Genomic DNA, 56,184 nt, shown 5'->3' with positions numbered 1-56,184 from the left:
CCCCCGCCAGTCACTGCCCAAAGGGCGCTCAGTCCCCCGAGCTCCAGCTACCTCACGTCCCCCCCATTCCCCCCGCCAGTCACTGCCCAAGGGGCGCTCAGTCCCCCGAGCTCTAGCTACCTCACGTCCCCCCCATTCCTCCCGCCAGTCACTGCCCAAGGGGCGCTCAGTCCCCCGAGCTCCAGCTACCTCACGTCCCCCCCATTCCCCCGCCAGTCACTGCCCAAGGGCGCTCAGTCCCCCGAGCTCCAGCTACCTCACGTCCCCCCATTCCCCCGCCAGTCACTGCCCAAGGGGCGCTCAGTCCCCCGAGCTCCAGCTACCTCACGTCCCCCCCATTCCCCCCTCCAGTCACTGCCCAAGGGGCGCTCAGTCCCCCGAGCTCCAGCTACCTCACGTCCCCCCCATTCCCCCCGCCAGTCACTGCCCAAGGGGTGCTCAGTCCCCAGAGCTCCAGCTACCTCACGTCCCCCCCATTCCCCCCGCCAGTCACTGCCCAAGGGCGCTCAGTCCCCCGAGCTCCAGCTACCTCACGTCCCCCCATTCCCCCCGCCAGTCACTGCCCAAGGGGCGCTCAGTCCCCCGAGCTCCAGCTACCTCACGTCCCCCCCATTCCCCCCGCCAGTCACTGCCCAAGGGGCGCTCAGTCCCCCGAGCTCCAGCTACCTCACGTCCCCCCATTCCCCCCGCCAGTCACTGCCCAAGGGGCGCTCAGTCCCCCGAGCTCCAGCTACCTCACGTCCCCCCATTCCCCCCGCCAGTCACTGCCCAAGGGGCGCTCAGTCCCCCGAGCTCCAGCTACCTCACGTCCCCCCCATTCCCCCCGCCAGTCACTGCCCAAGGGGCGCTCAGTCCCCCGAGCTCCAGCTACCTCACGTCCCCCCATTCCCCCGCCAGTCACTGCCCAAGGGGCGCTCAGTCCCCCGAGCTCCAGCTACCTCACGTCCCCCCATTCCCCCCGCCAGTCACTGCCCAAGGGGCGCTCAGTCCCCCGAGCTCCAGCTACCTCACGTCCCCCCAAGGAGAAAATTTGTTCCTCTTGGTTTCTGAGGGCAGGACAAGGAGTAATGGGCTTAAAGTGCAGCAGGGGAGGTTTGTCAAATATTGGAGGTTTGTCAGGGTGGTCAAATATTGGAATAAATTGCCAAGGGAGGTGGTGGAATCTCCCTCTCTGGAGATATTTAAGAACAGGTTAGATAGACACCTGTCAGGGATGGTGTAGACGGAGCTTGGTCCTGCCTTGAGGGCGGGGGGCTGGACTCGATGACCTCTCGAGGTCCCTTCCAGTCCTATGATTCTATGATTCTTGGGGTATGTCGACACTACCCCGCTAATTCGAACTAGCGGGGTAATGTAGGCATACCGCACTTGCAGATGAAGCCCGGGATTTGAATTTCCGGGCTTCATTTGCATAAGCGGGGAGCCGCCATTTTAAAATCCCGCTGGTTCGAACCCCATGCAGCGCGGCTACACGGGGCTCGAACTAGGTAGTTCGGACTTGGATTCCTATTCCAAACTACCGGTACACCTCGTTCCACCAGGAGTACAGATAGTTCAGATTAGAAGCCTAATCCCAACTAGCTAGTCCATGCCCCGTGTAGCTGCGCGGCTCGGGGTTCGAACTAGCCGGCATTTAAAAATGGCGGCTCCCCGCTTATGCAAAATGAAGCCCGGGAAATTCAAATCCTGGGCTTCATTTGCAAGTGCGGTATGCCTACATTACCCTCCTAGTTCGAACTAGCGGGGTAGTGTAGACATCCCCACAGAGCTCCCCACATCCCGTACGTCGGCACACCCATACCAGCCCACAGAGCCCCCTCCCCCATACCTCGGCCCCCCCACACCCACCCGCAGAGCCCCCCTCCCCCGTATCTCGGCCCCCCCCACCCGCCCACTGAGCCCCCCTCCCCCATACCTCAGCCACCCCCACCCGCCCACAGAGCTCCCCCTCCCCCCGTACCTCGGCCCCCCCACCTGCCCACAGAGCCCCCCCTCCCCCATACCTCGGCCCCCCCACACCCGCCCACAGAGCCCCCTCCCCCCATACCTCGCCCCCCCACCCGCCCACAGAGCTCCCCCTCCCCCCGTACCTCGGCCCCCCCCACCCGCCCACAGAGCCCCCCCTCCCCCATACCTCAGCCACCCCCACCCGCCCACAGAGCTCCCCCTCCCTCGTACCTCGGCCCCCCCACCTGCCCACAGAGCCACCCCTCCCCCATACCTCGGCCCCCCCACACCCGCCCACAGAGCCCCCTCCCCCCGTACCTCGCCCCCCCACCCGCCCACAGAGCTCCCCCTCCCCCCGTACCTCGGCCCCCCCCCACCCGCCCACAGAGCCCCCCCTCCCCCATACCTCAGCCACCCCCACCCGCCCACAGAGCTCACCCTCCCCCCGTACCTCGGCCCCCCCACCTGCCCACAGAGCCCCCCCCTCCCCCGTATCTCGGCCCCCCCCACCCGCCCACAGAGCCCCCCCTCCCCCATACCTCAGCCACCCCCACCCGCCCACAGAGCTCCCCCTCCCCCTGTACCTCGGCCCCCCATCTGCCCACAGAGCCCCCCTCCCCCATACCTCGGCCCCCCCACACCCGCCCACAGAGCCCCCTCCCCCCCATACCTCGGCCCCCCCACCCGCCCACAGAGCCCCCTCCCCCATACCTCGGCCCCCCCACACCCGCCCACAGAGCCCCCTCCCCCCGTACCTCGCCCCCCCAGCCGCCCACAGAGCCCCCCTCCCCCCGTACCTCGCCCCCTCCACCCGCCCACAGAGCCCCCTCCCCCCGTACCTCGCCCCCCCACCCGCCCACAGAGCCCTCCTCCCCCCGTACCTCGCCCCCCCCACCCGCCCACAGAGGCCCCTCCCCCCGTACCTCGCCCCCCCCACCCGCCCACAGAGCCCCTCCTCCCCCCGTACCTCGCCCCCCCCACCCGCCCACAGAGCCCCTCCTCCCCCCGTACCTCGCCCCCCCCACCCACCCACAGAGCCCCCTCCCCCGTACCTCGCCCCCCCACCCGCCCACAGAGCCCCTCCTCCCCCCGTACCTCGCCCCCCCCACCCGCCCACAGATCCCCCCTCCCCCCGTACCTCGCCCCCCCCACCCGCCCACAGAGCCCTCCTCCCCCCGTACCTTGCCCCCATCCGCCCACAGATCCCCCCTCCCCCGTACCTCGCCCCCCCACCCGCCCACAGAGCCCCCCTCCCCCCGTACCTCGCCCCCCCCACACCCGCCCACAGAGCCCCCTCCCCCCGTACCTCGCCCCCCCCACCCGCCCACAGAGCCCCCTCCCCCCGTACCTCGCCCCCCCAGCCGCCCACAGAGCCCCCCTCCCCCCGTACCTCGCCCCCCCCACCCGCCCACAGAGCCCCCTCCCCCCGTACCTCGCCCCCCCACCCGCCCACAGAGCCCCCTCCCCCCGTACCTCGCCCCCCCCACCCGCCCACAGATCCCCCCTCCCCCGTACCTCGCCCCCCCACCCGCCCACAGAGCCCCCTCCCCGTACCTCGGCCCCCCCCACCCGCCCACAGAGCCCCCTCCCCCCCGTACCTCGCCCCCCCACCCGCCCACAGAGCCCCTCCTCCCCCCGTACCTCGCCCCCCCACCCGCCCACAGATCCCCCCTCCCCCCGTACCTCGCCCCCCCCACCCGCCCACAGAGCCCTCCTCCCCCCGTACCTCGCCCCCCCCACCCGCCCACAGAGCCCCTCCTCCCCCCGTACCTCGCCCCCCCCACCCGCCCACAGATCCCCCCTCCCCCCGTACCTCGCCCCCCCCACCCGCCCACAGAGCCCCTCCTCCCCCCGTACCTCGGCCCCCCACCCGCCCACAGAGCCCCTCCTCCCCCCGTACCTCGGCCCCCCACCCGCCCACAGAGCCCCTCCTCCCCCCCCGTACCTCGCCCCCCCCACCCGCCCACAGAGCCCCTCCTCCCCCCGTACCTCGGCCCCCCACCCGCCCACAGAGCCCCTCCTCCCCCCGTACCTCGCCCCCCCCACCCGCCCACAGATCCCCCCTCCCCCCGTACCTCGGCCCCCCCCACCCGCCCACAGATCCCCCCTCCCCCCGTACCTCGCCCCCCCACCCGCCCACAGAGCCCCTCCTCCCCCCGTACCTCGGCCCCCCCACCCGCCCACAGAGCCCCGCCCGCACCCCACAGCCAGGGCGGGGGCGGGTTCAGGGTTACCCAGCGCTGAGCCCGCCCCCGATGCGCGGAACCAGCCAATCTGCGCAGCCTCGACAGCTCTCCGGTGCCCCGCCCCCAGACGGGCCCCGCCCCTTAGCCCCGCCCCCAGATGGGACCCGCCCCCGGCAGCGTCTTGGTTCCCTGGCTTCGCAGGCGGGCTGATCTGGGGGCGGGGCCGGGGGCGGGGCCTAGCCGGCGGACGGGAGGGGGGCGGGGCCGGGGGCGGAGCGGGGCTGAGCCGGCGGGGGCGGGGCCGGGGGCGGGGCCAGGGGCGGAGGCGGGGCGGGGCTGAGCCGGCGGGGGGCGGGGCCGGGGCGGAGGCGGGGCGGGGCTGAGCCGGCGGGGGGCGGGGCCGGGGCGGAGGCGGGGCGGGGCTGAGCCGGCGGGGGGCGGGGCCGGGGTTGCGGCGCGTCCGCCCATTTTCACTTTCGGTTCTAGCGCGGCGGGGTCGCGGGGCCCAGTGGAGGGGGCGGCCCGGAGCACGTGGGGCCGGGTAAGTTGGGGGCGGGGCTCCGGTACCCTGCCCCCTTCCCCGTTCGGGGGGGCGGCCCGGTGCCGCGGGGATCTGCCCTGCCCCCCTCCCCGTTCCGGGGGGCGGCCCGGTGCCGCGGGGATCTGCCCTGCCCCTTCCCCGTTCCGGGGGGCGGCCCGGTGCCGCGGGGATCTGCCCTGCCCCCTTTCCCCGTTCCGGGGGGCGGCCCGGTGCCGCGGGGATCTGCCCTGCCCCCTTTCCCCGTTCCGGGGGGCGGCCCGGTGCCGCGGGGATCTGCCCTGCCCCCTTTCCCCGTTCCGGGGGGCGGCCCGGTGCCGCGGGGATCTGCCCTGCCCCCTTCCCCGTTCCGGGGGGCGGCCCGGTGCCGCGGGGATCTGCCCTGCCCCCTTTCCCCGTTCCGGGGGGCGGCCCGGTGCCGCGGGGATCTGCCCTGCCCCCCTTCCCCGTTCCGGGGGGCGGCCCGGTGCCGCGGGGATCTGCCCTGCCCCCTTCCCCGTTCCGGGGGGCGGCCCGGTGCCGCGGGGATCTGCCCTGCCCCCTTCCCCGTTCCGGGGGGCGGCCCGGTGCCGTGGGGATCTGCCCTGCCCCCTTTCCCCGTTCCGGGGGGCGGCCCGGTGCCGCGGGGATCTGCCCTGCCCCTTCCCCGTTCCGGGGGGCGGCCCGGTGCCGCGGGGATCTGCCCTGCCCCTTCCCCGTTCCGGGGGGCGGCCCGGTTCCGTGGGGATCTGCCCTGCCCCCTTCCCCGTTCCGGGGGGCGGCCCGGTTCCGTGGGGATCTGCCCTGCCCCCTTCCCCGTTCCGGGGGGTGGCCCGGTGCCGTGGGGATCTGCCCTGCCCCTTCCCCGTTCCGGGGGGCGGCCCGGTGCCGTGGGGATCTGCCCTGCCCCCTTCCCCGTTCCGGGGGGCGGCCCGGTGCCGTGGGGATCTGCCCTTCCCCGTTCCGGGGGGCGGCCCGGTGCCATGGGGGATCTGCCCTGCCCCCTTCCCCGTTCCGGGGGGCGGCCCGGTGCCGTGGGGATCTGCCCTGCCCCCTTCCCCGTTCCGGGGGGCGGCCCGGTGCCGTGGGGATCTGCCCTGCCCCCTTCCCCGTTCCGGGGGGCGGCCCGGTGCCGTGGGGATCTGCCCTGCCCCCTTCCCCGTTCCGGGGGGCGGCCCGGTGCCGTGGGGATCTGCCCTGCCCCCTTCCCCGTTCCGGGGGGCGGCCCGGTGCCGCGGGGATCTGCCCTGCCCCCTTCCCCGTTCCGGGGGGCGGCCCGGTGCCGCGGGGATCTGCCCTGCCCCCTTCCCCGTTCCGGGGGGCGGCCCGGTGCCGTGGGGAGGTGCCCTGCCCCCTTCCCCGTTCCGGGGGGCGGCCCGGTGCCGTGGGGATCTGCCCTGCCCCCTTCCCCGTTCTGGGGGTGGGGCGGGGGCTGTGGGGAGGAGCCCTGCCCCCCTCCCTGTTCTGGGGGTGGGGCGGGGGCTGTGGGGAGGAGCCCGGCCCATCCACTTTGTTCTCTGGGGTACTGTGGAGGTGCCCTGTGGTGGGGGGCAGGGTGGGGCTGCCCAGGCTGAGCGGGGGTCCTTGCAGGATGGCGGAGGCGCTGGAGGTGCTGGGGGTGCCCCCGGACATGGAGGACGAGCTGCTGGTGCTGTATTTCGAGAACCGGCGCCGCTCGGGCGGCGGCCCCGTGCTGGACTGCAGGCGCCAGGGCGGCCGCGCCGTCCTGACCTTCGAGAGCCCCGAGGGTGAGTGGGGGGCCGGGGCTCAACCCTCCCCTCCCCTCCCCCTCCCGCGGGCCGGGGGCTCATGGTGCCTCCCCCGCAGATGCGCAAAGGGTCCTCTCCAAGCCCAGCCACAGCCTGCAGGAGACCCGGCTGGCAGTTCGCCCGGCTGCCCCACGGGATTCTGGGAAGCTGCTTCTCCGGGGCTTGCGCCCCCAGACGGACAGCAGCCTGCTGGAGCTGTACCTGGAGTGCGTGCTGAGCGGCGAGGGCGGGCGCTGCACCGTCCAGCGCAGCCCCGCCGGGGACCAGGCCCTGGTGCAGCTGCAAGAGCCGCTCGGTGACGCAGGTAGGGGCTGGCCCTCAGGCCGGGGGGCAAAGGGCCGTCAGCAGGGGAGCCCCCGGCACAGCCAATGGCTCGGTGTCGGCGCGGAGCGTCGCCGGATCCCCTCCGCCCGCGGCTTGGTCTGCACCCGCCGTCCCCAGGCCTGGGCGGGGCGTCCCTGCCGGGGGCGTGGCCAGTGGCGCAATCCCCCGCAGAGCGCCGGCTCTCAATCATGCAGCTCCCTCGGGCCAGCGGCTGGCTCTGGTCCGGTGCCCGGCCGCGGAGAAGGCGGGAGAGTCGGGGCTGAATCCCAGAGCCGGGGCGCTGCGGAGGGAGGGCGTCGGGCTGGCCGTGGGGGGAGAGGCGAAGTATCGTGCCGGGTCGGCGCCTGGCCAGGGCCGCGGTCCCGGGGCAGCGCTGAAGGTGAATGGCGGAGGCTGTGCCAGGCCCCAGGGCAGAGGCTCCGTGGGCGGGGGAGCACTGGCACGGGGCAGGCAGGATGGCTCCTCTTAGCGGGGGAGCTGAATCCGAGTGCGGCAAAGAGAAAGGGGCCGATACTGGCTCTGCCGTCCTCTGGGGCCGCCCCCGTGGCCCTCGCGGCCCATCCCAGGCCACTGGCTGAGGGTCTGAATGGGCTGGCACTCCCGCCCTGCCTGCGTGTGCCCCAGCCGCCTTGGGGGGCCTGGGAGAGGCACCCGCTGCTGGGTGCGTTGGCCCCGCCGGGCCCCAGAGTGGCTGGTGCCCGCTGGCCTGGACATCGGGTGGCAGACATAGGAGCTGGCAGCACCTCCGAGCTGTGCCTGTGGCCAGGCTCGGGCCTCCTGGCGGGTGTTACCGAGCCAGCCGCTTCCCCACGTCGACCTGGGGCTCTGAGGGGGAGCTCTCCCCACTGCCCTTGGTTGGGCTGGGCCTTGGGGCCAGAGGGACCGTTATCCTCCCCCCAACCCCTGGCTGGGCTGTGGGGGGGGGGTGTCTCTTCCCCCGCCCTTAGCCATGTTGCAGCCAGGAGCTAGCAGGTTTAAAACAAAAGGAAGTATTTCTTCACTCAGCGCATTGTTAACCTGGGGAACTCCTTGCCAGAGGATGTTGTGAAGTTCAGGACTTGAAGAGGGTTCAAAAAAGAGCTAGATAGTTGCATGGAGGTTTGATCCGTCAGTGGCTGTTAGCCAGGCTGGGCAGGGAGGGTGCCCTGGGCCTCTGTTTGTCACAGGCTGGGAATGGGCGACAGGGGAGGGATCGCTGGATGGTTCCCTGTTCTCTCCGCTCCCTGTGGGGCACCGGGCACTGGCTGCTGTGGGCAGGCAGGACCCTGGGCTGGAGGGATCCTTGGTGTGACCCTGCCCGGCCGCTCTGAGGTTCTTATGGGGTTCTGACCCCCGCCTGGCCGGGCCGAGCCGACTCTGCTTTGCCTTGCAGAGTTCCTGGGCCTGGAGGAGCGCGTGGGCCGGCGGATGCTGGACGGGGCGCTGCTGGCCGTGGAGCGGGTGCAACAGACAGACAGCGTCCTGGTGCGGAGCCAGGGGGCCGAGCTGAGCCGGGACCTGCTGGAGCTTTACTTTGAGAGCAAGCGGAGCGGCGGGGGCAGCGTGCAGGCGGTGAGGGTGCTGGCAGGGGGCAGAGCGGCCGTCGTCTCCTTCCAGGACTGGGCAGGTGTGTGGGGCTGTGCTGGGGGGCAGCTGGCATGGCACCAGGCCCATGTCTCAGGCGCTTGAGGCGAGCGGGCCGGGGGCGTCCCTCTCCGGGCGGCTCTGACCCGTGTCCCTGCCCTGCAGCTGTGCCACGCGTGCTCAAGAAGCCCCACAGGCTCCAGGACCGTGACCTGGATGTCTCCCCCTACTACGACTTCCTGGAGCCCCCTGGCCCGGGGGGGGAGGCCGAGGCCCCCCCAGGAGAGGCAGTGGCCGTGGAGGACCGCCCCCCAGAGCTGTGCCTGAGTATCGAGGATGCAGCCAAGGGGCGGCTGCTGGAGGCTGCGTTCCCGGAGCTGCAGGCCGCGTTCCCGGAGCTGACGCTGCGGCTGGAGGAGGGCAGGGTCTGGATCTCAGGAGGGGCTGCCGCCCGGCGCTGCCAGCTGCAAACACGGCTCCAGGACACCCTGCAGGGGATGGCCCAGGAGCTCCTGCCGCTGCCGGCCCAGAGCCTTGGCTTCCTGCAGCGCGGCGACGTGAGGGAGGAGCTGCAGCGGCTGCTGGCCAGCCAGGGCCTGGCGGCCGGCTACGCGCCCAGCGGGAGCGCACTGAGCGTCACGGCGCTGAGCCCCACGGCCGCCCGCCAGGCCGTCTCCACGCTCTGCGCCGCCCTCAGCCCCTTCTGCCTGCCCGTCTCGGCGCAGCAGCGGCACGCCCTGGGCTCGCCGCGCTGGGAACGGCTGCTGGCCACGCTGCACTGCTGCACCGCGAGCCTGGCGCCGGGCGGCGAGCACCTGCAGGGCCTGGCGCTGTGCGGCTGGGAGCGGGAGGGCCGGGAGAGGCTGCAGGCCTTCCTGCAGGACGCGGCGCTGGACGAGAGCCTGGTGGCCATGGAGCCGGGCCAGCTGCGCTACCTGCAGCTCTACTACCAGGAGCTGCTGGCCGGCATCGCCGAGGTCACCCTGCTGCCGCTGGAGGGTTCCGACATCTCCGGCTTCAGGGTGAGTCGCGCGGCCGGAGGCGTGGGGACTACAGGTCCCAGCAGCCAGTGCAGGGAGGTCATGTGGGGCACGGCAGAGCGGTGCATTCTGGGGGCTGTAGTCCGCACTGCGCTGGCTGGAGGCTGCTGCGGCGTGCCCCCTCCCTTCCAGGCAGCTGGTGCTGTGCACGTCACTCCCCCACTGGTGCCCCGTGGCTGGTGCTGTGCCCTCAGCCCTCCCGCACTAGTGCCCCATAGCTGGCCCTGTGTCTGTCACCCTTCCCCCACTGGCGCTGCGCCCATCACCCCTCCCCCACCAGCACCCCCTGGCTGGCGCTGTGCCCATGTCACCCCCCCCCCGCCGGCGCCCCACATCTGGTGCAGGGCCCGTTTCCCCCTCCCCCGCGGGCGCAGAGTTGGCGGGCTCCTCACGCCGTCTCTCCCTGCAGCTGAGCGGGGAGGCGGGCGCGTGCCGGGCGGCGGCCGAGTTCCTGCAGAGCCTGCTGGGCACGGTGAGCGGGCAGCCGGTGACCCTGCAGCTGCCCGGCGTCGCTCGCTTCCTGCTGGACGAGGGAGGCCAGCGTGTCCTGCGGGAGCTGGAGAGCCGCTTCCAGTGCACGCTTGGGCTGGAGCAGGTGCACTGGAGCCCCCCCTTTGCACAGGTACGTCCCCGCCGTGGGGCACAGCCAGGGCCACAGGGTGCCCGTTGGATGGGGCAGGCAGCCCTCACCCGGGTGGTGCGGCTGGGGGGCCAGCTGGGGGCGGGGAGCAGGCAGGCTTGGGGGGTGGCATTTGAGGGCAGAGAAGGGACTGGCTGGGGGGCTGGCTGCAGGGGGGGCTTTTGCGGGGGCTGGCAGTTGAGGGTGGGGAGGGGCCGGCTGCAGGGGGGGCTTTTGCGGGGGGCTGGCAGTTGAGGGTGGGGAGGGGCTGGCTGCAGGGGGGGCTTTTGCGGGGGCTGGCAGTTGAGGGTGGGGAGGGGCTGGCTGCAGGGGGGGCTTTTGCGGGGGCTGGCAGTTGAGGGTGGGGAGGGGCCGGCTGCAGGGGGGGCTTTTGCGGGGGCTGGCAGTTGAGGGTGGGGAGGGGCCGGCTGCAGGGGGGGCTTTTGCGGGGGCTGGCAGTTGAGGGTGGGGAGGGGCCGGCTGCAGGGGGGGCTTTTGCGGGGGCTGGCAGTTGAGGGTGGGGAGGGGCTGGCTGCAGGGGGGGCTTTTGCGGGGGGCTGGCAGTTGAGGGTGGGGAGGGGCCGGCTGCAGGGGGGGCTTTTGCGGGGGGCTGGCAGTTGAGGGTGGGGGGGGCTGGCTGCAGGGGGGGCTTTTGCGGGGGCTGGCAGTTGAGGGTGGGGAGGGGCCGGCTGCAGGGGGGGCTTTTGCGGGGGGCTGGCAGTTGAGGGTGGGGAGGGGCTGGCTGCAGGGGGGGCTTTTGCGGGGGGCTGGCAGTTGAGGGTGGGGAGGGGCTGGCTGCAGGGGGGGCTTTTGCGGGGGCTGGCAGTTGAGGGTGGGGAGGGGCCGGCTGCAGGGGGGCTTTTGCGGGGGCTGGCAGTTGAGGGTGGGGAGGGGCTGGCTGGGGCGGGAGGGGCCGGCTGGGGGGGATAGCGTCTCTGAGCCGGGTCCCAGGCTGCTGCCTGCAGGACTGAGGGTGCCCCCCCCCGTCTGTCTCAGCAGGAGCCTGAGGGGCCCGAGGGGCCCGTCCCTCTGAGCTGCTGCCAAGACCACCCGGAGGCTGCCCAGCGGCTGGACCCGCCCGACGGCGCCACCCCCAGCATAGGTGAGGCTGTGGCCGGGGTGCGGCAGGCCCTGGCCGTTGCTCTGGGGGAAGGCCTGGATGTGCCGGGGCAGGGTGAGGCTAGCGCTGTTGGGGGCCCAGCCCCAGGCCCGGGGGTGCACCCAGCGCCAGTCCCCTCCGTTCCCCCCGCCCTGCAGCTCTTCCCCTCCCGCCGGGCAGCCTGGGTCTGGGGCAGGGCTTGGACCCGTCCCCAGCCCGTCTGACCTGCCGTCCCCTGCAGAGGAGATCAAAGGCCTGCTGGCCGCCCTGGAGCCCAGCGCCGTGGCAGGGGAGGCCCCAGACCCAGCAGCGAGCCCCCCGGAGGAGCCGGAGCCGGATCTGTACACGGAGGGGGAGCACCGGGGCCTGGCGGATGGCGAGGAGGAGGAGGAGGAGGAGGAGGGGCTGTGCTGCGGCGCCCGGGCGGAGGGCAGCGCGGAGGAGGAGGCCCAGCTGCTGCTGGCCATCCAGCAGTCCATGGACAGCCGGCACTGGGAGGAGGAGGAGCTGCAGCGGGCCACGGAGCTGTCCCTGCGCTCCTACCAGCAGGAGCAGGGCCAGGGGGGGGCGGCGCCCGACCCCAGCCTGCAGGCCGTGCTGGAGCAGTCCCTGGAGGAGGTGCTGAGCGTGGCCGGCTCCGTCCGGCTCACCGTCTACGCGGCCTACGAGCAGGACGTGAGCGCGCTGCCGGGGCAGCTGGAGCAGGCGCTGCGGGCGCAGCAGAGCCAGGAGACGGTGGAGAGCGAGGCTCTGCGGGCGCTGCCCTCGCGCTGCCGCGCGTACCTGGCCCAGCTGCAGCGCCAGCACGCCGTGCGCATCTCCCTGCAGGGCGCCACGGCCAGCGTGCAGGGCTTCACCGCCTACGCCGCCCGCGCCGCCCACGCCCTCCGCCTCTCCCTGCAGCGCCTGCAGGCGCCCGCACACGGGGACCCGCCCGGCGCCCCCCAGGCCTGGCCCCCAGGGCAGAAGCAGCTGGACAGGCCCTTTGGCGGGGACTTGGAGCGCATGGAGGACGGCAGCGGACCCCCTGCAGGTAGGTGCTGTCCGTTCGTGCCGTGGGGCTGCCAGGGTGGCTCTGGCCTGTGTCGTGCGGGGACCGGGGGGGCAGTCAGGGTCCTGTCAGTCCTGTGCGCTGCGGCCCCCACCCGCATGAGAGCAGCGTCCCCCCGCCCGCGGCAGCGAACCTGAGGACACCGGTGCCCAAGGCCCCTCAGTGGCAAGGAAGGACGAGGAGAGAGGCCCCCCCCCCGGTGATCCTTGCAGGACCCCCCGTCCCTGCCAGTCCTGACCCACACGTGGCCATTGGCCCCCTGTGCCCGTGAGCTCGGAGCCCCGGGCCCAGCCACTGCAGAGGATGGAGCTGGGGGCTGGTAGGAGCAGGAGAGGAGCCGGAGTCCCCCGCGCTGCCCTGCTGGCCCCACAGCTCTGAGGGGAGGCGGATCCGGGCCCCCTTGCGCTGGGAACCTGAGCCTCAGGCTGGCGCTTGGACGGGCCCCTTCGCCCCATTTGTTCTTGTGCTTCCGGCTCTTCCCGCATGTTTCTGCCGCGCGCCTGGCTCCCTGCTGCAGCCGGGCCGGCAAGCCAAGCTCGGCTCGTCAGACCGGGTGCCCTGCCGGAGCGCAGCCTTCCCCGAGCCACGTCTTCCCGGCCTGGGCCCGTGGCCGTATCGCTGTCCCGGCCTGGGCCCGTGGCCGTATCGCTGTCCCCGCCGGGCCGGCCTAGCCCTGTGTCAGCGCGAGCCACGTCTTCCCGGCCTGGGCCCGTGGCCGTATCGCTGTCCCGGCCTGGGCCCGTGGCCGTATCGCTGTCCCCGCCGGGCCGGCCTAGCCCTGTGTCAGCGCGAGCCACGTCTTCCCGGCCTGGGCCCGTGGCCGTATCGCTGTCCCGGCTGGGCCAGCCTAGCCCTGTGTCAGCGCGAGCCACGTCTTCCCGGCCTGGGCCCGTGGCCGTATCGCTGTTCCCGACAGGCCGGCCTAGCCCTGTCTCTGCGCGAGCCACGTCTTCCCGGCCTGGGCCCGTGGCCATATCGCTGTCCCCGCCAGGCCGGCCTAGCCCTGTGTCAGCGCGAGCCACGTCTTCCCGGCCTGGGCCCGTGGCCGTATCGCTGTCCCGGCCTGGGCCCGTGGCCGTATCGCTGTCCCGGCCTGGGCCCGTGGCCGTATCGCTGTCCCGGCCTGGGCCCGTGGCCGTATCGCTGTTCCCGCCAGGCCGGCCTAGCCCTGTGTCAGCGCGAGCCACGTCTTCCCGGCCTGGGCCCGTGGCCGTATCGCTGTCCCGGCCTGGGCCCGTGGCCGTATCGCTGTCCCGGCCTGGGCCGGCCTAGCCCTGTGTCAGCGCGAGCCACGTCTTCCCGGCCTGGGCCCGTGGCCGTATCGCTGTCCCGGCTGGGCCGGCCTAGCCCTGTGTCAGCGCGAGCCACGTCTTGCCGGCCTGGGCCCGTGGCCGTATCGCTGTTCTCGACGGGCCGGCCTAGCCCTGTGTCAGCGCGAGCCACGTCTTCCCGGCCTGGGCCTGTGGCCGTATCGCTCTCCCCGCCGGGCCGGCCTAGCCCTGTGTCAGCGCGAGCCACGTCTTCCCGGCCTGGGCCCGTGGACGTATCGCTGTTCCCGACGGGCCGGCCTAGCCCTGTGTCAGCGCGAGCCACGTCTTCCCGGCCTGGGCCCGTGGCCGTATCGCTCTCCCCGCCGGGCTGGCCTAGCCCTGTGTCAGCACGAGCCACGTCTTCCCGGCCTGGGCCCGTGGCCGTATCGCTCTCCCCGCCGGGCTGGCCTAGCCCTGCGTCAGCGCGAGCCACGTCTTCCCGGCCTGGGCCCGTGGCCGTATCGCTCTCCCCGCCGGGCCGGCCTAGCCCTGTGTCAGCGCGAGCCACGTCTTCCCGGCCTGGGCCCGTGGCCGTATCGCTGTTCCGGTCGGGCCGGCCTAGCCCTGTGTCAGCGCGAGCCACGTCTTCCCGGCCTGGGCCCGTGGCCGTATCGCTCTCCCCGCCGGGCCGGCCTAGCCCTGTCTCTGCGCGAGCCACGTCTTCCCGGCCTGGGCCCGTGGCCGTATCGCTGTCCCGGCCTGTCTCTGCGCTGTGCTCAGCCCCCACAGCAGCTGGTCGCAGAGCAGCCGTTCTCATCTGGCGCAGCGCGCAGGCCTCTGCTCTTGGGGCTATTGAACTTCCTCCTGTTCCTGTCTCCGCAGCCTTCGTGGGCAGCCAGATTTCCTGGGACTCAGCAGCGTTCCAGGCCACCCCGGTGCGGTGCCACGTTGTTAGTCTCGACGCTGGGTGGGCGGGGCCACGCCCCGTCCCACGAGTTCATGTGGTGGCCCCGCCATACCGGCCCCACTTCCTCCTGCCTGGAGACCCCCATGTCTCGGGTCTGGGACCTGCCCCTGGAAACGGGGCGTGTCCGGCCGGGCGCCTGAGCCTCGCCTGCTCCCGGTCACGCTCGCCATCTGTCATTGCCTGGCTCGCCTCCTGGGCACGGGCTCGTCTGTCGCGGGGGCCGAGGGCCAATCGCCTCGCGCGCCAGGTCAGCGCTGGCCAGGCCCACACCCCTTCCCCTGGCTCCTCTTGGCTGCAAAGGGTGAAATGGAGCCAGGAGGCTCCATGGGTGCAGCGCCAGTAAATATACCGGGTGTGACACGGGGGGGTGGGTCTGCTCTGTGACCCGGGTCCCCCTGCGCTGGGCTGTGATTCCCACGGACTCCCCCACGTGTGGAATGGCCCAGACACGGGGGGGGGGGTCTGCTCTGTGACCCGGGTCCCCTGCGCTGGGCTGCGATTCCCACGGACTCCCCCACGTGTGGAATGGCCCAGACACGGGGGGGGGGATCTGCTCTGTGACCCGAGTCCCCTGCGCTGGGCTGTGATTCCCACGGACTCCCCCACGTGTGGAATGGCCCAGACACGGGGGGGGGGATCTGCTCTGTGACCCGGGTCCCCTGCGCTGGGCTGCGATTCCCACGGACTCCCCCACGTGTGGAATGGCCCAGACACGGGGGGGGGGGGGGGGTCTGCTCTGTGACCCGGGTCCCCCTGCGCTGGGCTGTGATTCCCATGGACTCCCCCACGTGTGGAATGGCCCAGACACGGGGGGGGGGGGGTCTGCTCTGTGACCCGGGTCCCCTGCGCTGGGCTGCGATTCCCACGGACTCCCCCACGTGTGGAATGGCCCAGACACGGGGGGGAGGGGGGTCTGCTCTGTGACCCGGGTCCCCCTGCGCTGGGCTGTGATTCCCACGGACTCCCCCACGTGTGGAATGGCCCAGACACGGGAGGAGGGGGGTCTGCTCTGTGACCCGGGTCCCCCTGCGCTGGGCCGTGCGATTCCCACGGACTCCCCCACGTGTGGAATGGCCCAGACACGGGGGGGGGGTCTGCTCTGTGACCCGGGTCCCCCTGCGCTGGGCTGTGATTCCCACGGACTCCCCCACGTGTGGAATGGCCCAGACACGGGGGGGGGGGTCTGCTCTGTGACCCGGGTCCCCCTGCGCTGGGCTGTGATTCCCACGGACTCCCCCACGTGTGGAATGGCCCAGACACGGGGGGGGGGGTCTGCTCTGTGACCCGGGTCCCCTGCGCTGGGCCGTGCGATTCCCACGGACTCCCCCACGTGTGGATTGGCCCAGCCCCCTCGGCCCAGCCGGAGCAGAGAACAAGGTGTGACGCCGAGTCGGGGTCCCCCGGTCCTGCACCCCTGTAGCAGCCAGAACAGACTCTGCCAGCCGGTAGAATAGGGGGGTTATTTCTTCTCCAGGATACAGTCCAGCACAGACGGGACGTGGCTACAGGAGTCTGGGCCTGGATGCCTCAGCCCCCTTGGTATAGGGGGTCCATTGCCCCGCCCCCCAGACCCTCAGCTAAAAGCTGTCCCCTTCATGTTTCCCAGCCAGCAGCTGACCCTTCCCCGACACCTCCCTTGTTTTGTTCCCTGCCTGCCCTCAACCGGTGGGACAGGTTGGGTCTTTGCCTCTGTGACCATAGGCAGCCGTTCTGCCGGGCAGTGCTACAGGTACCGGCCAGTAGGGGTCACCCCAGCCCACTGCATCACAAGGCTCTTCCCAGGGGGAGAGACACAGGGAGGGAGGCCGAGATGCCACCTGGCGGGGGGCAGGGCCTGGGAGTGGGGCAGTCTTGGCTGGAATGACAGGAAGAGAGGAGACTAAGCTGAGCACTGAGGGATCAGGCCTGTGGGCCCCTCCCCAAGGGGTCTGAGGCTGCCAGCCCCTGACCCCTGTAACCACACCCTGGCTGTGCTGTGCTGTGTGTTGGGGGTGCAATGAACCCCCCTGTTCTGCTGGCTGGAGGAGTCTCGGCGGGGATGCAGGATCCGGGGGAACCCCAACGTGCCGTCACAGTGGTGGCAGAAGTGGGATTCACTGCACCCTGTGGCTGGAGCTTTGTGGCGCCGTGGCGCTGTGCTTGGGCGGTGGGGGCGCCACTGGCGGTGTCTGTGGCACGGCCCAGCAGGAGGGGCCTTAGGACACTGGCCAAACCGGTTCTACTTGTTCAGGGAAGAGAGGGGACACAGGAGGTGTGTGCTGGGGGAGGGGCAGGCTGAGGCTGCTGGGCCTAGGGGCGATGGCCCCCTAACCCAAGGGGTCTGAAGCATTCCAGCCCCGAATCCTGTCATCACCCGCATCTGTGCTGGGCTGTGTCCTGGAGGAGCAATAACCCCCCCCCCCCGGTTCTACTGGCTGGCGGAACCTGTTCTTGCTGCTACGGGGGTGCAGAATCGGGGGGACACGACTGCGCTGCTACAAACGCCCAGCCGCGAGGGACAAGGCGCAGGAGAGGAAGGGCCAGACGTGCTGGAGCAAGGAGCAGGAGAGGAAGGGCCAGACGTGCTGGAGCAGCAGAGGAAGGGCCAGACGTGCTGGAGCAAGGAGCAGGAGAGGAAGGGCCAGACGTGCTGGAGCAAGGAGCAGGAGAGGAAGGGCCAGACGTGCTGGAGCAGCAGAGGAAGGGCCAGACGTGCTGGAGCAGGAGAGGAAGGGCCAGACGTGCTGGAGACATGCTGGAGCTGGAGCAGGAGCAGGAGAGGAAGGGCCAGACGTGCTGGAGCAGGAGAGGAAGGGCCAGACGTGCTGGAGCAGGAGCAGCAGAGGAAGGGCCAGACGTGCTGGAGACATGCTGGAGCAGGAGCAGGAGAGGAAGGGCCAGACGTGCTGGAGCAGGAGCAGGAGAGGAAGGGCCAGACGTGCTGGAGCAGGAGCAGCAGAGGAAGGGCCAGACGTGCTGGAGCAGGAGAGGAAGGGCCAGACGTGCTGGAGACATGCTGGAGCTGGAGCAGGAGCAGCAGAGGAAGGGCCAGACGTGCTGGAGCAGGAGAGGAAGGGCCAGACGTGCTGGAGGCAGAGTGAAGCGATTCCTGGGAGCCGTGGGGCGCTGCAGCGCTCGGCCGGTGAGTCTGCACCCCGGGGACCGGCGGGGCGATGGCCTGCGCCCGACTGCTGAGGGCAGAGCTGCTGGGGCTGTGCAGAGAGAGGGGCCTGCCCGTGGGGAAAGCAGCCAAGGCCCAGCTGATTGCTCGCCTGGAAGAGACTGACCCATCCAGGGGCCTGGATCCTGTCCCAGCGGGGAGCAGCCAGACCCCCCGGGAGTGTCTCAGGCTCTCAGACTGGAGCCCACCAGAGAGACACGGCGCCCGTCGGGCCACGCTCCGCCAGCAGCGGTTGGTCCAGGGCGGGTCCATCCCGGCAGCGCTGCGCCGGCTGCAGATCGAGCTGCGGCTAAAGGAACTGGAGTCACAAGAGCGGCAGGAGCGGGAGAGGCAGAGGCAGCGGCAGCATGAGCGGAGACGCCGAGGGGCCCGGCTGCGGTGAGTGGGGAGGACCCCGGGGGCCCAGGCTGGCCAATCCACATGTGGGTGAGTCAGTGGGAATCACAGCCCAGCGTGGGGGAACCCGGGTCCACGCCCCCCACTACGGCCCGGCGGGGCAGCCACGTAACGTGTCCCTCAAGGCGATTCCACGGAACGCTCAGGGACACGGGTCCAGCCCATCCCTGGCGGGCGTCTGTCCCGCCTGCTCTGCCGTGGCGCCAGGGATGGATTCCACAACCGCCCCCCCGGGCAATTTATCCCAGTGTCTGAGCACCCGGACAGGCCGGACGTTTTCCCCAATGTCCAACCTCAACCTCCCTGGCTGCAGTTCAAGCCCCTTGCTCCTGTCCTGTGCTCAGAGGCCGAGGGGAAAACGTTTTCTCCCTTCTCCTTGAGACACCCTTTTAGATGCTGAAAACGGCTCAGGGCCCCTCCCAGTCGTCTCCTTCCCAACTAACCCAGCCCGATTCCTCCAGCCTCCCCTCCTCGCGCCTGTTCTCGGGCCTTTCCTCGTCCTTGACGCTCTTCTCTGGACCCTCCCCAATTTCTCCACATCCTTCTGGAAATGCGGGGCCCAGACCCGACACAACGCTCCAGCGGAGGCCTGAGCAGCGCAGAGCCGAGCGGAAAAACGACTCCTCGCGTCTTGTATAAGGGGCGCTGGGAGAACACGGCTGAGAGTGTCTGTCCCAGAGAGACAGGGTCACCACAGCCCCAGTGAGCACGTCAGCTGCCCCCCAGCCCGCAAGGACCCTCCCCGGCAGCTCCCCACAACACCCCTGTGCCCCCCAGCCCCCCTTACACAGGGGAGAGGTTCTAACCCATCCCCCACCTCCCCTCAGACACCCCAGTGCTCCCTGTGCCCCCCAGCCCCCCTTACACAGGGGAGAGGTTATAACCCATCCCCCACCTCCCCTCAGACACCCCAGTGCTCCCTGTGCCCCCCAGCCCCCCTTACACAGGGGAGAGGTTATAACCCATCCCCCACCTCCCCTCACACACCCCAGTGCTCCCTGTGCCCCCCAGCCCCCCTTACACAGGGGAGAGGTTATAACCCCTCCCCCACCTCCCCTCAGACACCCCAGTGCTCCCTGTGCCCCCCAGCCCCTCCTTACACAGGGGAGAGGTTATAACCCATCCCCCACCTCCCTCAGACACCCCAGTGTTCCCTGTGCCCCCCAGCCCCCCTTACACACGGGAGAGGTTCTAACCCATCCCCCACCTCCCTTCACACACCCCAGTGTTCCCTGTGCCCCCCAGCCCCCCTTACACACGGGAGAGGTTCTAACCCATCCCCCCACCTGCCCTCACACACCCCAGTGTTCCCTGTGCCCCCCAGCCCCCCTCACACAGGGGAGAGGTTATAACCCATCCCCCCACCTCCCCTCAGACACCCCAGTGCTCCCTGTTCCCCCCAGCCCCCCTTACACAGGGGAGAGGTTATAACCCATCCCCCACCTCCCCTCAGACACCCCAGTGCTCCCTGTGCCCCCCAGCCCCCCTCACACAGGGGAGAGGTTATAACCCATCCCCCCACCTCCCCTCACACACCCCAGTGTTCCCTGTGCCCCCCAGCCCCCCTTACACACGGGAGAGGTTCTAACCCATCCCCCACCTCCCTTCACACACCCCAGTGTTCCCTGTGCCCCCCAGCCCCCCTTACACACGGGAGAGGTTCTAACCCATCCCCCCACCTGCCCTCACACACCCCAGTGTTCCCTGTGCCCCCCAGCCCCCCTCACACAGGGGAGAGGTTCTAACCCATCCCCCCACCTCCCCTCACACACCCCAGTGCTCCCTGTGCCCCCCCAGCCCCCCTTACACAGGGGAGAGGTTATAACCCATCCCCCACCTCCCTTCACACACCCCAGTGCTCCCTGTGCCCCCCAGCCCCCCTTACACAGGGGAGAGGTTATAACCCATCCCCCACCTCCCCTCAGACACCCCAGTGCTCCCTGTGCCCCCCAGCCCCCCTTACACAGGGGAGAGGTGATAACCCATCCCCCCCTCCCCTCAGACACCCCAGTGCTCCCTGTGCCCCCCAGCCCCACCTCATACAGGGGAGAGGTGATAACCCATCCCCCCACCTGCCCTCACACACCCCAGTGCTCCCTGTGCCCCCCCAACCCCCCCTTACACAGGGGAGAGGTGATAACCCATCCCCCCACCTGCCCTCACACACCCCAGTGTTCCCTGTGCCCCCCAGCCCCCCCCTTACACAGGGGAGAGGTGATAACCCATCCCCCCACCTCCCCTCACACACCCCAGTGTTCCCTGTGCCCCCCAGCCCCCCCCTTACACAGGGAAGAGGTTATAACCCATCCCCCCTCCCCTCACACACCCCAGTGCTCCCTGTGCCCCCCAGCCCCCCCCTTACACAGGGGAGAGGTTATAACCCATCCCCCCTCCCCTCACACACCCCAGTGTTCCCTGTGCCCCCCAGCCCCCTTACACAGGGGAGAGGTTATAACCCCTCCCCCACCTCCCCTCAGACACCCCAGTGCTCCCTGTGCCCCCCCAGCCCCTCTCACACAGGGGAGAGGTTCTAACCCATCCCCCACCTCCCCTCAGACACCCCAGTGCTCCCTGTGCCCCCCAGCCCTCCTCACACAGGGGAGAGGTTATGACCCATCCCCCACCTCCCCTCAGACACCCCAGTGCTCCCTGTGCCCCCCCAGCCCCCTCACACAGGGGAGAGGTTCTAACCCATCCCCCACCTCCCCTCAGACACCCCAGTGCTCCCTGTGCCCCCCAGCCCCCCTGACACAGGGGAGAGGTTATAACCCATCCCCCACCTCCCCTCAGACACCCCAGTGCTCCCTGTGCCCCCCAGCCCCCCTTACACAGGGGAGAGGTGATAACCCATCCCCCACCTCCCCTCAACACCCCAGTGCTCCCTGTGCCCCCCCAACCCCCCCTTACACAGGGGAGAGGTGATAACCCATCCCCCCACCTCCCTCAGACACCCCAGTGCTCCCTGTGCCCCCCAGCCCTCCTCACACAGGGGAGAGGTTATAACCCATCCCCCCTCCCCTCACACACCCCAGTGCTCCCTGTGCCCCCCAGCCCCCCCCTTACACAGGGGAGAGGTTATAACCCATCCCCCCTCCCCTCACACACCCCAGTGTTCCCTGTGCCCCCCAGCCCCCCCCTTACACAGGGGAGAGGTTATAACCCCTCCCCCACCTCCCCTCAGACACCCCAGTGCTCCCTGTGCCCCCCAGCCCCCCCTTACACAGGGGAGAGGTGATAACCCATCCCCCACCTCCCCTCACACACCCCAGTGCTCCCTGTGCCCCCCAGCCCCCCCTTACACAGGGGAGAGGTGATAACCCATCCCCCCACCTCCCCTCACACACCCCAGTGCTCCCTGTGCCCCCCAGCCCCCCCTTACACAGGGGAGAGGTTATAACCCATCCCCCCACCTCCCCTCACACACCCCAGTGCTCCCTGTGCCCCCCAGCCCCCCCTTACACAGGGGAGAGATGATAACCCATCTCACAAACTCCGGCCGGTTCTTCCAGTCCCAAAGGCCCTGTCCTCTCATGTCTGACATCGGAATGGCTAAAGGAATCTCCTACGCCAGCGGCACAGGCCCTGCAGGTCCTGGCTTGGGGGTGGCAGAGACGGAGCAGCCTACCGGCTTAGGTCCAGTCTCGGGGGCACGTCCGCAGCTGGGATGGGCCCTTCAGTCCTCTCGGCGCTTCGGTTCCCAGCACAGACCCTGCGGGGAGGCGAGGAGCCGGACTGAGGGGCGAGGGGGGATTCCTGGGCCATCTTCGTGCCCTCGCCCACACGGAGGGATCCCTCTGTCCTGCGCAGACACGTGTCCCAGGGTGCCGTGGGGAGTCCCACGGCCACCCCCTGGCCCGGCAGGACTCTGGGCTGTGCAGGCGGACGCCAGGCCCGCGTCCCAGGCCAGGGCTTGCAGGAAAGTCCCGTCAGTGCCGCTGGTGCCTCCCGGGCTCCACTCTCCGTGGAATGTCTCTGGACGGGCCACGCGGCCCCACCAGGCTGGCTGCTCTGGGGTCGCTGCAGGAGCTGCCAGTGGCAGACGGACACGGTCGGCTCGTCAGTCCAAACGTGGCCCCTGCCCTCCCCTGGTCTGTTCAGTCTGTGCCCACGATCCCTGCGTGGCTGGAACTCGCCCGGGGGCCGTGGCGCAGCCCAGTCCCACCGCCCTCCCCAACGCCTCCTGATGCCGCCCAGAGTCACGGCTGGGCTTTTGCTGGAGTCGCATTGAGCTGGGGGTCCCCAGAGCCCTTTCTGCCGGGCTCCTGCCTGGCCAGCGGCTTCCGCCTCCTCCTCCCGGGGGGCACGTGGCTGTCCTCCCTGTCTCTGCGCGTCTGCCTCCCCCAGCCTCCCTCGGCCCGGCCCTAGGGACTCGCTGCCACTGCGGAGACGGGGACGGGGCCCGCAGGTCAGCCATGGCTCCCGGCCCCTGTGCTGCGTTCCCGCGGCGCTCGCAGCCCGGCCCTGCCCCGCTCGCAGCGACCCGGCCCAGGAACAGGTGGCCTGCGGCTGCCCACGAGCAGGGCTCGCGCTGGCGCTGCCGGGGCCGTGGGACCGAACCCTGCGCCCGCCCCGTGGCCAGCTGCCCCCCAGGCAGTGACCGGAGCAGGCGTTTCCCCAGGGGCCCTGGCCCTCGGTCCGCCGGAGCCCAAGTGGCAAGTTTAGTTATAACCGGCTGAACTGAACCGAGGGCACCGCCGTCGGCACCCATGCTCCTGCGGGGTGGGGGCGCTGTGCTGCGGGGAGGGAGCTTTCTATAGGGGGTGCTGTGCTGCGGGGTGGAGGGTTTCTATAGGGGGCGCTGTGCTGCGGGGAGGGGGGTTTCTATAGGGGTGCTGTGCTGCGGGGAGGGGGTTTCTATAGGGGCGCTGTGCTGCGGGGAGGGGGTTTCTATAGGGGTGCTGTGCTGCAGGGTGGAGGGTTTCTATAGGGGGCGCTGTGCTGCGGGGAGGGGGGTTTCTATAGGGGTGCTGTGCTGCGGGGAGGGGGTTTCTATAGGGGCGCTGTGCTGCGGGGAGGGGGGTTTCTATAGGGGGTGCTGTGCTGCAGGGTGGAGGGTTTCTATAGGGGGCGCTGAGCTGCAGGGAGGGGGGTTTCTATAGGGGGCGCTGTGCTGCGGGGTGGGGGGGTTTCTATAGGGGGCGCTGTGCTGCGGGGTGGGGGGGTTTCTATAGGGGGCGCTGTGCTGCGGGGTGGGGGGTTTCTTTAGGGGGCGCTGAGCTGCGGGGAGGGGGGTTTCTATAGGAGGCTCTGTGCTGTGGGGAGGGGGCTCCAGCAGGGGGCGCTGTGCTGCGGGGAGGGGGGTTTCTATAGGAGGCTCTGTGCTGCTGGGAGGGGGGTTTCTATAGGAGGCTCTGTGCTGCTGGGAGGGGGGTTTCTATAGGGGACGCTGTGCTGCGGGGAGGGGGCTCCAGCAGGGGGCGCTGTGCTGCGGGAAGGGGGTTTCTATAGGGGCGCTGTGCTGCGGGGAGGGGGGGTTTCTGTAGGGGGCGCTGTGCTGCGGGGAGGGGGGTTTCTATAGGGGGCGCTGTGCTGCGGGGAGCGGGGTTTCTATAGGAGGTGCTGTGCTGCGGGGTGGGGGGGTTTCTATAGGGGCGCTGTGCTGCGGGGAGGGGGGTTTCTATAGGAGGTGCTGTGCTGCGGGGTGGGGGGTTTCTATAGGGGGCGCTGTGCTGCGGGGAGGGAGCTCCAGCAGGGGGCGCTGTGCTGCGGGGAGCGGGGTTTCTATCGGGGGCGCTGTGCTGCTGGGAGCGGGGTTTCTATAGGGGCGCTGTGCTGCGGGGAGGGGGCTCCAGCAGGGGGCGCTGTGCTGCGGGGAGGGGGCTCCAGCAGGGGGCGCTGTGCTGCGGGGAGCGGGGTTTCTATAGGGGGCGCTGTGCTGCGGGGAGGGGGCTCCAGCAGGGGGCGCTGTGCTGCGGGGAGCGGGGTTTCTATAGGGGGCGCTGTGCTGCTGGGAGCGGGGTTTCTATAGGGGCGCTGTGCTGCGGGGAGGGGGCTCCAGCAGGGGGCGCTGTGCTGCAGGGAGGGGGCTCCAGCAGGGGGTGCTGTGCTGCGGGGAGGGGGGTTTCTATAGGGGGCACTGTGCTGCGGGGAGGGGGCTCCAGCAGGGGGTGCTGTGCTGCAGGGAGGGGGCTCCAGCAGGGGGTGCTGTGCTGCGGGGAGGGGGGTTTCTATAGGGGGCACTGTGCTGCGGGGAGGGGGCTCCAGCAGGGGGCGCTGTGCTGCAGGGAGGGGGCTCCAGCAGGGGGTGCTGTGCTGCGGGGAGGGGGGTTTCTATAGGGGGCACTGTGCTGCGGGGAGGGGGCTCCAGCAGGGGGTGCTGTGCTGCGGGGAGGGGGGTTTCTATAGGAGGCTCTGTGCTGCTGGGAGGGGGGTTTCTATAGGGGGCGCTGTGCTGCGGGGAGGGGGCTCCAGCAGGGGGCGCTGTGCAGGGGCAGGGCCGGGTTTGGGATCCACATGCTGGTGCCCCCCTGTCCCCAGCGGCGGGCGAGCCGGGCCTGGAGGCGGAGCTGGGCGAGGAGGTGAAGCTGGTGCCGCTGGCCGAGGGCTCGGGGGAGTTCCGCGACACCGTGCGCCTCTTCTACGACACGCTGGAGAATTTCCACAACAAGATCCGCATCGTCAAGGTAGGCGGGGCCCGGCGCTGGGCCGGGGAAGGGTTTTCCCACGTGTCCATGGGAAGCTGCTGCAGCCAACCCCACCCCCCGGTCAGCAGCTGGGTGGCGGGCGCCGGGAGCTGCCCTCTGGCGGGCGGGCGCCGGGAGCTGCCCTCTGGCGGGCGGGCGCCGGGAGCTGCCCTCTGGCGGGCGGGCGCCGGGAGCTGCCCTCTGGCGGGCGGGCGCCGGGAGCTGCCCCCTGGCGGGCGGGCGCCGGGAGCTCCCCTCTGGCGGGCGGGCGCCGGGAGCTCCCCTCTGGCGGGCGGGCGCCGGGAGCTCCCCTCTGGCGGGCGGGCGCCGGGAGCTCCCCTCTGGCGGGCGGGCGCCGGGAGCTCCCCTCTGGCGGGCGGGCGCCGGGAGCTGGGATTTCCAGTCTCAGAAGGACACTCAGCCGAACAGCGTTACCCTGCAGGACTCCCTGCCGCTTGGTGCTGGAGCCTCCTTTGGGCTGCGCCTGGGGTGCAGGTGGTTTTGCGTGTGCCCTGCGGGCTGGGCAATAGCTGAGCTGCTCGGTGCTGCCGGGAGGGCTGTTTCACCGTGGCTCTGGGAACCTGAGCCGGGGCAGAGCTGGTCCCTAGGGCCCCAGCCGGTCTCCGCCGGAGCCGCTGGCCTTGCTAGGGGAGGCCAGGGCCGGCCTGGGGCTGCCCACTGGGCGCCCGGCCTGGCCCTCCCTCGGCCCGGGTGACGCGCGTCCCTGTGGCAGGTGGAGAAGCTGCTGCACCCGCTGCTCTACAGGCAGTACCAGCTGAAGCGGCTCTGCATGGAGAAGGCCCGTGGCCACCAAGCCGTGGAGCGGTTCCTCTTCCACGGCACCACGGAGGAAGCCAGCCGGGAGATCTGCCAGCACGGCTTCAACCGCAGCTTCTGCGGCAGGAATGGTGAGCGGGGGCTTGCACCGGGGGAGGGGCGTGGGCACTTCCCTCGCTCCCTCCTAGCACCCACACCCCAACTCCCAGCTCACATTTCCCCCTCCCCCGAGCCTGCTCCTGCACCCCAAACTCCTCGGCCCCACCCTGCCACGCATCCTCCATGTGCACTGGAGCTTGTTCCGTGCCATAGGCCGGTGCCACGTGGCACGACTCCCCCATCAGCGCACGTGCCAAAATTCATTCCGCACATGCACATTAAAGCCTGAGGGGGACTAGTGCCCCCGGCCTGCCAGAGCCAGGGACGGATCCCAGGGACCCCAGCCCCCCAGCCGCTGGCCCTCCTCACCTCCCAGAATGTGGGGCACCCAGGGGCCCCGCTAACCTGCCTCCCTTCTCGCAGCCACGCTCTTCGGGCACGGGGTCTACTTTGCGGTGAAGGCCGCGCTGTCGGTGCGGGAGCAGTACTCGCCGCGCAGCCCCGACGGCAGCAAGTACATCTTCGTGGCCAAGGCCCTGACCGGGGACTACACGGCGGGCAGCCCCGACATGCGGGCGCCCCCCCTCAAGGAGGCCCCGCTGCGCTACGACAGCGTGGTGGACAACCCCCGGGCGCCGGCCATCTTCGTCATCTTCAACGACACGCAGGCCTACCCGCAGTACCTCATCACCTGCCAGCTGTCCAAGCCGCCCGCGCCGCGCTGAGCCCCCGCGCCCCCAATAAACGCCCAGCCTGAGCCGGGGGCGGGCCGTCGTTTCTGGGCGGGGGCTGGGCCGCACCCCTCCACCTGGCGGGGGAAGGGAGCTCGGGGCTGGGGGGCTGGGTGCGGGAGGGATTTGTGATGGGGGGTGAAGGGGTGGGCTGGGGTGCCTGGGCGGGGCCGAGTGGCTCCGCCTCTTTGCATAGCACTGCCCCCCTCCCCCACTGTGCGTCGGTCACGTCCTCTCCCCTGCGTTTTCTCGTCTGCTGTCCCCAGGGCTCCTGGCCGCCTGGCTTCAGGAGTGACCCCCCCCCCCCCCGAAAAGTCCATCTCCCCCCTGCCCTGCCCTGCCTGCCTCCAGGGGCCAGGTGCCCAGAGGGAGTGACCACAGCAGGAAGCCATCAGCAGCGTGGGGGGGGGCTGTGAGCGGGGTGACCAGGTGGTGGGCTGGGCTGCGAGGGGGGAGGGGGTCCTGAGTGGGGTGACGGGGGAGGGGGGGGGGGGGGGGAGGGGGTCTGGCTGGGGGGGGCTGGGCTGTGAGGGGGGGGGGGCTGGGCCGGGGGGGGAGGGGGTCCAGGGTGGGAGGGGGCCCTGAGCGGGGTGACGGGGTGGGAGGGGGCTCTGAGGGGGGGGGCTGGGCCAGGGTGGGAGGGGGCCCTGAGCGGGGTGACGAGGGGGGGGGGTGGGAAGCAAGGGGGGGGCTTGGGCAGGGTGGGAGGGGGCCCTGAGCGGGGTGACGAGGGGGGGGGGGGGCTGGGCCAGGGTGGGAGGGGGCCCTGAGCGGGGTGACGAGGGGGGACTCTGAGGGGGGGCTGGGCAGGGTGGGAGGGGGCCCTGAGCGGGGTGACGAGGGGGGGGGGCTTGGACGAGGGGGGGTGGGAGGGGGCCCTGAGCGGGGTGACGAGGGGGGAGGGGGGGCTGGGCCTGGGAGGGGGGGGCTGGGCCAGGGTGGGAGGGGGCCCTGAGCGGGGTGACGGGGGAGGGGGGGGGGGGGCTGGGCCAGGGTGGGAGGGGGCCCTGAGCGGGGTGACGAGGGGGGGGGGCTGGGCCAGGGTGGGAGGGGGCCCTGAGCGGGGTGACGAGGGGGGGGGCTGGGCCAGGGTGGGAGGGGGCCCCGAGCGGGGTGACGGGGGAGGGGGGGGGGGCTGGGCCAGGGTGGGAGGGGGCCCTGAGCGGGGTGACGAGGGGGGACTCGGGGGGGCTGGGCCGGGGGGCGGGGTGACGGGGCAGGGTAGGCTGTTGCTAGGGCAGGATTCGTGCTGACGCTGCCCGGTGCTAGTGGGTGTAGCTGGGGGGTCAGACGAGCCCCCCCCCCCCGGGCTCTGGGGCCGGGGGGTTCTTTGTTTGCTCGTGGCCGGCGGGGACTGGGGGGCTGGCCTGGCGTGAGGCGCTGCTGGCCCAGACCCCCAGCTCGCCCGCTGTGCTGGGCCGGGCACCTCGCTCGCCTCCTTGCAGGGCCTCGGGGCCGGGGGAGCGTTGCCCCTGGGGGGCAGGGCTCCCTGGCCCCATGGGCGTCCCCCAGAGCAGCTGCCTTGGGCGGGGGGAGTGGCATGTCAGGAGCGGGGTGGGGCCTGCCCCATGGCCCGAGGGGAGAGACGTTCGCCTCCGGGCTGTGCCTGGCGCTGCTACTGGGAGTGAGAACAGCCCAGGGCCTCGCGGCCGGAGCCAGGCCCGCACGCCAGAGCCGCCGGCCCCCGCCAGCCCCGGAGGCAGGGCAGCTCTGTGGCCGTGGGGCAGGACCCCTGCACGCGGGCGAGTCCCGAGGCGGGTCCCTGGTGCTGGACACTCGCCCTCGTGCACCCTGCTTCCGGATGGTCCCATGTGGCAGGGCCCCCCTTTGCTGCCCCCCAGGGCCGCTCGGCCGGGCGCCGCCCCACAGAGCAGAGGCCGGGCCAGCGGGCAGGAGCCTCTGTTGGGGGCCGGGCCCCATAGCCCTGGTCTGCAGGGACCACCAAGGGCACATGGGGCGTCTGGTACCGACTCCCCCGGGCATTGCCCCGATTGGCAGCCTGCTGCCCCCAGGCCAGGGCGGGTGGATCCTTGTCCCAGCCCTCCCGGCTGCGGCCAGTGGGGGCTGCCTGGCTGGTGCCCGGGGGCCCCAGGAACACGAGCCCTGCCGGGCGGGCCCCCTGGCTGTGGCCGAGCTCGATGTCGCCCTTTTCCCAGTCCTCTCAGCAACGGCCGGAGCTCCCCTGCACCCAACCCCCAGGGAAACTGAGGCACGTGCTATTCCTGCGGCAGGCCTGCTCTGTGGGGCAGGGCTCTGGCTGGGGCAGGGGCCTGACTCGCCTTGCCACCCCCGCTTGGGACCGGGACGGCCAGCTGCCCTGACCCAGCGGCACCAGGAGCGGAACTAGCCGCTGGCCCGTTCTCCCCGGCTCCTCCTGAGCTGGCAGCCCCCGCCAGGCTGCTCCCAGGCCTCTGCCTCCAGCCCCATGGGAGCCCCCGAGGCGGCTGCCAGGGCGCGGGACCAGGCGTGGGGCGACTGCCCTGCCCTGCCCCAGCCCCGGCCCCGGCCCCGCTCGGATCCCGTAGGCGCCAGGGTGTGTCCCTGGCCTGGGCCGAATCCCTGGGCCCCGGCCCTGTCCGGCAGGGGGGCTGCTCGCTCGGTGCCCTGGGAGTCCCGGCTCTAGAGGGGGCGGTGCCCTGGAGCCAAGGTGCCAGTGCTGCGCAAGCGGCTTTTCTGCCCCTTGGGGGGCGGGGGTTTTGCCCACAGAGACGCTGGGGCCCATTGGGTGAGTGGGTGGGGCTGGGCTGTGCCTCCCGAATAGGGGCCCCTGCTATAGGATGGGGGGCCCTGGGATGGGGGGGCTGGTTCTGGGCCCCAGGGGAGAGAGTCCGGAAGTAGCAGTGGGGCGCTGCCATGGAGGGGGCGGTGCTGGATGGGGAGGTCAGTGCAGGCTGGGGGGTAGGGAGGTGGAGAGGAGGGCTGGGGGGTGGGGAGGCCGGGCGCAGAGCCAAGCCAAGGGGCTGGCGCTGCCCTGCTGGGGCTGTGGTTTGGCGCGGGAGCCGCTGTTTGTGTCACGAATGAAAGGAATCGTTTCGGAAACATTCCGTCCCTGCAGCCCAGGGCGGGCGGCTGGCGCCGCGGGTTAACCCCCCGTGTGCCGCAGTCCGGTGCCGTGTGCTCGGGGCCCTGGGGTGGGCGGCTGGCGCTGCAGGTTAACCCCCCGTGTGCCGCAGCCCGGTGCCGTGTGCTCGGGGCCCTGGGGCGGGCGGCTGGCGCTGCAGGTTAACCCCCCGTGTGCCGCAGCCCGGTGCCGTGTGCTCGGGGCCCTGGGGCGGGCGGCTGGCGCTGCGGGTTAACCCCCCGTGTGCCGCAGCCCGGTGCCGTGTGCTCGGGGCCCTGGGGCGGGCGGCTGGCGCTGCGGGTTAACCCCCCGTGTGCCGCAGCCCGGTGCCGTGTGCTCGGGGCCCTGGGGCGGGCGGCTGGCGCCGCGGGTTAACCCCCCGTGTGCCGCAGCCCGGTGCCGTGTGCTCAGGGGCCCTGGGGTGGGCGGCTGGCGCTGCGGGTTAACCCCCTGTGTGCCGCAGCCCGGTGCCGTGTGCTCGGGGCCCTGGGGCGGGCGGCTGGCGCTGCAGGTTAACCCCCCGTGTGCCGCAGCCCGGTGCCGTGTGCTCGGGGCCCTGGGGTGGGCGGCTGGCGCTGCGGGTTAACCCCCCGTGTGCCGCAGCCCGGTGCCGTGTGCTCGGGGCCCTGGGGTGGGCGGCTGGCGCTGCGGGTTAACCCCCCGTGTGCCGCAGCCCGGTGCCGTGTGCTCGGGGCCCTGGGGTGGGCGGCTGGCGCTGCGGGTTAACCCCCTGTGTGCCGCAGCCCGGTGCCGTGTGCTCGGGGCCCTGGGGCGGGCGGCTGGCGCTGCGGGTTAACCCCCGTGTGCCGCAGCCCGGTGCCGTGTGCTCGGGGCCCTGGGGCAGGCGGCTGGCGCCGCGGGTTAACCCCCCGTGTGCCACAGCCCGGTGCCATGTGCTCGGGGCCCTGGGGTGGGCGGCTGGCGCTGCGGGTTAACCCCCCGTGTGCCGCAGCCCGGTGCCGTGTGCTCGGGGCCCTGGGGTGGGCGGCTGGCGCTGCGGGTTAACCCCCCGTGTGCCGCAGCCCGGTGCCGTGTGCTCGGGGCCCTGGGGTGGGCGGCTGGCGCTGCGGGTTAACCCCCCGTGTGCCGCAGCCCGGTGCCGTGTGCTTGGGGCCCTGGGGTGGGCGGCTGGCGCTGCGGGTTAACCCCCTGTGTGCCGCAGCCCGGTGCCGTGTGCTCGGGGGCCCTGGGGCGGGCGGCTGGCGCTGCGGGTTAACCCCCCGTGTGCCGCAGCCCGGTGCCGTGTGCTCGGGGCCCTGGGGCGGGCGGCTGGCGCTGCGGGTTAACCCCCCGTGTGCCGCAGCCCGGTGCCGTGTGCTCAGGGGCCCTGGGGTGGGCGGCTGGCGCCGCGGGTTAACCCCCCGTGTGCCGCAGCCCGGTGCCGTGTGCTCAGGGGCCCTGGGGCGGGCGGCTGGCGCTGCAGGTTAACCCCCCGTGTGCCGCAGCCCGGTGCCGTGTGCTCGGGGGCCCTGGGGCGGGCGGCTGGCGCTGCAGGTTAACCCCCCGTGTGCCGCAGCCCGGTGCCGTGTGCTCAGGGGCCCTGGGGCGGGCAGCTGGCGCTGCAGGTTAACCCCCCGTGTGCCGCAGCCCGGTGCCGTGTGCTCGGGGGCCCTGGGGCGGGCGGCTGGCGCTGCGGGTTAACCCCCCGTGTGCCGCAGCCCGGTGCTGTGTGCTCGGGGGCTCTGGGGCGGGCGGCTGGCGCTGCGGGTTAACCCCCCGTGTGCCGCAGCCCGGTGCCGTGTGCTCGGGGGCCCTGGGGCGGGCGGCTGGCGCTGCAGGTTAACCCCCTGTGTGCCGCAGCCCGGTGCCGTGTGCTCGGGGGCCCTGGGGCGGGCGGCTGGCGCTGCGGGTTAACCCCCCGTGTGCCGCAGCCCGGTGCCGTGTGCTCAGGGGCCCTGGGGCGGGCTGCTGGCGCTGCAGGTTAACCCCCCGTGTGCCGCAGCCCGGTGCCGTGTGCTCAGGGGCCCTGGGGCGGGCGGCTGGCGCTGCGGGTTAACCCCCCGTGTGCCGCAGCCCGGTGCCGTGTGCTCAGGGGCCCTGGGGCGGGCGGCTGGCGCTGCGGGTTAACCCCCCGTGTGCCGCAGCCCGGTGCCGTGTGCTCAGGGGCCCTGGGGCGGGCGGCTGGCGCTGCGGGTTAACCCCCCGTGTGCCGCAGCCCGGTGCCGTGTGCTCAGGGGCCTAGCCATGGGAACAGGCCTCTCCCGTTGGACTGAGAGTTACTGTAGGGCCTGGCCCAGGGCCCCTCCCGCCCAGTGCCTGGACAGAACTTTCCCTGGTGCCCACATGATGCCAGTCAAGACAGCGGCACAGCCTGGCCCTCCTCTCCACCCTGCTGCCAAGCAATTCCCAGCCCAAGGAGCAGCCTGGACCTGAGCAGGGTCGTTAACGAGCAGTCGAATAGTCGGGAAGCCGAGACTTGTTGGGTGGTCAAGTCAACTAGTCGCCTCCCCCCCCCCCCCGCTGCCTCTACATGAGAGGACTTAACATCTGGTTCCCTGCACCGTGTCTGCAGTGAGGGGGAGGGGCAGAGGTGCAGCGGGGAGCCTGCTCGTACCAGGTCCTGAGCGCTGCGCCTCTGCCTTTGAAAGAGCCTCCCCCCTTATCGACTAGTCGCTTAGCTGATTAATCGAAATGTAGCATCCCTAGCCCTGAGGCTTGTCTCGTGCTCTTGAACCCAGTCATCTCTCCCAACATCCTCTGGCGAGGAGTTCCACAGGTTGACTGGGCGCTGTGTGAAGAAACACTGCCTTTTCTTTGTGTTAAACCTGCTGCCTCTTCATCTCAGTGGGTGACCCCGGTTGCTGTGTTATGGAATCAACCTTTCCCTATTCCCTGTCTCCACACCAGCCCTGATTGTACAGATCTCTCTCCCACCCCCTCCGTCTCCTCGTTTCTAACCCGTCTTTTCATCTCTCCGTGCTGGGCAGGGGCTGGGCTCAGTGCCTCTCTAGGTCCCACCCAGCCCTAGGTCCCTTTCCGCCCCCTTTGCGAGTCCGATGTGTCGGCGTGGGGCGCATCTGTGCAGGGCGCAGGCTGTGGGTGCCCCATGGCTGCAAGGCAAGACAAGGCAGCAGGATAGTCTCGGTCTTACCCCCGTCCCTCTCCTGCTGCCCCGCAAGTGGCTGCGCAGGGCCCTGGCTCCTCTCCCGCGTGAGCCCGTGTGCCTGGCGGCGCCTGTGTGCAGCCGGCCTGGGGCTCCCCGGCGTGGTTCTTGGCGCGGCTCAGCCCTGAGTTCCAGCTCCCTGGGTGGGTGAGACCCTGCGCGGCCGGCCTGGGCCTGACCTGACTGGCCAGACTCTCTGCAAGCTGCCCGTTGGCAAGGAGCAGGCACAGCCAGGCCCCTGGCATGGGTACCTGCCCCCCCCCCCGAGCCGGGGGCCAGGCGGCTGCACAGATGCGAGGTGGGGCCAGCAGGCAGGGCAGCTGGCAGGGGATGGGGATCGGGTGCTGCTGGCGGGGGCTGCCGCTGGCCTTGCCGGCACCAGGGACAGGGGCGTCCTGCCCGCTGGCCTGGGCTGCTTCATGTGGGACGTCCCCAGGATCTCCCTGGGTCTCTCCCCGCAGCAGAGAACCTGGTTCTGTCCCCGCCACGATGCCCCTATGGATCTTACCGGGAGGTGCCAGCGGGTGGGTGGTGCCATGGGTGGTACTGCCGGGCCCTGGGTCTGGCTCCTGGGGGTGCAGTGGGGCCTGGCCCCCAGGGGTGCAGTGAGCTGCCTTCGTGCAGTGGGGCCCGGGCCTGGCCCCCGGCATGCAGTGAGCTGCCTTCGTGCAGTGGGGGCCGGGCCTGGCCCCCAGCGTGCAGTGAGCTGCCTTCGTGCAGTGGGGCCCGGGCCTGGCCCCCGGGGTGCAGTGAGCTGCCTTCGTGCAGTGGGGCCCGGGCCTGCCCCCCGGGGTGCAGTGAGCTGCCTTCGTGCAGTGGGGCCCGGGCCTGGCCCCCGGGGTGCAGTGAGCTGCCTTCGTGCAGTGGGGCCCGGGCCTGGCCCCCGGCGTGCAGTGAGCTGCCTTCGTGCAGTGGGGCCCGGGCCTGGCCCCCAGGATGCAGTGAGCTGCCTTTGTGCAGTGGGGCCCGGGCCTGGCCCCCGGGGTGCAGTGAGCTGCCTTCGTGCAGTGGGGCCCGGGCCTGGCCCCCGGCGTGCAGTGAGCTGCCTTCGTGCAGTGGGGCCCGGGCCTGGCCCCTGGGGTGCAGTGAGCTGCCTTCGTGCAGTGGGGCCCGGGCCTGGCCCCTGGGGTGCAGTGAGCTGCCTTCATGCAGTGGGGCCCGGGCCTGCCCCCCGGGGTGCAGTGAGCTGCCTTCGTGCAGTGGGGCCCGGGCCTGACCCCCGGGGTGCAGTGAGCTGCCTTCGTGCAGTGGGGCCCGGGCCTGGCCCCCGGCGTGCAGTGAGCTGCCTTCGTGCAGTGGGGCCCGGGCCTGGTCCCCAGGATGCAGTGAGCTGCCTTCGTGCAGTGGGGCCCGGGCCTGGCCCCCGGCGTGCAGTGAGCTGCCTTCGTGCAGTGGGGCCCGGGCCTGGTCCCCGGCGTGCAGTGAGCTGCCTTCGTGCAGTGGGGCCCGGGCCTGGTCCCCAGGATGCAGTGAGCTGCCTTCGTGCAGTGGGGCCTGGGCCTGGCCCCCGGGGTGCAGTGAGCTGCCTTCGTGCAGTGGGGCCTGGGCCTGGTCCCCAGGATGCAGTGAGCTGCCTTCGTGCAGTGGGGCCCGGGCCTGGCCCCCGGGGTGCAGTGAGCTGCCTTCGTGCAGTGGGGCCCGGGCCTGGCCCCCGGCGTGCAGTGAGCTGCCTTTGTGCAGTGGGGCCCGGGCCTGGCCCCCGGCGTGCAGTGAGCTGCCTTCGTGCAGTGGGGCCTGGGCCTGGTCCCCAGGATGCAGTGAGCTGCCTTCGTGCAGTGGGGCCCGGGCCTGGCCCCCGGGGTGCAGTGAGCTGCCTTCGTGCAGTGGGGCCCGGGCCTGGCCCCCGGGGTGCAGTGAGCTGCCTTCGTGCAGTGGGGCCCGGGCCTGGCCCCCGGCGTGCAGTGAGCTGCCTTTGTGCAGTGGGGCCCGGGCCTGGCCCCCGGCGTGCAGTGAGCTGCCTTCGTGCAGTGGGGCCTGGGCCTGGCCCCCGGGGTGCAGTGAGCTGCCTTCGTGCAGTGGGGCCCGGGCCTGGCCCCCGGGGTGCAGTGAGCTGCCTTTGTGCAGTGGGGCCCGGGCCTGGCCCCCGGGGTGCAGTGAGCTGCCTTCGTGCAGTGGGGCCCGGGCCTGGCCCCCGGGGTGCAGTGAGCTGCCTTCGTGCAGTGGGGCCGGGGCCTGGCCCCCGGGGTGCAGTGAGCTGCCTTCGTGCAGTGGGGCCCGGGCCTGGCCCCCGGGGTGCAGTGAGCTGCCTTCGTGCAGTGGGGCCTGGGCCTGGCCCCTGGGGTGCAGTGAGCTGCCTTCGTGCAGTGGGGCCTGGGCCTGGCCCCCGGGGTGCAGTGAGCTGCCTTTGTGCAGTGGGGCCCGGGCCTGGCCCCCGGGGTGCAGTGAGCTGCCTTTGTGCAGTGGGGCCCGGGCCTGGCCCCCGGGGTGCAGTGAGCTGCCTTCGTGCAGTGGGGCCCGGGTCTGGCCTGGGGGCTCTACACACACAGGGGCACCGTGGCCAGGCTGGGTCTGTCTCACTGCCGGGCGGAGGGAGCTGTGCCCGGCCTGACGTGCTGCAAGGAGCTGGCGGGGCCAGCAGGAGGCACCGGCACAGTGTGAGCTGGGGGCCTGTTTGCCTGCTGGAAGCAGCAACCTGCCAAGTGAGCCGGGAGGGAGGAAGGAAGGGTCGTGAGAACAATGCAAATGAAAATTGGACGCGCTTCAGAGCGGTGCCCTGGGTTTCCGCTCTCCCAGGCTGGGCCGGTCCAGTGATCCCATCGAGAGTGGCAGAGAAGGCGGCTGTAGCACACATCACAGGCTAGGCCAAGTGGCAGACAGGGAGGGGGGGAGTCCTGAGGATAAGTCAAGCTGGGAGCTGTAGCAAATGGATAAGGGAAGCAAAGGACACAAGGACTGTCTGGCCGGCAGAGCGAAGGGCAATAACAGGAGACTAGAGAGAGCAAGCGAGTCTAACGGTGGCAGCGGGCTGGTTCTAGATGGGAAGGGAAAAGTCCTCGAGGAGGCCAGGAGTAGGCGCATGTGGTCTGGCGTGGGGGGATATGTTGTACTTAAAAGAAGTACTCGGGATCTTTTTCAGGGGGATAAGGCAACACGCCACATTTATTGATCACACAGAATAATTAACAGTTATCATATGCATCTGAGATATATATATGTCACTCATGCACACACACACACACACACAAGCACACTCCGTCTTGCTGTTGTTACCAACGAGTTGCTCCCCTTAACTGCACTGGCCAGGTGAGTTAGATGGGGGAGGGGTGGAGCCGGGCTTCTGCCGATCCGGATCGATGCTCCGGTGGTGACCAGACGAAACCCGGGGTCCTCTGCAAGACACCTCACTTTTCTAGCATCCCTCTCATATGCAAATCTATCCCAGATTCAAACTCTGGGTCTGTGTCCGCTGGTCCCTTTGTGCTGCAGCGAGGGGGTTTTCCAAACAAGGTGCCTGCTCTAAATCAGTCTGTCTGCTCTCCTTTCTTCAGCCCATTGACACCTTGGGTCTGGTTCCACCCCCCTTCAGCTGGGGCAGCTGTCTGGAGGGGCTGGGCTCCCGAGTCTTACCCATTCACACCTCGTCATTCCACAGGGCAGTTGAGTACAGAGGGGGGGGGAGTGGGGGAAAATCTTATTCTGCTCCAAGTTTTCTATCTAGGGTTCTAAGACAAAGTTATTTCAAGCAGCCCCTCGCACAAGCCTGAGCCTGCCCTGGGGCGGGGGGGGGGGGGGCTGTTTCTGGCTACATAGGATTATATTCTTAACAGTTCTAAGTTACATGGCCTAACACATTCTATTCTAAAGGGGCAATAAGAATAATAATAAATCTAAACACTTAAGTTGTGGGGAACAAATTCTGGGGAGTCACTTGCATGTGGGGGAATCCCACTTTCAATACATTGACATGTTATCCCTGCAGATGGACGCGCAGTCCTGGCCCACGTCCCTAGGGCCTCGGCCCTGCAGCTGCTGAAGGTGGAAAGCTCCCACCAGCTGGCCACGCCGCCTGCCTGCCGGGGGGGGGGGGGGGCTGGCAGGGCCGTTCGGAGCAGCACAGCAGAGGTTCCAGGTGTGTTGCCCACAGTTCAGCGGGCAAAGCGGATGCCCAGGTAGGGCCTGGCCACAGGGCGACGCGCGGCAGGCGGCTGAGGGACTTCGTGCCCATCTGGCGGGCGCCATGGAGAGCAGTCGGCCAGGCTGCCTGGAGAGGCGAGTTTGGCTGCTCCAGGTGACGCTGCGGCTGCTGGGACAGGTTCAGCTGGGCGCCCGGCCTGGCCCGCCGGCTACCTGCTCGGCTCCGCCTCCCTCGCCCAGGTTGCCCCCATGCCTGGTCTGGCTGGTGCCCGGCTCGGACGGCTGTGGCTTAGGGGCAGCAGTGGGCTCAGTGAACGTGGCTCCTCATGCCCGGGGCAGGCAACGGGCCGTGCAGCAGCAGGGACTTTGGCTCATGGCCTTGAGAGGAAACTGAGGCAGGGGAGCCAGGCCAGTGTGGCGGGCTGGGTCGCAGGCTGGGAAGGTGCCCCGCTGGGGCCGGGGTTCCCGTTGAGCAGAGACTGGCGCCCGGCTGCCCGCGAACGTGCTGGGCTTGGTCCCACATGCCCAGCGGGGGCCCCAGTGGGTCTGCAGGTCGGCTCCGCCCCCGGGCTGTGCAGAGGAAACCCGCCTGGGCCCGAGCTGCCCACTGTGGGCGGCTGACCCGGCCAGGCTGGAGTCTCTGGGCCCTGGGTTTGCGGCTGTGGGACCGACCAGGCCAGCCAAGGGCCCGTCAGCGCCGGGACGAGTGACACGGCGCTTTGCTAACGTAGAAATAGTGCGCTGGGAAAACACGCTCCCACCTAGAGCCAGCCACACGGAGACTCCCTCTGCCTCCTGCAGCTGCCCGGCCTGACGGCACCTGGCCCAGTGCGCGCCCCTCGCAGCCCCCGCGGCCTGGCACGGCCCTGGAACCCCCCCGCGGCCTGGCACGGCCCTGGAACCCCCCGCGGCCTGGCACGGCCCTGGAACCCCCCCGCGGCCTGGCACTCGCCCCTCGGACCCCCCCGCGGCCTGGCACGGCCCTGGAACCCCCCCGCGGCTTGGCACGGCCCTGGAACCCCCCCGCGGCCTGGCACTCGCCCCTCGGACCCCCCCGCGGCCTGACACTCGCCCCTTGGACCCCCCCGCGGCCTGGCACGGCCCTGGAACCCCCCCGCGGCCTGGCACTCGCCCCTCGGACCCCCCCGCGGCCTGGCACGGCCCTGGAACCCCCCGCGGCCTGGCACGGCCCTGGAACCCCCCCGCGGCCTGACACGGCCCTCGATCTCCCCCCCCCCCCGCGGCCTGGCACTCGCCCCTCGGACCCCCCCGCGGCCTGGCACTCGCCCCTCGGACCCCCCCGCGGCCTGGCACTCGCCCCTCAAACCCCCCGCGGCCTGGCACTCGCCCCTCGGACCCCCCCGCGGCCTGGCACTCGCCCCTTGGACCCCCCCACGGCCTGGCACTCGCCCCTCAAACCCCCCGCGGCCTGACACTCGCCCCTCGGACCCCCCCGCGGCCTGGCACTCGCCCCTCGGGCCCCCCCGCGGCCTGGCACGGCCCTGGAACCCCCCGCGGCCTGGCACGGCCCTGGAACCCCCCGCGGCCTGGCACTCGCCCCTCGGACCCCCCCGCGGCCTGGCACTCGCCCCTCGGGCCCCCCCGCGGCCTGACACTCGCCCCTCGGACCCCCCCGCGGCCTGGCACTCGCCCCTTGGAACCCCCCGCGGCCTGGCACTCGCCCCTTGGACCCCCCCGCGGCCTGGCACGGCCCTGGAACCCCCCCGCGGCCTGGCACTCGCCCCTCGGACCCCCCCGCGGCCTGGCACTCGCCCCTCGAACCTCCCCGCGGCCTGGCACTCGCCCCTTGGACCCCCCCGCGGCCTGACACTCGCCCCTCGGACCCCCCCGCGGCCTGGCACTCGCCCCTCGGACCCCCCCGCGGCCTGGCACTCGCCCCTCGGACCCCCCCGCGGCCTGGCACTCGCCCCTCGGGCCCCCCCGCGGCCTGACACTCGCCCCTCGGACCCCCCCGCGGCCTGGCACTCGCCCCTTGGGCCCCCCCGCGGCCTGGCACGGCCCTGGAACCCCCCCGCGGCCTGACACTCGCCCCTCGGACCCCCCCACGGCCTGGCACGGCCCCCGACCCCCCCCCCGCGGCCTGGCACTCAACCCCCCCCGCGGCCTGGCCCTGGAACCCCCCCGCGGCCTGGCACGGCCCCCGACCCCCCCCCCCCGCGGCCTGGCACTCGACCCCCCCCGCGGCCTGGCCCTGGAACCCCCCCGCGGCCTGGCGTGGCCCTTGAAGGTGAATGGGACCCCTGTGGCGGCCCCGCGGGGAGCCCCTGACCCTGCACCCCCGTCGGCAGCCAGGCGGAGCTCAGCCAGGCCATGGAATTGAGGGATCTTCGCGGCTCAGGGATGCGGTGCCGTGCGGGCTCCACCTGCCACGGGAGCCAGGGCAGAGCCTAGACCTCTCGGGGGAGGGGTTCGCAGGCCCCTGGACCCCCCAGTCTGGGCTAGTCTGCTCCCTTCATGCGTCCCCCGGCCCAGACCCCAGCCACGGGTCACTCACCCCCCCAGGCAGCCCCCGCTTTGGGCAAACTCCTTCCCCTGGCCAGGCGGGACCTTGCTGGGCCATGGCCTACGCCCCCCCCCAGCCATGCTACACACACACTCACACACACAATCACACACACACACACGCAATCAATCACACTCACACACGCAATCACACACACAATCACACACACACACAATCAATCTCACACACACAATCACTCACACACACTCACACACACAATCAATCACACTCACACACACACACAATCAATCACTCACACACAATCAATCACACTCACACACACACAATCAATCACACACACAATCACACTCAATCACACACACAATCACACACACAATCACACTCACTCACACAATCAATCACACACGCAATCACACACACACACTCACACACACAATCACACACACACACAATGAATCACACACGCAATCACACTCACAATCAATCACACTTACACACACACAATGAATCACACACACAATCACACTCACACAATCAATCACTCACACACAATCAATCACACTCACACACACACAATGAATCACACACACAATCACACTCACTCACACAATCAATCACACACACACACAGACACACACATAGTCACACGCACCCCCCTCTGCGGAGCAGCACAGGCCAGTAGGGGTCGCCCACAGCCCAACCCAGCGACTTCGAGAGTGGGCCCAGGGCCGGCAGCCCCCCCCCATGTTACACCCGATAGCAGCCGCCCCCCCCCACCAAGCCCCCGCCGGAGATCGATTTTTGAGCCCCAAGGCTCGGGTGTGAGGCCAGAATGAGGGTTCAGGGTGCGGAGGGGGCTGAGGGTGGGGATCTGGGTGGGAGCTGGGGTGCTGGAAAGGGCTGAGAATAGAGGTGCGGTCAGGAGGGAGGGTGCGGGGGCCGACCGGACTGGGCGGGGGAGGAGTCCAGGAGCCGACTGGACCGGGCAGGAGGGGGCTGCGTGGGACAAGTGGGACTGGGCGGGAGGGGGGTGTGGGGGCCGACCGGACTGGGCGGGGAAGGGGGGGGGTGCAGGGGCCGACCGGACTGGGCGGGGGGGATCCGGGAGCCGACCGGACTGGGCGGGGAAGGGGGGGTGCAGGGGCCGACCGGACTGGGCGGGAGGGGGCTGCGGGAGCTGACTGGACTGGGCGGGGGGGTGGGGTGCAGGGGCCGACCGGACTGGGCGGGAGGGGTTGCAGGGGCCGACCGGACTGGGCGGGGGGGGATCCGGGGGCCGACCGGACTGGGCGGGAGGGGGGTGCGGGGGCCAACCGGACTGGGCGGGGGGGGGTGCAGGGGCCGACCGGACTGGGCGGGGGGGGATCTGGGGGCTGACCGGACTGGGCGGGGGGGGATCCGGGGGCCGACTGGACTGGGCGGGGGGGGATCCGGGGGCCGACCGGACTGGGCGGGAGGGGGGTGCGGGAGCCGACCGGACTGGGCGGGAGGGGGGTGCGGGGGCCGACCGGACTGGGCGGGGGGGGGTGCGGGAGCCGACCGGACTGGGCGGGGGGGATCCAGGGGCCGACCGGACTGGGCGGGGGGGGTGCGGGAGCCGACCGGACTGGGCGGGGGGGATCCGGGGGCCGACCGGACTGGGCGGGGGGTGCAGGGGCCGACTGGACTGGGCGGGGGGGGATCCGGGGGCCGACCGGACTGGGCGGGGGGGATCCGGGGGCCGACCGGACTGGGCGGGGGGGATCCGGGGGCCGACCGGACTGGGCGGGGGGGATCCGGGGGCCGACCGGACTGGGCGGGGGGGATCCAGGGGCCGACCGGACTGGGCGGGGGGGGTGCGGGAGCCGACCGGACTGGGCGGGGGGGATCCGGGGGCCGACCGGACTGGGCGGGGGGGGTGCAGGGGCCGACCGGACTGGGCGGGGGGGGATCCGGGGGCCGACCGGACTGGGCGGGGGGGGATCCGGGGGCCGACCGGACTGGGCGGGGGGGGGTGCAGGGGCCGACCGGACTGGGCGGGGGGGGGATCTGGGGGCTGACCGGACTGGGCAGGGGGGGGGGGATCCGGGGGCCGACCGGACTGGGCGGGGGGGGATCCGGGGGCCGACCGGACTGGGCGGGGGGGGGTGCGGGAGCCGACCGGACTGGGCGGGGGGGATCCGGGGGCCGACCGGACTGGGCGGGGGGGATCCGGGGTCCGACCGGACTGGGCGGGGGGGATCCGTGGGCTGACCGGGGCTGCGAGAGCTGGGGGGGGACATGGCACATCTGGCCAATGGGAGCCGCAGGGGAACCCTGGCAGCAGCGGTTTCCAGCACCCCGTCCCCGTTCCCGTTCCCGGGGGGGAAGCGCCCCGCCTGTGGATGCCGGGAGGGCCAGAGGGCTGGCCGTTGTTTTTAGGGGGGTCCCTGCGGGGCCGGGGCCGGGGGCGGCTCCCGCAAACGTCCCAGCAGCGGGGGGTAAAGACAAAGGCCGAGCAGAGTCCGCGCGTGGGGCGCCCCGGAGCTCTGCCCCCCCCGGCGAGGAGGCCCCCCACAGCGCCTCCTGCTGGGGGAACAGCGAGGTACGTGGCATTCCCGCAGGGTGGGGGCCTGCAGGGCACAGGCGAAGGGCGCAGAGGGAGACTGGGGGGGGTATGAGGGCGAGCATCTGTGGTCACGTGCCCTGCCGGTCTGCGCCCCCCCCAACCCGGAGCCCCTCCCAACCAGGGCTGCCCCGCTCTGCGCTCGGGGCGGGGGCTGGAGCTGCGCCTGGCTCTGCTGCTGGGCCCCACTGGCTGCCCGCAGTGAGTCACGGGGAGGGGCCGGAGCACATCTGGAGCACATCTGGCCCTGTGCAGTGGGCGGGAGGGCAGGGTGAAGGGGCTGGCCCTGCACGCTCTCAGCGCCACGCAGCCGGCCGGGCAGCCCTTAGCATGTCCCCCCCTGGCCCGTGGGCACCGAGGGACCCCGCGTGGCTGCGCGTGGCCTGGGTCACGGCTCTGGGCCTTGGCTCCGTTTGCATCTGGGTCCTGTTCCTGGTGAGCTCCCTGCGGGGCCGGCAGCCCCCGCACTCTGGGGCCCAACCCCTGGCAGGTAGGTACACGGCCCTCGTCACCCGCAGCCCTCGTCACCCCCCCAGTCTCGTCACCCGACCCGGCCCTCGTCACCCGCAGTCCTCGTCACCTCCCCAGTCTCGTCACCCGACCCGGCCCTCGTCACCCGCAGCCCTCGTCACCCCCCCAGTCTCGTCACCCGACCCGGCCCTCGTCACCCGCAGCCCTCGTCACCTCCCCAGTCTCGTCACCCGACCCGGCCCTCGTCACCCACAGCCCTCGTCACCCCCCCAGTCTCGTCACCCGACCCGGCCCTCGTCACCCGCAGCCCTCCTCAACCCCCAGTCTTGTCACCCGACCCGGCCCCCGTCACCCGCAGCCCTCCTCAACCCCCAGTCTCGTCACCCGCAGCCCTCGTCACCCCCCAGTCTCGTCACCCGACCCAGCCCCCGTCACCCGCAGCCCTCCTCAACCCCCAATCTCGTCACCCGCAGCCCTCCTCACCCCCCAGTCTCGTCACCTGACCTGGCCCTTGTCACCCGCAGCCCTCCTCACCCCCCAGTCTCGTCACCCGACCCGGCCCCCGTCACCCGCAGCCCTCCTCACCCCCTGTCTCGTCACCCGCAGCCCTCCTCACCCCCCAGTCTCGTCACCCGACCCAGCCCTTGTCACCCGCAGCCCTCCTCACCCCCCAGTCTCATCACCCGACCCGGTCCTCGTCACCCGCAGCCCCCGTCACCCCCCCAGTCTCATCACCCGACCCGGCCCTCGTCACCCGCAGCCCTCCTCAACGCCCAGTCTCGTCACCCGACCCGGCCCTCATCACCCGCAGCCCTCGTCACTCCCCCAGTCTCATCACCCGCAGCCCTCCTCAACGCCCAGTCTCGTCACCCGACCCGGCCCTCATCACCCGCAGCCCTCGTCACTCCCCCAGTCTCGTCACCCGCAGCCCTCCTCACCCCCCAGTCTCGTCACCCGACCCAACCCTTGTCACCCGCAGCCCTCCTCACCCCCCAGTCTCGTCACCTGACCCGGCCCTCGTCACCCGCAGCCCTCCTCAACTCCGAGTCTCGTCACCCACAGCCCACCTCACCCCCCAGTATCATCACCCGACCTGGCCCTCGTCACCCGCAGCCCTCGTCACCCCCCGTCTCGTCACCCGCAGCCCTCCTCACCCCCCAGTCTTGTCACCCAACCCAGCCCTTGTCACCCGCAGCCCTCCTCACCCCCCAGTCTTGTCACCCAACCCGGCCCTCATCACCCGCAGCCCTCGTCACTCCCCCAGTCTCATCACCCGCAGCCCTCCTCACCCCCCAGTCTCATCACCCGACCTGGCCCTCGTCACCTGCAGCCCTCGTCACCCCCCAGTCTCGTCACCCGACCCGGCCCTCGTCACCCGCAGCCCTCGTCACCTCCCCAGTCTCGTCACCCGACCCGGCCCTCGTCACCCGCAGCCCTCGTCACCCCCCCAGTCTCATCACCCGACCCGGCCCTCGTCACCCGCAGCCATTGTCACCCCCCAGTCTCGCCACCCGACCCGGCCCTCATCACCGCCCAGTCTCATCACCCAACCCGGCCCTCGTCACCCGCAGCCCTCAACACCCCCAAGTCTCGTCACCCGACCCGGCCCTCATCACCCGCAGCCCTCAACACCCTCCAGTCTCATCACCCGCAGCCCTCCTCACCCCCCAGTCTCGTCACCCGACCCGGCCCTCGTCACCTGCAGCCCTCGTCACCCCCCAGTCTCGTCACCCGACCCGGCCCTTGTCACCTGCAGCCCTCGACACCCCCCAGTCTCATCACCCGACCCAGGCCTCATCACCCACAGCCCTCGTCACCCCCCCAGTCTCGTCACCCGACCCGGCCCTCATCACCGGCAGCCCTCGTCACTCCCCAAGTCTCGTCACCCGACCCGGCCCTCGTCACCCGCAGCCCTCGACACCCCCCAGTCTCGTTACCCGATCCGGCCCTCGTCACCCACAGCCTTCGTCACCGCCCAGTCTCATCACCTGACCCGGCCCTTGTCACCCTCAGCCCTCGTCACCGCCCAGTCTCGTCACCCGACCCGGCACTCGTCACCCGCAGCCCTTGTCACCCCCCAGTCTCATCACCCAACCCGGCCCTCGTCACCCACAACCCTCAACACCCACCAGTCTCGTCACCCGACCCGGCCCTCGTCACCCGCAGCCCTCGACACCCTCCAGTCTCGTCACCTGCAGCCCTCGTAACCCCCCAGTCTCGTCACCCCGGCCCTTGTCACCCCCCAGTCTCATCACCCGACCCGGCCCTCGTCACACCCTACCCTTGTCACCTCGACCCGGCCTGGCCCCCCCTCCCACAGACCTCATCACCCCAACATGGCCCTCGTCATCCCTCACCCTTGTTACGCGACCCGGCCTTCGTCCCCCTTCCGCCGCCTTTGTTACTTGACCTGGCCCTTGTCACCTACAGCCCTGGTCACCTCAGCTTGGCCCTCGTCACCCTCCACCCTTGTTACTCGACCCAGACCACAACACCCACAACCCTCGTCACCCCCCGTCTCTCGTTGCCTGTAGCCATTGTCATGGCAGCCTGGCCCTGTCACCCGCAGCTTAGCCCTGGCCCTGTCACCTGCAGTCCAGCCCTGTCACCCGCAGCTTAGCCCTGGCCTGTCACCCCACCCTGGCCTGTCACCCCCTCCTTGTCAGTCCCTGCTTCTCCAGCCCTGAACTGTCAGTAGCGGCCAGGGGAGCCACTGGTTCCATTTGGGTTGGGCAGAGTCCTGCAAGCCCACCAGGATTGGGGCCCCCAGGCCTGCTCAGCGCTGGGGAGGGGACAGAGTCACAGGGAAAGGGAGGGTTTGACAGCAGCACCCGTTACATGGGGTGTCCCTGCTCGGCGCCGCCTGTTACATAGGGGGAGGGGGATCCCTGCTCGGCACCGCCTGTTACAATGGGGAAAGGGGAATCCCTGCTCGGCACCGCCTGTTACCATGTGGGGAGGGGAATCCCTGCTCAGCGCCGCCTGTTACATAGGGGGAGGGGATCCCTGCTCGGTGTGACGGCGCGTTGGGGGTTCCCCGTCTCCTGCACCCCGAAATGGCACAAGCAGACTGCACCAGCCAGTGGAATTGAGGGTGGTTTATTGCTCCTCCAGCACAGCGCAGAACAGATGTGATCTGGTTACAGGAACTGGGGCTAAGAGGCCTCAGTGCCCCCCCTTGAGATGGGGGAGTCCCAGCCCCCTCCCCAGCTCCTTATACCCTGCCTTCCAGCCAGGAACTCACTCAATTCCCTTCCAGCCCTGCCCCCCAGCCAGGGCAGCATCCACCTTCCTTTGTTCCTCTCCATGGGGGGTGTCTGGCCACTGGTTCAACAAGTTTGGCATTACCTTGGCCTAGTGAGGTTTTCCCTGCTGGGTCTTGCTCCAGACAGCAGGGGTCACCACAGCCCAGCAAGTACCCCCACTACATCACACTCGGCACCGCCTGTTACCATGTGGGGAGGGGAATCCCTGCTCAGCACCGCCTGTTACATAGGGAGAGGGGATCCCTGCTCCGCACCGCCTGTTACATAGCGGGAGGGGGATCCCTGCTCTGCGCCGCCTGTTACATAGCGGGAGGGGGATCCCTGCTCGGCGCCGCCTGTTACATAGGGGGAGGGGGATCCCTGCTCGGCGCCGCCTGTTACATAGCGGGAGGGGGATCCCTGCTCTGCGCCGCCTGTTACATAGGAGGAGGGGGATCCCTGCTCGGCGCCGCCTGTTACATAGGGAGAGGGGATCCCTGCTCCGCACCGCCTGTTACATAGCGGGAGGGGGATCCCTGCTCTGCGCCGCCTGTTACATAGGAGGAGGGGGATCCCTGCTCGGCGCCGCCTGTTACATAGGGGGAGGGGGATCCCTGCTCGGCGCCGCCTGTTACATAGGGGGAGGGGGATCCCTGCTCGGCGCCGCCTGTTACATAGGGGGAGGGGGATCCCTGCTCGGCGCCGCCTGTTACATAGGGGGAGGGGGATCCCTGCTCGGCGCCGCCTGTTACATAGGGGGAGGGGGATCCCTGCTCGGCGCCGCCTGTTACATAGGGGGAGGGGGATCCCTGCTCGGCGCCGCCTGTTACATAGGGGGAGGGGGATCCCTGCTCGGCACCGCCTGTTACATAGGGGGAGGGGATCCCTGCTCGGCGCCGCCTGTTACATAGGGGGATCCCTGCTCGGCGCCGCCTGTTACATAGGGGGAGGGGATCCCTGCTCGGTACCGCCTGTTAGAGGAGCCCTGCAAATCCACAGATGGGGAAGGGAGCATCCACTGGTCATTTCTGCGGCTGTAGCTGTGGATACACGTTGTATGTGTGCAGGGGGGTCGCTGCTCCACACGGCCTGTTACCAGGGGTGGAAGATTTGATTGTCCCTCGGGGGCTGAGACTCTGGGACATGCTGGGTTTCTGTGGGGTAGAGACTTGGGGCTATGATGGGTTTCTGTGGGGCAGAGACTCGGGGACAGGCTGGGTTTCTGTGGGGCAGAGACTCAGGGACACGCTGGGTTTCTGTGGGGCAGAGACTCAGGGACACGCTGGGTTTCCATGGGGCAGAGACTTGGGGCTATGATGGGTTTCTGTGGGGCAGAGACTCGGGGACACGCTGGGTTTCCGTGGGGCAGAGACTTGGGGTTATGATGGGTTTCTGTGGGGCAGAGACTCAGGGACACGCTGGGTTTCCGTGGGGCAGAGACTTGGGGCTATGATGGGTTTCTGTGGGGCAGAGACTCGGGGACAGGCTGGGTTTCTGTGGGGCAGAGACTCGGGGACAAGCTGGGTTTCTGTGGGGCAGAGACTCAGGGACATGCTGGGTTTCTGTGTGACAGAGACTCTGGGACATGCTGGGTTTCCGTGGGGCAAAGACTTGGGGCTATGATGGGTTTCTGTGGGGCAGAGACTCGGGGACACGCTGGGTTTCCGTGGGGCAGAGACTTGGGATTATGATGGGTTTCTGTGGGGCAGAGACTCAGGGACACGCTGGGTTTCCGTGGGGCAGAGACTTGGGGCTATGATGGGTTTCTGTGGGGCAGAGACTCGGGGACAGGCTGGGTTTCTGTGGGGCAGAGACTCGGGGACAAGCTGGGTTTCTGTGGGGCAGAGACTCTGGGACACGCTGGGTTTCTGTGGGGCAGAGACTTGGGGTTACGATGGGTTTCTGTGGGGCAGAGACTCAGGGACACGCTGGGTTTCTGTGGGGCAGAGACACTGGGACACGCTGGGTTTCTGTGTGACAGAGACTCTGGGACACGCTGGGTTTCCGTGGGGCAAAGACTTGGGGCTATGATGGGTTTCTGTGGGGCAGAGACTCAGGGACACGCTGGGTTTCTGTGGGGCAGAGACTCAGGGACACGCTGGGTTTCCATGGGGCAGAGATTTGGGGTTACACTGGGTTTCTGTGGGGCAGAGACTCAGGGTCACGCTGGGTTTCCATGGGGTAGAGACTTGGGGCTATGATGGGTTTCTGTAGGGCAGAGACTCGGGGACAGGCTGGGTTTCTGTGGGGCAGAGACTCGGGGACAAGCTGGGTTTCCATGGGGTAGAGACTTGGGGTTACGATGGGTTTCTGTGGGGCAGAGACTCGGGGACAGGCTGGGTTTCCATGGGGTAGAGACTTGGGGTTACGATGGGTTTCCGTGGGGCAGAGACTCAGGGACAGGCTGGGTTTCCGTGGGGCAGAGACTTGGGGCTATGATGGGTTTCTGTGGGGCAGAGACTCAGGGACATGCTGGGTTTCCGTGGGGCAAAGACTTGGGGCTATGATGGGTTTCTGTGGGGCAGAGACTCGGGGACACGCTGGGTTTCCGTGGGGCAGAGACTTGGGGTTATGATGGGTTTCTGTGGGGCAGAGACTCAGGGACACGCTGGGTTTCCGTGGGGCAGAGACTTGGGGCTATGATGGGTTTCTGTGGGGCAGAGACTCAGGGACACGCTGGGTTTCCGTGGGGCAGAGACTTGGGGCTATGATGGGTTTCTGTGGGGCAGAGACTCGGGGACAGGCTGGGTTTCTGTGGGGCAGAGACTCGGGGACAAGCTGGGTTTCTGTGGGGCAGAGACTCTGGGACACGCTGGGTTTCTGTGGGGCAGAGACTTGGGGTTATGATGGGTTTCTGTGGGGCAGAGACTCAGGGACACGCTGGGTTTCCGTGGGGCAAAGACTTGGGGCTATGATGGGTTTCTGTGGGGCAGAGACTCAGGGACACGCTGGGTTTCCATGGGGCAGAGACTTGGGGTTACACTGGGTTTCTGTGGGGCAGAGACTCAGGGTCACGCTGGGTTTCCATGGGGTAGAGACTTGGGGCTATGATGGGTTTCTGTAGGGCAGAGACTCGGGGACAGGCTGGGTTTCTGTGGGGCAGAGACTCGGGGACAGGCTGGGTTTCTGTGGGGCAGAGACTTGGGGTTACGATGGGTTTCTGTGGGGCAGAGACTCGGGGACAGGCTGGGTTTCCGTGGGGTAGAGACTTGGGGTTACGATGGGTTTCTGTGGGGCAGAGACTCGGGGACAGGCTGGGTTTCCGTGGGGCAGAGACTTGGGGCTATGATGGGTTTCTGTGGGGCAGAGACTCAGGGACATGCTGGGTTTCCGTGGGGCAGAGACTTGGGGTTATGATGGGTTTCTGTGGGGCAGAGACTCAGGGACAGGCTGGGTTTCCGTGGGGCAGAGACTTGGGGCTATGATGGGTTTCTGTGGGGCAGAGACTCGGGGACATGCTGGGTTTCCGTGGGGCAGAGACTTGGGGTTATGATGGGTTTCTGTGGGGCAGAGACTCGGGGACATGCTGGGTTTCCGTGGGGTAGAGACTTGGGGCTATGATGGGTTTCTGTAGGGCAGAGACTCGGGGACAGGCTGGGTTTCTGTGGGGCAGAGACTCGGGGACAAGCTGGGTTTCCATGGGGTAGAGACTTGGGGTTACGATGGGTTTCTGTGGGGCAGAGACTCGGGGACAGGCTGGGTTTCCGTGGGGCAGAGACTTGGGGTTACACTGGGTTTCTGTGGGGCAGAGACTCAGGGTCACGCTGGGTTTCCATGGGGTAGAGACTTGGGGCTATGATGGGTTTCTGTAGGGCAGAGACTCGGGGACAGGCTGGGTTTCTGTGGGGCAGAGACTCGGGGACAAGCTGGGTTTCCATGGGGTAGAGACTTGGGGTTACGATGGGTTTCTGTGGGGCAGAGACTCGGGGACAGGCTGGGTTTCCGTGGGGCAGAGACTCAGGGACAGGCTGGGTTTCCGTGGGGCAGAGACTTGGGGCTATGATGGGTTTCTGTGGGGCAGAGACTCAGGGACATGCTGGGTTTCCGTGGGGCAGAGTCTTGGGACCACGCTGAGGGAGGTGACGCCCCAGGGAAGTGGGCCCTGGCTGTGGGGCTGAGCTGGCAGAGGGCTGGAGGCTGATGCATGGCGGGGGCTTAGGGGTGGTGCTGGGTGCGAGCCCTGGGGTCTGGGCCAGGAAGGCTCTTGGGGATGGAGGCCGAGGGGGGACAGGACTGAGGGTGTGTCCAGACTACGGGGCCCCTTGCGTCAAGCCGGCCGCCGCGTTCCCAGGAGTCAGTCGGAGGAACGGGGCGGAAGCCCTCCTGTTGCGAGGAAGAGGGTGCTCTCTGGAGGGGGGACACGCCTCCCAGCGCAGGGTCCCGGTCCCAGAGCAGACAGCCCCCCCGCCGAGAGCGAGCTGGGCAGGGTCACTCCGCTCGTGACCTGGGGAAGTTCGGGCCCCTGCCCGGCACAGCCGCCGCGGGGACACTGGCTCTCCCCTTGGCTGGGGCTGCCACGCGCTGCCCTGCAGGAGCCGGCTGCCCCGTTCCGCTGCTGCACGGCGTGGAGGGGCCGGTGCGAGCCCCCTCTCTGTGGTCGGACCCGCCCTTCCACTGCCCCGATCTCTGCCCAGGGGCTCTGGCCGGGCCTTGAGCCCAGCGAGCCTTTCCCGGAAAGCCAGGACGTCCTCCGCCCCGACGCTCCATCCGGGCAGGTCTCCCCCTCCCGTAACTCCCTCAGCAAGCCCGGGGTCCTTCCCCTTCTGCACCCCGGCTCGGTCCGGGAGAGCCTGGCAGACCCTCGGGCGCCTCCCCCGTGCAGACAGCGGGGGGGCAGGTACTGGTCCCAGTCCTGCGGGTGCCGGTGCTTAAAGGCCTCCAGCATCTGCTTCAGGGTCCCCTGGAACCTCCCCACCAGCCCGCTGGACCAGGCGCCCTACGCTGGGGTCCAGGTGAGCCGGGCCCCGTGCGTCTCCCACAGGCACCGGAGCGGGGCCGACGTGAAGTGGGACCCCTGGTCCAAGAGGACTCCTGGGGGACCCCCCTGCTGAAAAGGGCCAGCGGCGCGTCTGCCACCGTGTCTGCTCGCTAGGGGCAGGGCCACGGCCCCGGGGCAGTGGGTAGCTGTGTCCATGGTGTGACGGCGCGTCGGGGTCCCCCACCTCCTGCACCCCCGGAGTGGCCCGGACAGACTCCCCCAGCCAGTAGAACAGGGGAGTTTATTGCTTCTCCAGGGTACAGCCCAGCACAGATGGAATCTGGTTCCAGGGCAGGCCTAGGATGCCTCAGCCCCCCTTGAGATGGGGGAGCCTGGGCCCCTAAATCCCAGCCCCTTTCCCTAGGCTGCTTCCCCCATGATCCCAGCCAGAGACTCAAACTCCCTTCCAGCCCTGCCCCCCAGCCAGGGCGGCTTCCCCCCTCCTTTGCTTCTCTCCCTGGGGGGTGGCTGGTCGGACAGGTTTGGATCCCCCTTTGCATAGTGACTCCCCCCCCCCCTGCTGGGCCGTGCTACAGACAGCAGAGGTCACCCACAGCCCACTGCCCAGCACAGCGACCAGCAAGGTCCCCCCTACGCCATGCTACAGACAGAGGCCAGTAGGGGTCACCCCAGCCCAAGCGACCAGCAAGGTCCCCCCCACGTCACACCCCCGCTGGGCCATGCTACAGACAGAGGCCAGTAGGGGTCACCCCAGCCCAGCACAGCGACCAGCAAGGTCCCCCCCCACGTCACACCCCCGCTGGGCCATGCTACAGACAGAGGCCAGTAGGGGTCACCCACAGCCCAGCACAGCGACCAGCAAGGTCCCCCCTACGTCACACCCCCGCTGGGCCATGCTACAGACAGAGGCCAGTAGGGGTCACCCACAGCCCAGCACAGCGACCAGCAAGGTCCCCCCTACGTCACACCCCCGCTGGGCCATGCTACAGACAGAGGCCAGTAGGGGTCACCCACAGCCCAGCACAGCGACCAGCAAGGTCCCCCCTACGTCACACCCCCGCTGGGCCATGCTACAGACAGAGGCCAGTAGGGGTCACCGCAGCCCAGCACAGCGACAAGCAAGGTCCCCCCCCACGTCACACCCTCGCTGGGCCATGCTACAGACAGAGGCCAGTAGGGGTCACCCACAGCCCACTGCCCAGCACAGCGACCAGCAAGGTCCCCCCTACGTCACACCCCCGCTGGGTCATGCTACAGACAGAGGCCAGTAGGGGTCACCCACAGCCCAGCACAGCGACCAGCAAGGTCCCCCCTACGTCACACCCCCGCTGGGCCATGCTACAGACAGAGGCCAGTAGGGGTCACCCCAGCCCAGCCCAAGCGACCAGCAAGGTCCCCCCTACGTCACACCCCCGCTGGGCCATGCTACAGACAGAGGCCAGTAGGGGTCACCCCAGCCCAGCCCAAGCGACCAGCAAGGTCCCCCCTACATCACACCCCCGCTGGGCCGTGCTACAGACAGAGGCCAGTAGGGGTCACCCACAGCCCAGCACAGCGACCAGCAAGGTCCCCCCTACGTCACACCCCCGCTGGGTCATGCTACAGACAGAGGCCAGTAGGGGTCACCCACAGCCCACTGCCCAGCACAGCGACCAGCAAGGTCCCCCCTACGTCACACCCCCACTGGGCCATGCTACAGACAGAGGCCAGTAGGGGTCACCCCAGCCCAGCACAGCGACCAGCAAGGTCCCCCCCCACGTCACACCCCCGCTGGGCCATGCTACAGACAGAGGCCAGTAGGGGTCACCCCAGCCCAGCACAGCGACCAGCAAGGTCCCCCCCACGTCACACCCCCGCTGGGCCATGCTACAGACAGAGGCCAGTAGGGGTCACCCCAGCCCAGCACAGCAGCCAGCAAGGTCCCCCCCCACGTCACACCCCCGCTGGGCCATGCTACAGACAGAGGCCAGTAGGGGTCACCCCAGCCCAGCACAGCGACCAGCAAGGTCCCCCCCACGTCACACCCCCACTGGGCCATGCTACAGACAGAGGCCAGTAGGGGTCACCCCAGCCCAGCACAGCAGCCAGCAAGGTCCCCCCTACGTCACACCCCCGCTGGGCCATGCTACAGACAGAGGCCAGTAGGGGTCACCCCAGCCCAGCACAGCAGCCAGCAAGGTCCCCCCCCACGTCACACCCCCGCTGGGCCATGCTACAGACAGAGGCCAGGAGGGGTCACCCCAGCCCACTGCCCAGCACAGCAGCCAGCAAGGTCCCCCCTACGCCACACACGGCTGCCAGGGTGTATTTGTTCCCCGTCTGGGTTGCCTGGCCGACAGGCCCCACTATCTCTAATGCTGCCTCCTGGAACCGCTCCTCTATCTGGGGCAGGGGCCCCCAAGCAGCTTCCTCCCATCTGGGGCCTTCCCCCCCCCAGCAGGAGCCGCAGGCCTGGCAGTGCCGCCGCACGGCTACAAATCCCCCCGGCCAGGGGAAGGGTTGGAGCAGCCTCAGCCGGGGGCGCCGGATGCCTGGTGCCCTGCAAAGGGGGCGCCGTGGGCCAGACACAGCAGCCTGGGGTGATACGATTGGGGAACTAGCAGCTGCCGCTGGAGCCCCCATCTCCCCACCTTCCCTGGGGGGAGCCATTCCCGGTACAGGAATCCCCCCTCCCACAGGAACCTCTCCTGGCCTCCCCCCCAGGGGCTGAGCTGAGCCGAGGCCAGTCCGGTCCCTTGGGGTCTGCCTGCACCGCGGCCTGGAATTCAGCAGCCTGGGCAGGGATGGGGACCTGCCCCCCTTGCCTGGGTCCGGGGCTCTAGCCCTGCTGGGATGGACCCTGAGCCCCCTGCAGGGAGCCCTCCCCTGGGTCAGGGTCCCCAGCCCCTCGCTGGCTCTGGCTGCAGGTGGTGACCAGGGTCCTGTGGGGTCCGTCTGGCCGCTCCTCTAGGTCCCCCCCATCAGCACCTCCATGGGCAAGTGCCGGTGACCCCCACTTCCTTGGGGCCCTCGGCCCCCATTTCAGATGCACCCGGGCTACGGGCACCTTGAACGGGCTCCCGTCCATGCCCCTCAGGGTCAGCTGGGCGCTGGGCACCATGCGGTCTGGGGTACGACCTCGGGCCAGGCCAGCGTCACCTCCGCCCCGTGTCCCAGTGGCCCGTCACCTCCCTGCCACCCACCTGCAGGGGCACGAGGCTCTCGCTCCGCCAGGCCGCCCTCCCCCACCTGGTACACGGAGACATCCGCCTCCCGAGGGTCAGACCTCCCGGGGGAGGGGCACTGAGCATCCTTCCCCCCACTCTGAGCTAAGGTTTGCCTGCCAGCCCCTGCCTCTGGGGGGCCTGCCCTTCCCCCCGCCCCAGCCAGTTCACCCTGGAAAGTCCCCGGTTACAGGACCTGCCCTGGTGCCTGGGGCACTGAGCCCTCTTGTGGCCCCTTTGCCCGCAGCGCTGGCCGGTTAGGTCCTGCGGCCCCTTTGGGCCGGCTCTGCCCGGGCCCTGGCTGGTTCTCTGGGGCACAGACGGCTGGTCCTGGTCCCTGGGGCTCGCCTCGTAGGTGCCTCCCTCCGTCGCTCAGCCGAGATCCGGTCTCTGCGCGGTTCCCTCTCTCCGGGTCTCCCGTTCACCCCCGGACCGGCTCTCCGTGAACTCGGCCGCCAGCCCCCGGCCTCCTGGGTCCTCTGGCCTCCGGTCCTTGAGCCACAGCCTCAGGCTGGGCGGGCACGCTCCATAGAACTGCTCCAGCATCAGCAGCCTGAGCAGGTCCCCTGCGGTCTGGGCCCCGGCCCCGCGGATTGCACCAGGCGGGAGCCAGATCCTCTCCCCTGGCCCCTTCTGCCCCCCCCGGAACTTCCTCCTCTACGTCTCGGGGGTCAGCCCGGACTTGCGCAGCAGGGCCTCTCCGACCCGCTCGCAGTCACCCGGCTGCAGATCCTCCAGCTGGCCGAGCCTCCCTGCGGCCTCCTGACCCAGCAAGGGGGGGAGCGGCTGGAGCCGGCCCGCTGGGGGATGGTGCAGGTCACAGGCCCGCTCAGAGGAGCTGAGCACCCGTCCATGTCCCCTGCGTCTTTCCACTGAGCCAGCACGAGCTTCTCCAAGCGCCTGGCCGCCCCAGGCCCCCGGGTCCTCCCCACTCACCACAGCCGGGCCCCTCGGCGTCTCCGCTCCGCCAGGGCCAGCTCATGCTGCCGCTGCCTCTCCCGGTCCTGTGCCTCCAATTCCTGCATCCGCAGCTCGATCTGCAGCCGCCGCAGCGCTGCCGGGAGGGACCCGCCCTGGACCAACCGCTGCTGGCGGAGCGTGGCCTGGTGGGCTCCAGCCCCCCCTCCAGTCTGAGAGCCTGAGACGCCCCCAGGGGGGTCTGGCTGCTCCCCCTGGGCGGGTCAGTCTCTTCCAGCCGGGCAGTCAGCTGGGCCTTGGCTGCTTTCCCCCGGGCAGGCCCCTCTCTGCACTGCCCCACAATGTCACCCTCAGGAGTGGGGCGCAGGCATCTCCCTGTCGATCCCCGGGGTGCAGAGTCACTGGCCGAGCGCTGCTGCGCCCCACGACTCGCTTCGCTCTGCCTCCAGCACGGCTGGCTCTTGCACGCGCCTTTTTCTACTGCTCCTTGTCACTCGCTGCCGGATGCTCCATCCACGGGGTGCAGGGCATCCCACCGCTGCCACCAGTGTGACGGCGCGTGGGGACCCCCGACCCTGCACCCCCGCAGCAGCGAGAACAGACTCCGCCAGCCGGTAGAACGGGGGTTACTGCCTCCCCAGGTACAGCCCAGCACAGACGGGACGTGGGTACAGGAACCAGGGCCAGGAGCCTCAGCCCCCTCGGGGTAGGGGGTCCATCGCCCCCCCCAGGCCCTCAGCCCTCAGCTCAGGCTGTTGCCTTCATGTTTCCCAGCCAGAAACTGCCCCGCTCCCAGACCCTGCCCCCAGCCAGGTGGCATCTCCACCCCCCTCCCTTTGTCTGTCCCCCTGGGAAGAGCCTTGTTCCCTGCCCAGGCTGGGCTGAGGTGTCTGGGCCAATCCCCATGTGGGTGAGTCAGTGGAAATCGCAGGGCCCAGTGCAGGGGAACTCCAGCTTACAGAGCAGACAGCCCCCCCACTACGGCACAGAGGGCCCTGGCTGGATGCTCCGGCGCCGGCTGCAGGGCCCTGGCTGGATGCTCCGGCGCCGGCTGCAGGGCCCTGGCTGGATGCTCCGGCGCCGGCTGCAGGGCCCTGGCTGGATGCTCCGGCGCCGGCTGAAGGGCCCTGGCTGGATGCTCCGGCGCCGGCTGCAGGGCCCTGGCTGGATGCTCCGGCGCCGGCTGCAGGGCCCTGGCTGGATGCTCCGGCGCCGGCTGCAGGGCCCTGGCTGGATGCTCTGGCGCCGGCTGCAGGGCCCTGGCTGGATGCTCCGGCGCTGGCTGAAGGGCCCTGGCTGGATGCTCCGGCGCTGGCTGCAGGGCCCTGGCTAGATGCTCCGGCGCTGGCTGAAGGGCCCTGGCTAGATGCTCCGGCGCTGGCTGAAGGGCCCTGGCTGGATGCTCCAGCGCCGGCTGCAGGGCCCTGGCTGGATGCTCCGGCGCTGGCTGAAGGGCCCTGGCTAGATGCTCCGGCGCCGGCTGCAGGGCCCTGGCTGGATGCTCCGGCGCCGGCTGAAGGGCCCTGGCTGGATGCTCCGGCGCTGGCTGAAGGGCCCTGGCTGGATGCTCCGGCGCCGGCTGCAGGGCCCTGGCTGGATGCTCCGGCGCCGGCTGAAGGGCCCTGGCTGGATGCTCCGGCGCTGGCTGAAGGGCCCTGGCTGGATGCTCCGGCGCTGGCTGAAGGGCCCTGGCTGGATGCTCCGGCGCTGGCTGAAGGGCCCTGGCTAGATGCTCCGGCGCTGGCTGAAGGGCCCTGGCTGGATGCTCCGGCGCCGGCTGCAGGGCCCTGGCTGGATGCTCCGGCGCTGGCTGAAGGGCCCTGGCTAGATGCTCCGGCGCCGGCTGCAGGGCCCTGGCTGGATGCTCCGGCGCTGGCTGAAGGGCCCTGGCTAGATGCTCCGGCGCTGGCTGAAGGGCCCTGGCTGGATGCTCCGGCGCTGGCTGAAGGGCCCTGGCTGGATGCTCCGGCGCCGGCTGCAGGG

At 70.4% G+C, this 56,184-nt stretch overlaps 2 protein-coding genes across 8 annotated transcripts in view; both read left to right on the top strand.

Moving 5' to 3' along the window:
* The first annotated feature begins 4,520 nt into the window (after positions 1-4,520).
* Positions 4,521-26,149, top strand: PARP10 (poly(ADP-ribose) polymerase family member 10). 3 transcript variants are annotated; one of them, XM_089775896.1, is made up of 11 exons: positions 4,521-4,674; positions 6,241-6,398; positions 6,478-6,723; positions 8,116-8,349; positions 8,472-9,328; positions 9,756-9,968; positions 10,962-11,067; positions 11,306-12,097; positions 24,366-24,511; positions 25,277-25,419; positions 25,811-26,149. In XM_089775896.1, exons 2-11 carry the CDS (start codon positions 6,242-6,244, stop codon positions 26,142-26,144), a joined length of 3,228 nt encoding a protein of 1,075 aa, XP_089632022.1. In that variant the 5' UTR covers positions 4,521-4,674; position 6,241; the 3' UTR covers positions 26,145-26,149. The 3 variants fall into 3 exon arrangements, with proteins under 3 accessions (XP_089632022.1, XP_089632023.1, XP_089632021.1); XM_089775897.1 differs by having other exon boundaries at positions 10,965-11,067; positions 25,245-25,419; positions 25,811-26,144; XM_089775895.1 differs by having other exon boundaries at positions 25,245-25,419; positions 25,811-26,144.
* A 15,569-nt stretch (positions 26,150-41,718) lies between these two features.
* Positions 41,719-56,184, top strand: part of PLEC (plectin) — a 198,268-nt gene continuing 183,802 nt past the window's right edge. For 2 of the 5 annotated variants that reach the window (XM_089775874.1, XM_089775873.1), the window contains exon 1: positions 41,719-41,915. In XM_089775874.1, coding sequence (XP_089632000.1) covers positions 41,756-41,915 — 160 coding nt within the window. In that variant the 5' untranslated portion in view covers positions 41,719-41,755. The remainder of the gene's footprint in view (positions 41,916-56,184) is intronic. The other 3 variants (XM_089775876.1, XM_089775875.1, XM_089775877.1) reach the window with 2 other exon arrangements.

This window comes from Pelodiscus sinensis, chromosome 2 (genome assembly GCF_052426305.1).
Source record: "Pelodiscus sinensis isolate ZL-2025 chromosome 2, ASM5242630v1, whole genome shotgun sequence".
Taxonomy (NCBI): Eukaryota; Metazoa; Chordata; order Testudines; family Trionychidae; genus Pelodiscus; species Pelodiscus sinensis.
This window is presented reverse-complemented; position numbering and strand designations above follow the sequence as displayed.

What these genes read in the sequence shown, in the direction of transcription:
- PARP10 (XM_089775896.1), top strand. Translation starts at nt 6,242, where the DNA reads ATGGCGGAGGCGCTGGAGGTGCTGGGGGTGCCCCCGGACATGGAGGAC. An exon ending in GACCTTCGAGAGCCCCGAGG is followed by an intron (nt 6,399 to 6,477) that starts GTGAGTGGGGGG and finishes CCTCCCCCGCAG; the next exon opens with ATGCGCAAAGGGTCCTCTCC. An exon ending in CCGACATCTCCGGCTTCAGG is followed by an intron (nt 9,329 to 9,755) that starts GTGAGTCGCGCG and finishes CTCTCCCTGCAG; the next exon opens with CTGAGCGGGGAGGCGGGCGC.